Raw genomic sequence first — 70,218 nt, 5'->3', positions numbered from 1 at the left:
CCCTGCCCTGCCCCACCCTGCCCCACCCTGCCACAGCTCGACCCTATCATTGCCTGGGGGTCTTTGCACAAATCACCAACGGGATGGGACTGCTGGGGAACGCGTCTTGAGCTGTTCATTTTCCAGCATCAGTCTCATTACATGGTTATGACAATGGGTAAATGCCAGCAGCTCACATCTGTCGCAGACGTCTTTTGTGAAAAATCCTTTCTTAGGATTTTTCTCCTTTCTGAGAAGCTGCAGTTTCAGCAACAAGATGTAAACAATGATTATCTGCTGATGTAGAATGCAACAGGTCCACCTGTGATTAGCCCCTCTTACATGTTTATAATTAATGGCCAATCAAGATGGAGCTGTCTCGGACAGGGTCTGAGAGAGCTGCCTGTGTTATCATTCTTTTCTATTCTATTCTTAGCAGAGCTAGCTTCTGAGGAAACCTTTTCCTTTCTTTTCTTTTAGTATAGGTTTAATGTAAAATATATATATAAAATAAAATAATAAATCAAGCCTTCTGAACATGAAGTCAATATTCTCGTCTCTCCTTTCACCTGAAAACCCCTGTGACCACAGTCACACACATCCCCAGAAGAAAAGAACTTCATGTTAGAATTTACTTTAAAAGTTTTTGACTAATCACACAAAGCAGAAGCATATTGACAAGAGTTCTATCCAAGCACTGTAAGCACATGTACCTTCAGTCAAACAATGCTCGCTTATTTTGAATATAATACCTGCTTGTAAGCATTAACATACAATCCACAGGGCTCCATTATTAAGCTTAAAACTTCCTAATATCTTGGTAGATAAACTTTTCTCTAGCTTAGGGAGGTATTCTAGCCAAGCATTAATACTCAGACCATTGTCCTATTTGTCCGTAGTTTTCTACTTCTTATAAAAACTTTCTGCTGACAAATCTTATGGCTACTGCCTAACTCTAATCGCACTTCTGCTGTCTCTGAGGCCTGCCTTTTGTAGCATTCCTAAAACGCTCTGATTTTCAGGATTCCCACAGGCCCCAGCCCCGCCTGCTGTCCCCGAAGCGCCAGCCGGGCCCGGTGCCGTGGAGCCCCGCCTGGCCCGGGCATTGCTGCTGCCGCCCTCTGGCAGCCGTGCCCTGGGGCGGCAGCGTGCGGCAAGGGCCGGGCTGAGCCCTGCCGGGCCAGCAGCCCGTGTGGCCACAGCGCCGGCAGCGCCGCTGGCAGGGAGCTGTGCCGCTGGGGCCAAGATGAACTCTTTTTTCTCAGAGATGGCCGGGTTTCCCATGATGAATGAGCAGCAGGAAGAGTTCCAGGATCTCAGTCAGGGTGAGTGAGGGCAGCGGCCTGGCCAGGCGAGCTGCAAAGCCTGAGCAGGGAGCTTCAATCCCTGTCCCACGTGCAGTGGGAAAAACTCCACTGCAGAGGAGGATGTGTCAGGCCTGATTCCGGGCTGGAGGGATGAAAAGGACAAAATGCCCATCCTTTTAATGCACGGGATGCCCTGAATGTGGGAGGCCTGCCTGCCCTTCCCACTGGAGCACCATGCTGAGATACCCTGAGAGCAGCCCAGTGCTCCTCGCTCCTCTCTGCTGACCTGCGAGTGTTTCTCTGTTTTCAGGATGGCCCTGACTCTGTCAAGGCTGCTATGGATGGATAGCATAGACAGCCGGTCCTGTCTCGCTGGGTCCCAGCAGTTCCTTGCAGCGGCCCTGCACCCACGCCAGGATGCTGGCCAAGAGAGGCCCTGGAAGCTGAGGCAGCTGATTTGAAGCTTTTGCAGCTCCACACAGGGGATGGCCGCACACAGGGGATGGCCAACAGCTGTCCTGAGGGGTCTCCCTAATTCAAAGAAATCGGCAGACAAATGCATTGTCCGCCAAAAGCCCTTTTATTGAGCTGGCAGGAGGGCAGGGTCTGCACCCCACTAAAATGCTTCTCTGCCACATGTACATTTCAGTGGGATGATGTCAGAAATTGATCTCAAAATTACCACCCATCTTGACTCTGCTGAGGTGATTCGATAGGCAGGGCGTTAGAAATACATTCTGTCAGGTTCCTGTACTTGAAGCTGATGTCCAGGCGCTGGCCAGGAGCGGCCTCCATGCCCTAAAGCAGCACTTCTTCCTCATGGCTTCCCTGCACAGGGCTCATTTTACACTTGCCCTTAGTTCTTCTGGTGGAATGTGTCTAAAGCTTTTTGTCAAGTCCCTCTCCTGTCAAGTTAGGCCAGCCAGGTTTTTCTTATGCTAACTGGTGCTAAGTGCTTGTGTAGGTCTGTGCCAAGTACTTGTTTACTTATGTGAATTGCTTGTGCTTATGTCAAACAAAGGCCTTGTTTCATTCAGCTCTTCTCTTTATCCTGATGCAAATTCTTTTGCAAGATCCTCTGGACAGTTCACAGTACATATGCACTGTTCTGCCTCTGTTTTAATTTTCTACCAAATTCATAGATTTATGATGCTTCAGAGGAGGGTTAATTTTTTTAAAATTAGAACTGGTTTGCTGAGGAAGCTAAAAATCTGAGGAGCTGTTGGTGGTTCCAGATTTGTCCATATCACAAGACGACATCTGACTCATGATGTTCTCTTTCTTTCTCTCTTTTGGTGATGATTTCGATAACAACTTTGATACCGGATTTGAGTGTCATTCAGGCTCTGTGAGATGCATTTTTGACTTCTGCCACTAGCCATTCTATATTAGGCTGGTAGGGCATTTGCTTTAGAATGTGAGCGTCCCGTGCAGTTTGGAATTTGGGCACTTGGTGATACCCATCATGTGCATTCTGCAGAATCTCAAGAGAAGTTCTTGTGTGGTGCAGCTGAAGTCGCATCCACTTTTGGTTGTTGTGAAATTACAAATAGAGAAGTTAGTACCATTAGGAGTTTCCTTAAAAGACTCTATTGTAATAGTTGTGCAAGCAGATCTCACACAGGCACAGCCCCTTCCCACATAACACACCTGTGATTGTGCACGGGGAACTCGGCTCATTTCAAAAATACAACTGCTGCCCTCAGCATGCAGACACCGATCCTCTCTTTCAAGCACCGCATTTTTGCACACAAAATTCAGTGCGTCCCTTGGCACACATGCTTTGATACTAAGAGTTTGTCAGCTTCTAGTTTTCTTGTTGAAAATGGCCCAGACATTATGCTGAATGTGTCTGACAGTTATGTGAGTTCTTATAACTCCAAGGGCCAAAATTGGAATGACACGGTATTTTGTTGCATTCTTAATGGTTAATACAAAAGACTGCAGGGTTTTGTTCATTCTATGTGAAATGGACCAATTGCAACCAAGTGTGGAAGTCTTTTTCCAAATTGCTTTGTGGTTTCATTTTTAGCCATGATTTAGTTAATTCTTGTGGCAATTTCCCCAGCTCTCCTTTTTTGAAGTTTTCCTGAGATTACAGACCATAGCCACATACAGTTGAGCTTGTAAACATTGAAATGCTTAAGAAATGTTACTCTGTAGTTTTCCCATAAAGCCAACAACTGCTTGAAAATCCTGCAGTGTATTTTTGGCCAGGGTGCTTAATAGGTTAGCTGCCAGGCTTTGGGTATGGGCAAGAGACAGTAGGGTTGATCTGAGAGGAGTTTGTATCTGTCCAATATAAGAACTCACAGTGCTTACTTTCTTGAATAAGACTTCCTGATCAATAGAATTTAATACTCCCCGTTCAGACCCAAACCATCCCCTTAAGTCTTTCTTATACCTATGATTTGGTGTCTGGGAATGTATCCACAGCTCCCATTCTTTTAGGCTTGCTGTATGAGTGGGCAGAATTGCTGTTTAATTATGGAAATATTAGCTTGTACTCTTCACCTCCAGCTTTTTCAGAGAGTACTGTGGATTTAGAGGCAACAATTCCTCATTTGTTTGTCTTACCCCAGAGTGAAAGACTCTATTATTTCACATATGGGTCCCATTCTACGGAGTTGTTTCTGATGTAAAGTTGTTTGTTTTGGTTTTAATTTTAAATGTCTGTGATGTGACCCATTCCGTTTCGCTCCTTGTTGCGTACCCAAGGCATGGTAAGTGGTTTCTTCAGATACATTGCCTGCCTTTAGGGAGGCATTTCGGAAACCTCCAGAAACCTTACACTGGCCCCTGGTAGTATTACAAAGGATACTTTACCAAGTTCCCAGTGCAAATAGTTGAGTATCCTGAGTACCTCAGCCCATTAGAGGATGAAGTTGTGCTGTTGGATTCCATGCATATCTGGGTTGCAATCATGTGGCCATGAAATCGGACATGATATACCCTAATAGGCTGATTGTGCTCCTGCCTACCCCTCCAGCTGGATTGCTTACTATTTATGATGGCCTGGAATATCCCAAGAATGAAACTCAATTCTCAAAAGCAGATACTGTATGAGACCCGTTCCATGTACTAAGCGCACAAGCAGGAAAACCTTCTGCCCTTGCCCAGGTTCCTGCCAGCTTCACCAGGGAAAATGGCTGCTGGTGCCAGTCCATTCCCTTGCCCAGAAGGCACCCACTTGTGTTTGGACACCAGCTGCTGGCCACAGCCAGAAAGGCAGCGCCCGCAGCATTGGCCATCAGAGGCTAGGCTGATGATTTTATCCAGAGAGCAAAAAAAATAGCCAGAAGGCACCTTGACAGTATCTCTGTAAGAATGTCATTGTCCTGTGAAACTCAATAGTGGATGGTGGTTTTGTGCTGCAGATAATGACTTCCGAGCAAACATCATTCCAAGAAGGGACAGCTTCTGCCTTCTGACGGATACCCAGTGTGGCCACCAATTGCTCCAGGTGCTCCTGCCAACAGCCACCTGTTGGCAGGAAAGATTGCACAGACACCAAGGCACGTTGGCTTTGGCTGTCCTCTGGCAGAGATGTCCCCCGGGGCCACAGGCCTCTGTGGCAGGAAACAGGCACCAGCATTGGCAGGCCTTGGGGATGGCAAATCTCCTTTGGCAGGGACTCTTCCACAGCTGCTGCTGTAAGCGCTGCCCAGAGGACAGAGCAGCATTGGTGCTCTGGGCCACAGGTCCCGTGCCTGTGACACGCCCCTGCGAGTGTGCCGGCCACCCAGCACCGGGACTGGTCCCAAAGAGGCCGTGGCAGGGCCTGTGGAAGGCCCTGGTGCCCTTCCTGCTCTGCTGTGTGTGCAGCCGTGGGGGCTCATTCTGCTGCCTTGAGCAGGCAGAGCAGAGGAGCAGCTGCTTCTTGTTTGGGCCCTTGCTAAAGTTCATGCTGGGCTTCAACACTTGGGGCAAGGTCTTGCCTGCAAGCTGGTGCAGTTTGGGTGGGGTGGGGGTGTCCCCAGGGCACGTGGAGATGTGTCCTGGGGCTCTCTGTGACACAGTGCACCGTGGTCACTGTGGGATGGAAAGGGACAGAGTGTGCAAGGGTGAACCTTTGTGACACGCCGTGACATAGGTGCTGGCGGCGCCACGGCCACGCCACAGTGCTCGGTGCACGCGACAGGACAGGACGGGACAGAGCAGTGCTGTGAGGAGCCCCCCCCCAGCCAGCTTGTTCCTTGCTGACCCGGAGCTTTTCCCAGGCGTTCCCTGTGCAGGTGACCTCGAGGCCAGGCTGCAGGACTCGGTGACATGGAGCATTTCCTAAGCGTCTGCCATCCCTGCAGCCGGTGCCCTTGAGGACAGACTGCGGGACTTGCAGTCCTTTTTCCTTCTTGAAACTTCTCTGTTGCTGGTGCCTTTGAGGACGTACTGCAGGACTTCCTATCCTGTAGCCTTCCCGAGGCTCCTCTGTTGCAGGTGCCTTCAAGGCACAACTGCAGCATTTGCTCATCTTCAGCCCTTCCGAGGCCTCTCTGCTTCAGCAAGCGCTCCTAACTGCAAGGAGTGACATGGAGCAGAGAGCCCCCAGCGTGCCCAAGTTGGCCTGGCTGGAGGAGGAAGAGGCTGGAGCTACCTCAGCACAGCAGCCGGAAGAACTGGAGCAGTTCCAGCTGCTGCAGGAGCGTGAGTGTCTGAGATGGGCTGCAGGGCTGGTGCCTGTAGCCAGTTTGGCCCCATCCCATCCCATCCCATCCCATCCCATCCCATCCCATCCCATCCCATCCCATTCCATCCCTGCTGTGGACACATCCATGGATAGGACAGAAGCTGGGCTGGAGCACCTGGCAGCTGCACTCCATCCCCCGAGGCATCCTGAGGCTCTCCCTGCCTGGGCAGCGCAGGGCTGGGCTGTGTTCTCCGGCCTCGCCTGCAGCCCCTCAGCTCTGGCTGCGCTCGCTCTTTGCCAGATGCAGCCAAGGACCGGACAGAGGAAGAAGAGGCCGCCCTTGGCCGCTTTGGCAGAACGGCGCAGGTACCTACAGCCATCCCCACCTGGGCTGGGCCTGCGGGCACTGCTCAGCCAAGCACCAGGCTTGGAGCGCCCCATGGATTCTCCCTCCCTTGCTGCCCTTCTCCGGAACACCCTCTGTGAATTCATCACGTGTCTTTTGCAGGAAGTGACCGCCGGTGCCGGCACGGGCATCTTGGAGAACCTTCTGTTCCTCGATGCCGAGACCGGTGCTGCCATGCTGGATTTGCTTGTGGAGAAGGGTGTCTCCAATGCAACGCAAGTAAGCAGCCTGGGGCAAGGGCTCGATGGCCCCAGCAGTGGTGTGGCAACTCGAGCCGGCTCTGCCGGGCTCCCTCGGCCTTTGAGGCCCGACCCAATGCTGCGCTTGGAAGGGAAGCACTTCTCAGGGGAAGGTGCTGCTCTGGCAGCTCTGTGAGTCTGCCCGTGCCTTCTGCAGGTGCCCGCCATGGTGATGTACATCCACCAGCGGCTCACGGCCAATGAGTCTGCTGGGCACAGGCTGGACAAGGCCCTTCTGGAGCTGACCCAGGAATACCCCTGTGACGTGCTGATCACCCTCTTGCGCTGGGCCCCATCGTGTGACAGGTAGGGCAGCCCCACCTGCCTGGAGGGCTTGGAGTTCAGTGGCCCGGCACCCTGTAGAGCCTGTCCCTGCTGAGTGCCAGACAGGCAGGGAGTTCCAGGATCCTCTGGCTCCTCTGTTTTCCAGTGCTGCCATGTCAGCTCCAGAGCCTGGTGCCATGCTCCCTCCCTGCCCCTCGCGGCCCCTGTACCCACATGGGCTGGCTGGCTGCTGCCAGTGGGCAGGGGCAGGGCTGAGGGCCAGTGCGGGCCCCTGCAGCTGCCCAGGCCACGGCGCTGTGGCCGAGACAGCCCTGACACAGACCTCTGACCCCACAGAGCTGCCGCCACCATGTGGGCATCCATCATGTCCTCGAGCAGGACTGCGGAGCCTGCGCTGCAGCTGCTCCTCGATGTGCTGAGCGCCTGGCCAGTGCACAGCGTGTACACCTCCGATGGGGACGACGCAGGGGTCTTTGCCCTGGCTGTGAGTTTCTGGAGCTGGCCTTTGCCAGCCCCTAGGCTGCCTCTCCAGCAGCCAGCTCTCTGTGCTCCCCCCAGCCGCATCCTTCTGCCTCAGACACTGTGCTGAATCCCGCCTTAGGGGCAGGCTTCAGGGGACCAAGGCGAGCTGCTCCACCCGTGTCTCCCCCGGCCTCTCTCTCGCACGCTCGGGCCCTGCCACGTGCATGTCTTGGCCACTGAGCCTTGTCTCTGGCTGTTTTATTTCTTGCAGGCAATCGTGGTGCTGTGGAGAGTCTTCAATCTGGCCTGGCGCTCACGTGTCGTCCTGGAGTATTTCCCTAATCTCTTTCTGCGTCTGCTCTACCAAACTTACATCAGCATGCAGGAGATGCCAGAAGAGGTTGAGACCTTCTGGAAGGGATGCCAGGAGCAACACGGCCTCTCCACCAACCCCAACAGGTGCTCCATGCCAGTCCTCCCAGTCTCCCCATCCCTCCCATGCCCCCAGGGCAGGAGCCAGGGCTCCCAGCTTGACCTGGCCTTTGCTCTGCCCACAGCTTTGCGCTGCAGACCCTGAAGGCCCTGCTCTGCCAAATGCGCTATGAGCACGTGGTGCTGTCCATGGAACGCAAGCGTGCCTGGGACACGCTGCTCTGTGCCGACACCCACCACTGTGCCGTGGGTCTGCTGGCCAGGTGAGACCTCGTTCTCCCCACCGCCCCTCTCCTTCGTGCCCGCAATGCCCCACACAGTTCCTGTGGTCATGGGCAGCAGGGCCTTGTCACCAAGGGAGGGATGAGCAGACTGGAAAAGGCCGGCAGAGGAGGGTGCCTGGGAACAGCCGCCTCCCAAAGTGCCCCTGGGCTGCTCGGGAGCAGACCAGAGCTCTGCCAGTCAGCCCTGAGAGAGGTTTGCCTGCCCGGCCCAGGAGCAATGGTGCCTTTTCCTCCCTGCCAGGGAGATGCACCATGTCTCCATCGGCTGGTGTTGCGACATGGCATCCTGCCTCTTGGACCTGCTCAGCCAAGGCATTTCAGACTGGGAACTGCCCGCCCTGGCCTTCCTGGTGGAGGTGAGCCCCATGGCCAGCGCTGCCTGGCTGAGCTGCCTCCCAGCCCTCTGCCCTCTCGTAGCCGCAGCTGCCTGGGACGCTGCCTGTGCCCTGTGCTGCTGCCTTGGCTCGGCCCTGTGCACTTCTGAGCTCCTGCCAGCTGGGCACCTCTGTGCCTGCTGTGTGCCTTTTAGGTCCTGGATTGCCTGGACTTGAGCGAATGCGGTGAAAAAGTCCTGGAGATCTTGACGAGGCACCTGCAGAGCCAGTCCAGGCAGATGCGTTGCGTCGCGCTCCGAGGCCTCGTGGTGCTCACTTCCATGGTGAGAAGGAAGCAGCAGCTGAAGCTGTGCTGGCAGCGTGGGGCTGGGGCAAGCAGCCCCTTGGGCTTAGCTGGGCTTTGGCAGCTGTGGCAGCTGCTCCCAGCTCTCCAGGGTCACTCTTCAGCTGCCTGAGTGCTTCGGGACAGGCCTTTGGCCTCTGAGCCCTGCAGCAGCAGCAGCAGCAGTGTGGGGTTGCCCAGCCTTGTTTTGCATACAGAATCCAAGCATGTACAGCCTGACTGAAAGCCTTGGGAAGCTACTGTGGGATAGGGATGGAGACATCGTTGAGATGACCCTCGTTGTGCTACGCCTCCTGCTGCTGCAGAAAGACCTGGCAATAGCCAGCCCCATCGCCCTGCAGCTGACTGAGGCGCTCTGGCACCACTTTGACAATGTGAGGCTCTGTGCCCCCAGCCACGGGCACTTGGGTGGTGCCTTGGGCCTGGCCACAGGGGGGCCTGCAGCAGCTGATGTGGAGGCCTTTTGCTTCCTTTCCAACAGGACAACAGCCTTGTGCAGCTGCTCTCCATTCGCCTCTTCCAAGAGGTGATCACGCGGGTAGTGGCAAAGGGAGAAAAGGCCCTGAAGAAGCATGTGAGCCAGAGCCTGCTCCCACTCTTCTTCCACTGCCACCATGAGGACCGGCCTGTGGCACAGGTGAGGCCTCCTGGGCGTCCCCATGGCACGGGGCTCAGCTGTCTCCCCACGCCCTGGCACCTGACGGGCTCCAGCCTCCTCCTGGCCTGGGCACAGAGATGTGGCTCCTGTGCCCTGGGCTGCGCTGCCATCTCTGGCTCTCTGCTGTTCTGCAGGCCTCTCGGGAAACGCTGCTTTCTCCACTAAGGGTCCTGAAGAGGAAGGATCTCAAGTAGCTGCTGAAGACCGATCAGATGTGGAGATTTGCCGAGCGCTTGGTAAGGACAGGCTGTAATCCCCAACCCGATGCCTGCAGAAGCCGCCTGCCCACGGCGCCCAGTCTGTGGGGCTGGCGGCTGTGGCTCCTGCCCAGTGCCGCAGGCAGGGGCACCAGCCTGCGCCCCACACGCCGCTCCCTTCCCTGGGCCGTGCGGGCCCTTCTCCAGGCTCCTCCGGCCCCAAGCGCGGTGCCGACGGAGCCCCGAGCCAGCTGGGCTCTTCTGCGGGGCGGCACCGTGGCTCGGCGGGCCCTCCGCCCCGTCCCGAGCCCGGCGCCTTCGTCTACTGGTCGCGCCTCAGGGCTCTCTGGGCAGGGCCAGTGGCGCTGGCCCTAGAGAGCGCCCGGCCCAGGGGCAGGGCCCCCATCAACCCTTTCCCTCCGTGCCCTGCCGCTCTCTGCAGCTGGCAGAGGACAAGAGCCGAGCATCCGAGCACCTGCGCCTGGCCCTTCCGTACCTGCGGAGCGCACAGGAGCCCCTGCGAGAGGCGGCCGTCAGGTTCATGGGTGAGTCCCAAGCCTGGCTCCCTCCCCGGCCCGCCCCATTGCCGCAGCTGGGCCTCAGCCCCACCTGCTGTGCCGGCAGCAGGATCCGGGCGTGGGCATGGGCAGCCCCCGCTGGCCTGGGCATTGCTGCTGCCGCCCTCTGGCAGCCATGCCCTGGGGCACCAGCGTGCACCAGGGGCCTGGGCTGAGCCTTGCCGGGCCAACAGGGCATGTGGCCTCAGGGCTGGCAGCGGCCGTGTGCGGCAGCTGTGGCTCTGAAGGCAGGACACACTCTGTGTTCCCCAGGGATGGCCGGGCGCTACCTGACAGGGCAGCGGCCGGAGTTCCGCATCATCTGCAGCGGTGAGTGAGGCCCGTGGGCTCTCGGCGGGGTCTGCCACTTGCAGCTGCCCTCCCTGGCATGCCCGCTGATGGCTCCGCTCCCTGCGTGCCCCAAGGGCAGCGTGGCCACAGCACAGACACTTTGCAGGGGCCTGCGGCACATTCCTGGCCAGCAGCTGCCAGCTCATCCTTCTTGGCTCCTGCCTTCTCCAGGCTGTGCCAGGAGCTGCGTGCCATGGACGAGGCTGGAGGCTCTGCCCAGCTCCCCACAGATCCAGCCTTTGACTGTGCCTCTGTTTCTGTCTCTGCAGCCCTTCAGGTCATGACGGATTACAGCAGCCCTGCCATCTCATGCCTGGCGCTTCAAGCTCTGTACATCCTTTTAGCTGTACGGAGCGTTCCCTCCTCCTGAGTGCAGAGGATGCGAGACCAACTGCGCCGCCTCTGGAAGTCATGGCCTTTCCTGTGTGGCCGTGGCTGAGTGTCCTGCCGCGGCGCTGCGGAGAACGGATCCGGGAGGCTGCGTCTGCTGGGGCCACCTGAGCCTGCGGGGAACAGCTCTCCTCTGCCAGCACTTCCTTTCCCTTCACCCACTAGAGGAACATTAAATTGCTGTTGTTGCATAGTCGGGTGTCCAGGAGCTTTCTCTTGGTGCAGAGTGTCTTCAGGCCAATGGGGAAGAGGGGAAAAAGGCTGCTTGCTCTGAGCCAGTTGCTCAAGCGTGCGGTGTGGAAGGGAAAGTGGCCAAACAGCCCTTGGCCTTTGGTGTTAAGGCTGAATGACTTCAGGTCCTTTCAGGACAGGCACTCCAGCTCTAGCTCCTATTCCCCCAAGTGAGTTTCCAGGTGCAGGTTCAGATGTGCAGCCCCAGGCCCTCCACAAACACAAGCTGCCCACTGCCTCTTCACCTGCCTTAACTCCTGTCTGTGCTCACAGCACCAAAACCAGGCTGTTCCCAGTCAGGGACCAGAGCCCTGTTCCTGCAGGACGCTCTTGCCAGCACCTTCCAGGACTCTCTGCTGTGCACACAGCGCTTTTCATGCCTGCTCCCAACAGGCTTTGGAATGCAGAGCCCAACCTGGCTGGCTCTGCCACCAGCACAGCCCAAACACAGGCAGAGGAAGAAGCAGCAGGGGTTGTTTTGCGGCCATGCCCAAGAGAAACTGGAAGGGTGCCCTCCCTCTGGTCTCACTTGGCTTTCTGGCTGGGTCTGAGCCTGGGGCTGCCATTCCTCACTTGTGGGGACCAGAAGCACAGCCAGGATCCCGGCACTGCCTGACAGCACTCCGGGCACTGGCACGGTCACACATCCAAGTCTCGGGCACTGTGCTGCTGCTTCATTTGCCCCTAGGCACACCCAGAGCTCCCTGCTAAGCCTGGATGGTCTCTGGTTCTGCCCTCTTCCTCATCCTGTGCAGGGAAGGAGCACTGCTGTGCTTTCAGGAAGATATTCTTGAAAACTTCCAGCATTCCAAGCTCAGTGACCCTCCATAGATGCTTGCCATGGAATCCCTCACAGCTGGGTTCACAGCATATTCAGGTTGTCTCTTCCAAAATCCAGGAACTCTGAGGTGCTCAGCAAGATCTGGAACTGCACGGTGCTGTGCACCTTCAGCACAGGCACCTTTCCAGCCTGACCTGCCCTTGTTCCTCTGGGTCTGGGCACAAAACAGAGCCTGGAAGAGAACGGCAGCAGGGGTCTATGTGTCCCAGGGCCCCGGGTTTGCTTCAGCTCCACAGGGATGCAGGCAAAGTGAAGAAGCCAAACTGTTTATTAATGAAAGGCAAAGCAAAGGGATGAGCTGGAAGGGAAAAAAGGGGATGGGCAGTGTCTGAGGGCTGGAGGGAGGGAGCTGTCAACAGGGAGGGAGAGTGGAGGGAGAAAATGGTGATGGACAGGCTGAGGGCAGAGCTATCAAAAGGGAAGGAGAGTGGAGAGAAATAAAGGTGATGGGCAGTGTATGAGGGCTGGAGGGAGGGAGTTGTCTACAGGACAGGCAGGGAGAGGGCTGAAGCCACAAGAACTGTGCCCAGCATCAGCTGTGCCAGGACTTCCAGCAGCGCTGAGCAGCGATGTCATCTTTAGTGTCTCCATGTGCTGTTCTTGGGATACTGGTTCACTGGATCCAGAAGATGTCCCTAATTCTTGAGCTCTTTGGGGAAACTCGGCTTAATTTTCCAGGTCAGAGCAGGATGGGCTGGCACATTGCCTCCGGGCTTGAAGGACTGAAAGAGAGAAGAACCGAGCCATGGCAACAGCCCAGATCTGTGGGAATCCTACAAGACCTTCTGAACAGGGCCATCCAAGCCAGAAGCAAGTAGGAGACATTGGAATCAGCTGGGAGGTCTTGCTGAAATAAATGAAAAGGGCAGGAGATTTCTCTCCTTTTTAATGCCTTTATGAAGGTCAGCTTGGGTGGGGGCTCGACGGGTCGTGCGCACGCCACCGCCACTGCTGCCAGGAGTGGCAGGGAGGAGGAGGTGTGCAGCTCTGTCCGCTGGTGCGCAGGCAGAGCCGGAGCTTCCGTCCTCGCCAGAGCACCAGGAGATTCCCATTTTAGATTTAACATTTGAGGTCTACTTTCTAGCTGACATCTCCGGGTTAGGGTGAGAGGTTCAAAGGTCTTAGCAGACCCTGGATTCAGTTGCTTACCCTTAGACGTCACTTAGATTGTTTAATTCTGTGGTGGCTCGTTGTTTTAGGGGTTTTCTTTGCTGGACTTGGCCAAGTGTTTCTACATTCGCATCCAAGCTCTGACGTGACTCCCTCCTCACAGTCCCGGGTGCCATTTTCCAGGAAGCAGCAGGGGTGGTACCCGAGAGGGGTTTCTAACAATTAAACTATTAACAACAGGTAATTAAAGAATAAAACTATTAACAACAGGTAATTACAACATGAAACTATTAACAATAAGTAATTAAAGATCTAACTTAGTAGCAATTGGTTTAACTTGTTGACTCTCTAACTTTTAAAAATGGACGACTTTTTACTCCTTACACTCAGGACAAAGAAATGGCTGGGGTGGGCAGAAACCTATCCCTAAACTCTGGGCCACTCCATGTGCCTATTGTAAGAAAGAAAGGCATTGGAAGAGAGACTGCCTGCAACTCAAAGCCAAGGTGGTTGAAGAACTGAATCAATGCAAGGGTTGGCTGGAGGGCATCCCCCCAGAAAACACTCTGGTCCAAAGAGAACTGGGGGAAAAGATGAGGAAAATGAAATGTCTGGTGAATGCAGGTGCAACACATTCTGTGTTAGATATAAAATTGGAGGAAATTGATCCTGGTAAAGTTGTGAATGTTATTGGAACCACAAGTCAACAGCAGAAGGTATCTTTTTAAAACCACGATCTTATGAACTGGGAAACACAGTAGGAATACATCAGATCCTAGATATGCCTACGCCTCCCAAAACGCCTCATTGGAAGGATTTGTTGGAGACATGAGAATGTTGTAACATGTTCCAACAGGCTGAAATGTAGTTTACCCCTGGAGGAGTACAGATCAAAGTCAATGACAAACAAATATCATGTTCTAAGTCTAGCTCTCCTTACAGATTTTCCGAATCAGAAGAGACATAGAAGAAGTTCTTAGTCAGGTTTGTCTTAAAGTCTGGGTGGATGGGACCCCTGGTAAGGCCAAAGCAGCACAACCTGTAATCATTAAACTTAAACCTGGAACATGACCAATAAGAATTAAACAATATCCACTTAAGATGGAAAAAATAAAAAGTGTTAAGCCTATCATAGAAAATTTTCTAAAATTTGGGTTGTTACTGGAATGTGAATCTGAATAGAATACACCCATTTTACCCATACAAAAGCCTGATGGTTTGAACTACAGTCTGGTTCAATACCTACAGGCTATATTAACAAAATAGCTGGAGATCTCCACCCAGTGTTTGCAAATCCATATGCTTTGCTAATCAAACTAAAAGGTGAATATGGATGGTTTACCATTTCAGATCTCAAGGATGCTTTCTTCTGTATACCCTTGGACCCTGGCAGCCAAAACCACTTTGCCTTTGAATGGGGAAACGCAGAGACTGGAAGGACAAGTCAAATTACCTGGACTGGAGGACCACAAGGATTCAACAATAGTCCAACCACGTTTGGAAAACAGTTTGCTGAGGACCTTGAAAGTTGGGTAAGCCCGTCCACAAATGGAATTGTGTTATAATAGGTAGATGATCTACTTTTAGCCACTGAAACTTAAAAAGACTGGAATGGACAGTAAGCCTCTGAAATGACCTGGGATTAAGTGGATACAAGGTATCCAGAAATCAAGCTCAAATAATCAAACAGGAAGTCATTTACCAAGGATACAAAATATCCGAAGCGCAGCAGGGACTAAGACAGGATGGCAAAGGGACCATAACCGAACCCCACTCCCTACTAATGCCAAAGAACTGAGAACCTTTCTGGGAATGACTGGATGCTGTATTAACCATGGTAGTGACTTTGGGCTGCTGGTTAAGCCACTGTAGCAGCTGTTAGAAGACAATCCCAGAGACCTGAAATGGACACCCAAAAGTAAGAAAGCCTTCAAAAGCTAAAGGAGGACTTGAGAAGAGCACCTGCTCTGGGCTTGCCAGATGTCTTGGAACCCTTTCAGCTTTTCTCTTATGAGAGGCAAGGGATGGCATTAGGTGCACTAGCTCAAACAGCTGGACCATAGAAGAGAGCAATAGCATCATTTTCAAAACAACTGGATGAAGTAAGTAGGGGACAGCCTGACTGTAAGCAGTTGCTGCTCTTATTTCAGACATCCAAGGAGCCTGGAAATTCACTCTAGGTCAACAAATAATTGTGTTTATCTCACATCCAGTAGCAGCAATTCTTGACCAACAGGATGGGCATTGGCTTTCCCTCTCCAGATTCCTTAAATATCAGGCAATTTTGGTGGAACAATGCAGCGTTACAAAACAAATCTCTTCTCTAGTTAACCCAGCACCATTCCCAGCTACTCACTAGACAGACAAGGAGCCTTTGTAGCATGACTGGATCAAAACCATTCAGCCCACTTTATTCCAGCTGCCCAGATCTTAAAGAAACCCCAATTCCAAGAGCAGAATCTCAGTACACAGATGGGAGTGGCTTTGTAAGAGCAGATCAGTGAAAATCAGGATATACAATTAGCATGGAGCAATAGGGGATAGAAGCCCTACACAAGTCAGCTCAGAAGACAGAGATAATCACTTTAACCCGTACCCTCTGACCAGCCTGAGGAAAAAGGATTAATACATGAACAGATTCCAAGAATGCCTTCAGCGTAATAGATGCCCATGAAGCAGTTTAGAAAGGTAAAGGACTATTGGCAGCTCAAGGAAAGCAGTTGAAGCATTCAGAAGAAATCTTAAAATTGCTGCAGGCAGTACTACTACCTCAAGAGGTTGCAATTCTGCACTGAAAGGGACAACAGAAAGGAGAAACCGACCCCAAAAGAGGGAACAGGTTGCAAAAAGAGTAGCACAACAAAGCCATGCTGAGATTCAGGCACTAATTCCCAAAGGTAAGGAACAATATGACAATGATGTATGCTGTATAATCAGAAAGATCTAGAATTAACAAAGAATTTGCAAGCAGAATGAAAACACTGTGTTTTTTTCAACTCCTCAGGAAGGGAGAGTTATGCCAGAAAGAACATCATGAAAACTAATTAAAGATGAACATAATTGTATACACTAGGAAGGAGATGTCTTACATAATTATTGGATAAGGACAACAGTAAGATGCAACCCGTACTTTAGTGTAAAGCAGGTAACCCAAGGGTGTGAAATAACGTCTTAGAGCCAATCCACAAACCAGGACTAGACTTGAGCTTGGCCCAGTAGACAAGGGACCATATCCTGGACAGCACTGGCAAGCTGACTTTTCTGAATTGCCAAGAAAAGGGGGGTATAAATACCTTCTGCCTTTAACTGATACCTTCTCAGCATGACCTGAGGCATTCCCAACCCAAACAAAAAAAGCCAAAGTTTTCAACATTTTGTTAAACAATATCATGCCCTGGTTCAGAGTGCCTTTAGACATCTCCTCTGACTGAGGACCATGTTTCCTAGCAAATATTGCACAGCAACTTTGCAATAATCTCCAAATCAACTGGCACCTACGCACACTGTATTGGCCCCAGGCCAGTAGCCAGGTGGAAAAGATGAATTATCCAGTCAAACAACAGATAGTCAAAACTGTACCAGAGGCCAACATACCTTGGCCCCAGGCCCAGCCTTTGGCTTTATAATGGATTTGATAAGACCAAGAGCAAAAGAAAATCTGAATCCCTTTGAAATACTGTACAGAAGACCATGGAAGCAAAACTAGCAAGGGGAGGATACTGTACAAGGTGGAGAGGGGTATCTCCAGAACCATGTTGTCCAACTAACACTACAGCTGCAGAAAATAAACCAACACATTTTGAGCAAGAGGATGCTCCTCTCCACAATCCAGCCTGGGGACCAGGTAGACCAGGTAGAAAGCCTCTTATCCCAAAATGGAAAGGAGTCTATTTAGTACTTTTAATCACTTACACAGCCTTTAAAGCTTAAAGCATTAATCTCTTGGATACATTATTCCAGAAATAAAATACTTCTGCAAAAGGCAAGTGGAGTCCAAAAGTGGACCTCAGAAAGAACAGGAGAAACCAAGATACATTTCACATGATCATTGTCTTCCCGATACTTCTAATCAGAATCCAAGCCACAGCAGATGACTGTCACTACCATAATGATCTCCTTGGCCTGCAAGATCCTGGTAGATGGAACACTCAAAAATATTCAGGACCTAACTGGCTAAAAGGGATTAAAAAGGTAAAAATACTTTATGCCATTTTAAGGATTAATGACTGAGCAGTTAAAGATTGAGGAAACCCTGACTCCATGCTTGCCTTTCTTGTCCCACATGAAAGCAAGATCTCTATGGCTTGTAAATTGGAAACTGACAAACCTCTTTCAGAGAAGATTGCCCGAGTGATCATGCGCATCTGCGACCTTTCTAACAAGTAGTGTGTGGATTCATTTTCATGTGAATCCTATCAGGATTTTTGCCCTATGCAAATTAAAATGGGAGAGTATAACCTAGCCAAGATAGTTCCCTTCTTCTGTGGCGCACAGGTGGGGTGGGAGGACCATCATCACACAGAGATACAGGAATGGAGCCCGCCAGCAATCTGACCCAACAAATATTGTTTCCAACCGGCAGCTATTGTGGGACTAGAGTTATAAATTGTCCTGCTTGTACCCTTACTACATGGAACAGGTCTCATACAGGATCTGCTTTTGAGAATTGAATTTCATTCTTGGGATATTTCAGGCCATCAGAAGTAGTAAGCAATCCAGCTGGAGGGGTAGGCAGGAGCACAATCAGCCTGTTCGGGTATATCATGCCTAATTCCATGACCATGTGATGGCAACCCAAGTATGCATTGAATCCAATAGCTCAACTGCATCCTCTAATGGGCTGAGGTACTCAGGATACTCAACTATTTGCACTGGGAACTTGGTAAAGTATCCTTTGTAATACTACCAGGGGCCAGTGTAAGGTTTCTGGAGGTTTCCGAAATGCCTCCCTAAAGGCAGGCAATGTATCTGAAGAAACCACTTACCATGCCTTGGGTACGCAACAAGGAGCGAAACGGAATGGGTCACATCACAGACATTTAAAATTAAAACCAAAACAAACAACTTTACATCAGAAACAACTCCGTAGAATGGGACCCATATGTGAAATAATAGAGTCTTTCACTCTGGGGTAAGACAAACAAATGAGGAATTGTTGCCTCTAAATCCACAGTACTCTCTGAAAAAGCTGGAGGTGAAGAGTACAAGCTAATATTTCCATAATTAAACAGCAATTCTGCCCACTCATACAGCAAGCCTAAAAGAATGGGAGCTGTGGATACATTCCCAGACACCAAATCATAGGTATAAGAAAGTCTTAAGGGGATGGTTTGGGTCTGAACGGGGAGTATTAAATTCTATTGATCAGGAAGTCTTATTCAAGAAAGTAAGCACTGTGAGTTCTTATATTGGACAGATACAAACTCCTCTCAGATCAACCCTACTGTCTCTTGCCCATACCCAAAGCCTGGCAGCTAACCTATTAAGCACCCTGGCCAAAAATACACTGCAGGATTTTCAAGCAGTTGTTGGCTTTATGGGAAAACTACAGAGTAACATTTCTTAAGCATTTCAATGTTTACAAGCTCAACTGTATGTGGCTATGGTCTGTAATCTCAGGAAAACTTCAAAAAAGGAGAGCTGGGGAAATTGCCACAAGAATTAACTAAATCATGGCTAAAAATGAAACCACAAAGCAATTTGGAAAAAGACTTCCACACTTGGTTGCAATTGGTCCATTTCACATAGAATGAACAAAACCCTGCAGTCTTTTGTATTAACCATTAAGAATGCAACAAAATACCGTGTCATTCCAATTTTGGCCCTTGGAGTTATAAGAACTCACATAACTGTCAGACACATTCAGCATAATGTCTGGGCCATTTTCAACAAGAAAACTAGAAGCTGACAAACTCTTAGTATCAAAGCATGTGTGCCAAGGGACGCACTGAATTTTGTGTGCAAAAATGCGGTGCTTGAAAGAGAGGATCGGTGTCTGCATGCTGAGGGCAGCAGTTGTATTTTTGAAATGAGCCGAGTTCCCCGTGCACAATCACAGGTGTGTTATGTGGGAAGGGGCTGTGCCTGTGTGAGATCTGCTTGCACAACTATTACAATAGAGTCTTTTAAGGAAACTCCTAATGGTACTAACTTCTCTATTTGTAATTTCACAACAACCAAAAGTGGATGCGACTTCAGCTGCACCACACAAGAACTTCTCTTGAGATTCTGCAGAATGCACATGATGGGTATCACCAAGTGCCCAAATTCCAAACTGCACGGGACGCTCACATTCTAAAGCAAATGCCCTACCAGCCTAATATAGAATGGCTAGTGGCAGAAGTCAAAAATGCATCTCACAGAGCCTGAATGACACTCAAATCCGGTATCAAAGTTGTTATCGAAATCATCACCAAAAGAGAGAAAGAAAGAGAACATCATGAGTCAGATGTCGTCTTGTGATATGGACAAATCTGGAACCACCAACAGCTCCTCAGATTTTTAGCTTCCTCAGCAAACCAGTTCTAATTTTAAAAAAATTAACCCTCCTCTGAAGCATCATAAATCTATGAATTTGGTAGAAAATTAAAACAGAGGCAGAACAGTGCATATGTACTGTGAACTGTCCAGAGGATCTTGCAAAAGAATTTGCATCAGGATAAAGAGAAGAGCTGAATGAAACAAGGCCTTTGTTTGACATAAGCACAAGCAATTCACATAAGTAAACAAGTACTTGGCACAGACCTACACAAGCACTTAGCACCAGTTAGCATAAGAAAAACCTGGCTGGCCTAACTTGACAGGAGAGGGACTTGACAAAAAGCTTTAGACACATTCCACCAGAAGAACTAAGGGCAAGTGTAAAATGAGCCCTGTGCAGGGAAGCCATGAGGAAGAAGTGCTGCTTTAGGGCATGGAGGCCGCTCCTGGCCAGCGCCTGGACATCAGCTTCAAGTACAGGAACCTGACAGAATGTATTTCTAACGCCCTGCCTATCGAATCACCTCAGCAGAGTCAAGATGGGTGGTAATTTTGAGATCAATTTCTGACATCATCCCACTGAAATGTACATGTGGCAGAGAAGCATTTTAGTGGGGTGCAGACCCTGCCCTCCTGCCAGCTCAATAAAAGGGCTTTTGGCGGACAATGCATTTGTCTGCCGATTTCTTTGAATTAGGGAGACCCCTCAGGACAGCTGTTGGCCATCCCCTGTGTGCGGCCATCCCCTGTGTGGATCTGCAAAAGCTTCAAATCAGCTGCCTCAGCTTCCAGGGCCTCTCTTGGCCAGCATCCTGGCGTGGGTGCAGGGCCGCTGCAAGGAACTGCTGGGACCCAGCGAGACAGGACCGGCTGTCTATGCTATCCATCCATAGCAGCCTTGACAGAGTCAGGGCCATCCTGAAAGCAGAGAAACACTCGCAGGTCAGCAGAGAGGAGCGAGGAGCACTGGGCTGCTCTCAGGGTATCTCAGCATGGTGCTCCAGTGGGAAGGGCAGGCAGGCCTCCCACATTCAGGGCATCCCGTGCATTAAAAGGATGGGCATTTTGTCCTTTTCATCCCTCCAGCCCGGAATCAGGCCTGACACATCCTCCTCTGCAGTGGAGTTTTTCCCACTGCACGTGGGACAGGGATTGAAGCTCCCTGCTCAGGCTTTGCAGCTCGCCTGGCCAGGCCGCTGCCCTCACTCACCCTGACTGAGATCCTGGAACTCTTCCTGCTGCTCATTCATCATGGGAAACCCGGCCATCTCTGAGAAAAAAGAGTTCATCTTGGCCCCAGCGGCACAGCTCCCTGCCAGCGGCGCTGCCGGCGCTGTGGCCACACGGGCTGCTGGCCCGGCAGGGCTCAGCCCGGCCCTTGCCGCACGCTGCCGCCCCAGGGCACGGCTGCCAGAGGGCGGCAGCAGCAATGCCCGGGCCAGGCGGGGCTCCACGGCACCGGGCCCGGCTGGCGCTTCGGGGACAGCAGGCGGGGCTGGGGCCTGTGGGAATCCTGAAAATCAGAGCGTTTTAGGAATGCTACAAAAGGCAGGCCTCAGAGACAGCAGAAGTGCGATTAGAGTTAGGCAGTAGCCATAAGATTTGTCAGCAGAAAGTTTTTATAAGAAGTAGAAAACTACGGACAAATAGGACAATGGTCTGAGTATTAATGCTTGGCTAGAATACCTCCCTAAGCTAGAGAAAAGTTTATCTACCAAGATATTAGGAAGTTTTAAGCTTAATAATGGAGCCCTGTGGATTGTATGTTAATGCTTACAAGCAGGTATTATATTCAAAATAAGCGAGCATTGTTTGACTGAAGGTACATGTGCTTACAGTGCTTGGATAGAACTCTTGTCAATATGCTTCTGCTTTGTGTGATTAGTCAAAAACTTTTAAAGTAAATTCTAACATGAAGTTCTTTTCTTCTGGGGATGTGTGTGACTGTGGTCACAGGGGTTTTCAGGTGAAAGGAGAGACGAGAATATTGACTTCATGTTCAGAAGGCTTGATTTATTATTTTATTTTATATATATATTTTACATTAAACCTATACTAAAAGAAAAGAAAGGAAAAGGTTTCCTCAGAAGCTAGCTCTGCTAAGAATAGAATAGAAAAGAATGATAACACAGGCAGCTCTCTCAGACCCTGTCCGAGACAGCTCCATCTTGATTGGCCATTAATTATAAACATGTAAGAGGGGCTAATCACAGGTGGACCTGTTGCATTCTACATCAGCAGATAATCATTGTTTACATCTTGTTGCTGAAACTGCAGCTTCTCAGAAAGGAGAAAAATCCTAAGAAAGGATTTTTCACAAAAGACGTCTGCGACAGATGTGAGCTGCTGGCATTTACCCATTGTCATAACCATGTAATGAGACTGATGCTGGAAAATGAACAGCTCAAGACGCGTTCCCCAGCAGTCCCATCCCGTTGGTGATTTGTGCAAAGACCCCCAGGCAATGATAGGGTCGAGCTGTGGCAGGGTGGGGCAGGGTGGGGCAGGGCAGGGCCAGGTTGGATGGCGCAGTATAGGGTGGAGCATGGTGAGGTACGGCCGGGCTGCAGCAGGGTGGGGAGGGGAGGGGCACGGTGTGGCAGGCTGGTGCAAGGTGTGGTAGGGTGGGGCAGAGTAGGGTGGGGCAGGATGGCGCAGGGGTGAGCAGGGTGGGGTAGGGAGGGGCTGGATTGTGTGGAGCAGTGCGGGGCAGAGCACTGTGGGGTTGGGCAGGGCTGGGCAGACAGAGGTTGGGCAAGGTGGGGAAGGGTGGGGCTGGGTGGTGCTAAGGAGGGTGGGGCAGGCAGAGAGCCCGGGCTCGTGGCTCACCCATGAACCTGATGGCCGCCACTTGCAGGGCCTCCTGTGGGCTGTCCTAGCACTGCAGGGCCCGGCGCAGGTGCTCGACTGCTTTGCTCCTGTCCTCTGCCAGCTGGAGAGTGCCAGGAGGGTGCAGCTGGTGCAGACTCAGCCCCTTGACCGGGCTGTCCCTGTGGCCAGCACTGGCCTCCCCTGCCCACACAGCCATGTGAGGAAGCCAGCAGCCACTGGGGCCGGGGCTGGAGGGGGCAGAGGGGTGGGTGCTGCCCAAGAAAAATAAAGGAAAAATTCTGACCTCCAACACTAAAACAAATGGCCGTATTGGAGATAACGTTTTGCAGGGAATGGACAACACATTGAGCCTGACAAGGTCAGGTGCACAGTGCAAATGTGGTGGAGCCGTTCACAACAGGGGCCATCTGAATACTCCAGCTTCATGGGAACAAAGCATTTCGTGGATGACCAAGAGACAGTGAGTTCTGTAGCAAGCAAACTCAGGAATGATGAGACCATCGTCCATGGCCTGATGCACACTCATGTCTCTGCTGTGGTTGTCTCAAGGATGAACAGGAAAAATTCAGAGAAAAGATGAGGAAGGAGATGAGCAAGGACAGTTCCCATGTGGCACCAGTGCAAACCAGAGGCCCCAGTGTCAGAGCTCAACACCCCCCAGCTAGGGAGAGGGAGTACACCCCACGAGTGGACCTGTGGTTCTTCCTGTATGAACATGGGCAAGACATGAGAGGGTGGAATGGAAAACTCATCTCTGTCCTAACAGCATGGGTATGAGAGCTAAAAGAGGAACCTACTAGAAGAGAGATTTCCACCCAAATGAATGAAACCCCAGCTCCCTGTGACCGAGCTGCCAGGTATAGCAGAAGGGAGGATGATATGTCAGATCTCCTTGAAGGAACATCCAGAACATACACCCAGGGAGGGAACGGTAGCCAGGACTAGAGAGGCCCTGCCTCTAGACAGGTGGAGGCCAGGGAAAATTGTGTCTCTTGGGCTGTGTGGATCCCTGACACACCAGAGCCATAGATATACAAGGCTTTTGTCAACGCTGGTGCACAGTGTACTCTAATGCCATCAGGACGCTGAGGCAAAGCGAAAATTTTCCAGGACAGAAATCCATTTTAATTTAGGTGAAATGTACATTTTTGAGTTGAGTCTGTGGTTAGAAACCATAGTTATTCAGCCAGATTGCAAGGCCTAAGCTCAGTGAAGTTACTTCAGTGAAGGACAGAGATAAAGGGGGAAGCCTAGCAATTCAAACACTGTGCATCTTCAAGTCAGGAGAGCGGGCTGCCATCTCGAGGTTCCAGTAGCTCCGAAATCACCTGCGCAGGGCATGGAAGACAAGGACTCGTCTGTCATGGCTCAGCTGCCTGCCTGCCAGGCCGGAGCTCTGTGGAGAGCTGATCCCAGAAGCTCTATTTGTTTGGGCCTCCTGAGTCAGGAGGAATTTTCTTTTTCTTCAAGATTGCTCTTTTCATTTCTTTCTTTTCCTTTACAATGTAAATAGAAACTATGTTATAATACACAGACTGCAAGGATCTTTCTTTTGCTGCCCAGGGTCCGCAGGGCATAGGGGAGGAGAGGGAAAAGGATGATTGCGCTCAGCAAGCTGCCCAGGCGTGCAGTGTTGCAGGGAAAATGGCCAGAAGCCCCTTGGCCTTTGGTGGTTCTGCTGAAGCCTTTGTGCTGGTGACAGAGCGGGTGGGCAGGGGCCGGGGCTGCGGGGATCCCTGTGAGAGCAGTGCCTGGAGATGGCCACAAGCCCTGTGCCGGGCAGAAAGCGCATCCGTGTCCTCCTGCCCGTGTGCTGCTGGCTGCCTTGCTGAGGGCTCCCAGGAGCCTCTGGTAGGGGCTGCTCTGGAGCTGCCGTGGGGCTGCGGTGCTGCTGCCGGGCAGCTTGGCAGGGCTGGGGCGCTGGCAAGCCCTGAGCAATGGGCTGTCAGAGGCCACAAGCAGCCCCCCAGCAGCCGCCTTGATCCTTCCACAGTTGACTTGCAAGAGGGACCCTGGGCACTCTGGAACTAACAGCATCAGTGTTGCTGGAAATCCAAATGCAGGGAAATCTCAGACCTTTGGTCTTGTCAGCAAAGCTTTGAATTAAACACAGGATTTGAAGGGAGACCTTGGAAAGGGCTTCCAAAGCTAGGTGCTAGAAGCGAGAATGTGGATTTCTAGTTTATTATAGCAGAGACACGGGGAGGAAAGTTGAAGTGGAGGAAAGTTTAGAGTTTCAGAGTTCAAGATCTAGAAAAAATCAAAGTAGTAACAATGGTAAACAAGAAGTTTAGGATGCAGTGCTGTAGGTTTGTGTGTCATAGCATGATTGGCTAAGGAGGCTTACACTGTGGCAGGATGTGGGAACCCAGGAAATTCCTCTGGCTGCCCTGCAAGACTTGAGACCCTGTCAGAGGGCTCAGAGGCTTTGGCACAGAGCCCGAGACCACTGTGCCTTTGATTTAGCCCTTGGAAAAAACAATTACCAACCTTGTAGGAAGAATGACAAGCCACAAAGGTTTAAGCAGAATGACAGTGAATTTATCACCGAGTGGAAAAATAGATTTTGGGGCGTTTTAGAATGGGACTTCAGGGGGGAAGATGAGGAATCTGGGCATGTCCAGCCTTTCTCCTTCTTCTTCATGGCCACCATCTGCGGCTGTGATGTTGGCACTTTTAGGCTGGTTTAGAGTAGAAGCTCACTGTCTAATGTAGATGATATGTATGGGAAAGTAATGGCAAATATTGTACACATAGTTGTTTTTAGTATAAAAAGATAACACCGCCCCACGGGAGGCAGAGTGCCTTAGACTGTCTGGCTGTGCGGACCTCGAAAGACAGGAGAAAGAATTTTATAGATAAGATAAAATGAACAGCCTGGAGACCAAGAAATGAAGAGCTCTGACTCCTTCTTCAACCACCGGACTGGGAAAAGAGACTTTCTAACATATCTCGGGGTCACTCTGACCAGCTAGAGACCCCGAGAGCATGACTCCATAAGACGAGATATTAGAGATTGGGTCCAAAACACAAATATCCATGTTGGCCGTGTCTTCTTGGCCAAGAAATCCTTCAATGCTCTTGTAACTACAAGTCTTGCGGCCCTGTGAGCCATGCAGTGCAGATGTGAGCCAAACTCACCCTTCCTGTCTGTGGAGAAGTGAAGAAAAAGCAATGGCATCAAGAAAAAATATCGGAGGTCTGCTCTCTAGCTCGTTCCAAACTCCCTCAAATCCCCCAAAGTGGCATTTAGCTACAAAGAGATGACAAGGACCCTTAGTGCTGGCTCTTTGACTCCACAGCAGCTGCTTTAGAATCTTTCACTTAACCCTGTGTAGTCATGTGCCAGAAATGGATCATTTGAAGAAACTTTCCAAGTGACTTGCATGGAGGTTTGTTTGAAGGGTATTTGAGGAGAAAGGCTCCCAGCAGAGACCTGGGCTTTGGCCTAGCTGTGTCCCCTGCTGATTGTGAAGTGTGCCATCAGCTGCAGGGCTTTCTGGGCTAAAAATATCATCAAGTCACTTGGACTTGCTCTTTTAGGCCTCTAAGAGCTGGACCCAATTTCGGGCACATTTGGAGACCTCATCTGTGGGTGGATGGACCACCTAGGATTTTCCCAATTGCTGGGAATGGTTCTCCGGGTCCCTGGTGTAAAACGGGGCTCCCCAGCAACTGCGCATCTGCAAGATGATAAACAATTGTCTTGGTTTGAAGAGAGAGGTGCCTGCTAAGGAAGGCAGAAGCCTTCTCTGAAATGGAAAATGTAAATGTCCTCCCTTCAAATGATTCTCATTTAGTAATTGAAATTCTCTCAGGGAAAGATATGGGGATAGGACTGTGCCCGCAGAGCCGGGCAGCGTTTGCTGGTGGTCTGAGCCCTTCCTAAAGATCCTGTGCAGGCTGTCTTAGACACCTGGGGGGGCCAGGCATTCCTTCCAGCCTGGGCCACTTTGGCTGGGCTGGGGGCGGCCCCAGGGCAGAAGGCAGTGTGTGCAAGGGCCCTGGGTGGCACGCTGCAGCACGGTCTCGGTGCCATGGAACGGAACCCGGTGACCAAGGGCCCTTTGTGACACGTGGGAAATAGAAGCTTGCCCAGCTGCTGGGAACGCACAACAGGGCAGAACGGGACAGAGCGGTGCCGTGAGGAGCCCCCACACAGCACACTCGGTCCTGTCTGACCCGGAGCCTTTCCAAGGCGTTATTCCTGCAGCTGAGCTCGAGGCCAGACCACAGGACTTGGTGACCTGTGGCCTTCCCAAGGCTTCTCTTCTACAGGTGCCCTCACAAATCCAGTCATTTTCATGGAGCAGAGACCCCTGAAAGCGGCCAAGGTGGCCTGGGGGGAAGAGGAGGAAGAAAGCCCTGGAGCTGCCCGCGCACATGAAACCAAAGCGGTGGTGCCGTCTGAGCTGCCGCAGGAAGGTGAGTGGCAGAGCTGGGCCACAGGGTTGGTGCCTGCAGCCAACTTGGCACCATTCCATCTCATCCCATTTTATCCCATCCCATTTTCTCCCATCCCATACCCACGGACAGGACAGAAGAGGGGCCGGGCAGACACCCCGCAGGGGCCATGCTCCATCCCCTGGGGCGTCCCGGGGCTGTCCCTGCCTGGGGAGCGCAGGGCTGGGCCGTGTTCTCCGGCCTCTCCCGCAGCCCCTCAGCTCTGGCTGCGCTCGATCTTTTCCAGGTGCAGCCCTGCAGCGCACACAGGAGCAGGACCCCGCCCGTGGCCTCTTCCGCAGCACAGCCCAGGTACCTGCAGCCATCCCCACCTGGGCTGGGCCTGCTGGCACCGCGCTTGGAGCATTCCCTGCAACATCCCTGGCTTCTTGCCCTTCTCCTACAGCTGGTTTGCAAATTCATCAAGAAAATTCGGGCGGAAGAGACCAGCACCATGGGTCCTGGGCTCAGAGCATATTCGCACATCTTCAAAACCAAGACCAGTGCTGCCCTGCTGGATATGCTCGTAGAGGAGGGCTTCTCCAGTCCAAAGCAAGTAAGCAGCCTGTGGCAAGGGTTTCATGCTCCCAGGAAATTGCTTGGTCTCCCAAGCCACGCCTGCTGGTCACTGGAACTCTTTGAGGCCATGGCAGTGTGGTGGGAAGGGAGGCACTTCTGTGGGGAAGCTGGTGACATTGCTCCCTCTGGCAGCTTTCCAAGTCTTCCCGTGCCTTCTCCAGGTTCCTGCCCTGGTCAGGTACATCCACCAGTGGCTCCTGGCCAATCAGTTTGCTGAGCACAGGCTGAACAGGACCCTGCTGGATCTCACCGAAGCACAGCCTGCTGACGTAGTCATGACGCTCCTGCGTGTGGCCCCGTCCTGTGACAGGTATGGGGCCAAAATGCCCAGAGGGCTCAGGGCTCGCCAGCCCATCAGCCTGTACAGCCTGGCCCAGGTGTGTGACCAACAGAGAGTTCCAGGGCCTTCTGGCTGCTCCCTTGGCCAGCCCCGGCACGTCAGCCCCCGAGCCTGCTGCCGTGCTCCCTCGCTGCCCCTCAGGGGCCTGTCCCCAGTGGCCTGGGCTGCCTGGGTGCTGCTGGCGAGTGGCAATGGGCACAGGCAGAGCTGGCAGCCAGCTCAGGTCCCCACTGCTGCCCAGGCCACGGTGCTGTGTATGAGACAGAGCTCTAACCCCACAGAGCTGCTTTGACCATGTGGAAGAGCATCATGTGCTCGCCCAGGACTGCAGAGCCAGCGCTGCTGATACTCCTGGATGTGCTGGGCAGCTGGCCAGAGCACAGCATGTGCACCTCGGATGGGGACAAAACGGGTGTCTTTGTCCTGGCTGTGAGTTTCTGTAACTGGCCTTTGCTGGCCCCAAGGCTGCCTCTCCAGCAGCTCTCCGTCCTCCTTCCCCCACTGCATCTCCCTGCCTTAGGCACCGGGTGGAAACCCGGCCCAGGGGCAGCTTCAGGCCCACCAGGCCCCGTGCTCCCCCTGCGTCTGTCTGAGCCTCTCCCTGCCCTGCTCGGGCCCTGCCACACCGACACCTCGGCACTGAGCCCTGTCTCGGGGGGCTTTGTCTTTTGCAGGCAACTGTGGTTATGTGGAAGATCCTCCAGATGCCCTGCGTCCCACATATGGTGACGGTGTATTTGCCCCGCCTCTTTCTACATCTGCTCTCCCAAGTGTTTTCCAGCACTCTGGATACGCCAGAGGAGGTCGATGCATTCTGGAAGGGATGCCAGGAGGAATACGGCCTTGCCACCAGCCCCAACAGGTGCTCCATCCCAATCCTCCTTTCCGTGCTACGTCCCTGGGCAGGAGCCAGTGTTCCCAGCGTGACCTGGGCTTTGCTGTGCACGCAGGTTTGCAGTGCGCACCCTGAAGTCCCTGCTCTGCCGAATGCAGCACGAGGATGTGGTGGTGGCAATGGAACGCAATTGTGGCTGGGACACGCTGCTGTGCGCTGACACCCACCACTATGCCGTGGCTCTGCTGGCCAGGTGAGACCCCCTTCTCCCCACTGCTGCCTCTGACATTTGTGCTCTGTGTCCAGGGAGCTCCACACAGTCCCCGAGGTCGTGGCCCAGAAGGCCTTGTCACCGAGGGATGGCCAAGCAGACTGGGAAAGGCTGGGAGAGGAGGGCGCCCACCAGGAGCTGCCTCCCAAATAGCCCAGGGCCCCTTGCAGGATGCTGGGGAAAGACCAGACCTCTGTGTGTCAGTCCTGGCAAAGGTTTGTCCCCCTGGCCCACAGTCTTGGTTCATTTTCCTCCTGCCAGGGAAATGTGCTGTGTCTCCATCCCCTTGTGTTCCCGGATCGCTCGCTACCTGCTCCGGCTGCTCAGCACACAGGAGCCACGCTGGGAGCTGCCCGCCATGGCGTTCCTTGCAGAGGTGAGCCTGACGGCCAGCGCTGCCTGGCTGAGCTGCCTCCCAGCTCTCTGCCCTCTCAGAGCCGCAGCTGCCTGGCACGGGGCCCGCGCCCCGTGCTGCTGCCTGGGCCCGGCCCCGTGCGTCTCCGGGCTCCTGCCGGCCGGGTCCCTGTCACTGCCCTGTACCTTTCAGGTCCTCGAGTTCCTGGACTTGAGTGAACGTGGTGCTAACAGAGTCCTGCAAATTTTGTCAAGGCAGCTGCAGAGCGAGTGCAGGGAGAGGCGTCGCCTGGCGCTCAGGGCCCTTCTTGAGCTCATTGAGGAGCCCTCAATGGTGAGAAGGGGGCAGTGGCTGAGGCTGAGCTGGGGAATGTGGTCGCTTGGGCTTGGCTGGGCTTTGGGTGCTGGGGCAGCTGCTCCCACCCCTCCTGCCTCCCAGTTCAGCTGCCCCAGGGCTCCAGGACAGGCCTTTGGCCTCTGGGCCCTGCGGCAGCAGGATGGCGTTTCTCAAACTTGTGTTCCGCACAGACCAAAAAAATGTGGAGCCTGACTGAAAGTCTTGTGGACTTCCTGTGGGATGCAGATGGAGAGATAGTTTTCATGACAGTCATGCTACTCAGCTTTATCATCTTGGACAAAGACATGCTGATGCCCGGCCCCATCACACTGCAGCTGCTTGAGGCGCTCCTGCCACTCTTTGACCACGTAAGGCTCACTGCTCCCAGCCACGGCCACTGGGTGCCGCCCGGACACTTTGTGCCCTGTGGATTTGCAGGCCTGCGCCAAGCTGAGCCCCATGCAGCCGCAATGCTGAGGTCTTTGTTTCTTCCTTCCATACAGAACAATTGGCAGGTGCAGCTGCTCTCCATACTGCTCTTCCGAACACTGGTGACTCTTCCAGAAGGGGAAAAGGAAAAAAAGGCCCTGAAGACACCCCTGCACCAGAGGCTGCTGCCCCTCTTCTTTCACTGCCACAATGAGAAGCGGCTTGTGGCACAGGTGAGGGCTCGTGGGCTGCTGCTGTCCCCCTGGCAGGGGGCTCGTCTGCCTCCTGCCCTGGTACCTGCCGGGCTGCAGCCTCCTCCAGGCCTTGGCACAGGGGACGCGGGCCTTGCACCCTGGGCTGTGGGGCCATCTCTCCATCTCTGCGTTTCTGCTCTTCTCCAGGCTTCTCAGGAAACTCTGCTTTGTGTGGCCGAGTTCCTGAAGAGGAGGAATCTTGAGAGACTGGTGAAGAGGCAGAATCTGTGGAAGTTCAGCGAGTGCCTGGTAAGGAGGGCCTGCAAGCCCCAGCCTCAGCCCGGAGAAGCCCCCTGAGCGCGGTGCTCAGTGTATGGGGCTGGCAGCTGTGCCCCTGCCCGGTGCTGCACCCAGAAGCCGTGAAGGCTCTGCTCCAGGCTCCCTTGGGCCCGAACCGGGGGCCGATGGAGCCCCGGCCCGGCGGGGCTGCGGGGCTGCGGGCCGGCACCGCGGCTCCCCGGCAGCAGCCGGCCCTCTGCCTCTCCCCTCGGGAGCCCGGCGCCAGCGGCTGCTGGCCGCGCCTCAGGGCTCTGCGGGCAGGGGAGGCCAGGGCGGGGCGCAGGCAGCGCCTGGCCCAGGGGCTGAGCCCGCGCCAACCCTTCCCTCCTGCCGCTCTCTGCAGCTGGCAGAGGACAGGAGCCGAGCGGCCGAGCACCTGCGCCAGGTCCTGCCCTACCTGCAGAGCCCACAGGAGCCCCTGCGAGCGGCGGCCGTCAGGTTCGCGGGTGAGTCCCGAGCCCGGGCTCCCTCCCCGGCCCGGCCGGCGCAGCTCGGCCCCGGCCCCGCCTGCTGCCCCGGCAGTGCCAGCGGGGCCTGGCGCCGTGAAGCCCCGCCTGGCCCGGGCATTGCTGCTGCCGCCCTCTGGCAGCCGTGCCCTGGGGCGGCAGCGTGCGGCAAGGGCCCGGGCTGAGCCCTGCCAGGCCAGCAGCCCGTGTGGCCACAGTGCCGGCAGCGCCGCTGGCAGGGAGCAGTGCCGCTGGGGCCGTGACAGGCTCTGTGTTCACAGGCATGGCCGTGCGGCACCTGAGGGGGAAGAAGGAAGAGCTCTGGCTCATCTGCCACGGTGAGTGAGGGCAGCGGGCTGGCAGCGGGGGCTGCCGGGGGAGCTGCAAGCCCTGGCCCAGCTGCAGAGGGCTCTGCTCCCTGTGCGGATGAGGGGCGGCGTGGGGAGAGCACACAGAGATTTCAGGGCCACCTGGGCGATTCCTGGCCAGCAGCTTTGGGCTGGTCCCGTTGGTCCCTGCTCCCTCCTGGCCATGGCTAGAGCCGGCTGCGATGGCCCTGGCAGGGGGCTCTCCTCGGCTCCCCGCAGATCCGCGATCTGACCATGGCTCTGTTCCCTTCTCTTTCAGCCCTGGAACACCTGACAGAGGACATCAGCAGTGCCGTGTCAGATCTGGCACTTGAAACATTGTATGTCCTCCAGGCACTGCAGAGTGAGCGATATTCCGTCTTCCAGAGGCTGCAAGATCAGCTCCGCAGGGCATGGAGGACACGGCCTCGTCTGTCGGGGCTCGGCTGGCTGCGCTGCTGGAGCTCTGCAGAGAGCTGATCCCAGAGGCTCTGTCTGCTGAGGCCACCTGAGCCAGCGGGAATTTTCCATTTCTGAAAGATTGTTCTGTTTCTTTTCTTCTATTTGTTTTTTCTTTAGTGTATAAATATAGAGTATGTTATAATACACAGACTCCCAGGAGCTTTCTTTTGCTGCCCAGGGTCTGCAGGGCATTGGGGAAGAGGGGGAGAAGGGTGCCATGGCTCAGCAAGCTGCCCAGGCGTGCAGTGTTGCAGGGAAAATGGCCAGAAACCCCTTGGCCTGTGGTGGTTCTGCTGAAGCCTTTGTGCTGGTGACAGAGCGGGTGGGCAGGGGCCGGGGCTGCGGGGATCCCTGTGAGAGCAGTGCCTGGAGATGGCCTCAAGCCCTGTGCCGGGCAGAAAGCGCATCCGTGTCCTCCTGCCCGTGTGCTGCTGGCTGCCTTGCTGAGGGCTCCCAGGTGCCTCTGAATAGGGCTGCTCTGGAGCTGCTGTGGGGCTGCGGCGCTGCTGCCGGGCAGCTTGGCCGGGCTGGGGCAGCCCCTGAGGGGCTGGGGCGCTGGCAAGCCCTAAGCAATGGGCTGTCAGAGGCCACAAGCAGCCCCCTGCCAGCCGTCTTGTTCCTACCAGAGTTGACTTGCAAGAGGGATCCCGGGCACTCTGGAACTAACAGCATCAGTGTTGCTGGAAATCCAAATGCAGGGAAATCTCAGACCTTTGGTCTTGTCAGCAAAGCTTTGAATTAAACACAGGATTTGAAGGGAGACCTTGGAAAGGGCTCCCAAAGCTAGGTGCTAGAAGCGAGAATGTGGATTTCTAGTTTATTATAGCAGAGACACGGGGAGGAACGTTTAAGTGGAGGAAAGTTTAGAGTTTTAGAGTTCAAGATCTAGAAAAAATCAAATCAGTTACAGTGGTAAACAAGAAGTTTAGGATGCAGTGCTGTAAGTTTGTGTGTCATAGCATGACTGGCTAAGGAGGCTTACACTGTAGCAGGATGTGGGAACCCAGGAAATTCCTCTGGCTGCCCTGCAGGACTCGAGACCCTGTCAGAGGGCTCAGAGGCCTTGGCACAGAGCCCAAGACCCGTGTGCCTTTGATTTAGCCCTTGGAAAAAACAATTCCCAACCTTGTAGGAAGAATGACAAGCCACAAAGGTTTAAGCAGAATGACAGTGAATTTATCACCGAGTGGAAAAATAGATTTTGGGGCGTTTTAGAATGGGGCTTCAGGGGGGAAGATGAGGAATCTGGGCATGTCCAGCCTTTCTCCTTCTTCTTCTTGGCCTCCATCTGCGGCTGTGATGTTGGCACTTTTAGATTGGTTTAGAGAAGAAGCTCACTGTCTAACGTAGATGATATGTATGGGAAAGTAATGGCAAATATTGTACACATAGTTGTTTTTAGTATAAAAAGATAACACCGCCCCACGGGAGGCAGAGTGCCTTAGACTGTCTGGCTGTGCGGACCTCGAAAGACAGGAGAAAGAATTTTATAGATAAGATACAATAAACAACCTGGAGACCGAGAAATGAAGAGCTCTGACTCCTTCTTCAACCGCCGGGCTGGGAAAAGAGACTTTCTAACATATCTCGGGGTCACTCTGACCAGCTAGAGACCCCGAGAGCACGACTCCATAAGACGAGATATTGGAGACTGGGTCCAAAACATAAATATTATTTTTGGCAGTGTCTTCTTGGCCAAGAAATCCTTCAAAGCTCTTGTAACTACAAGTCTTGCGGGCCTTGTGAGCCATGCAGTGCAGATGTGAGCCAAACTCACCTTTCCTGTCTATGTAGAAGAGAAGAAAAAGCAATGGCATCATCTAAAAAACTCGGAGGTCTGCTCTCTAGCTCGTTCCAAACTCCCTCAAATCCCCCAAAGTGGCATTTAGCTACAAAGAGATGACAAGGACTCTTAGTGCTGGCTCTTTGACTCCACAGCAGCTGCTTTAGAATCTTTCACTTAACCCTGTGTAGTCATGTGCCAGAAATGGATCATTTGAAGAAACTTTCCCAACTGACTTGCATGGAGGTTTGTTTGAAGGGTATTTGAGGAGAAAGGCTCCCAGCAGAGGCCTGGGCTTTGGCCTAGCTGTGTCCCCTGCTGATTGTGAAGTGTGCCATCAGCTGCAGGGCTTTCTGGGCTAAAAATATCATCAAGTCACTTGGACTTGCTCTTTTAGGCCTCTAAGAGCTGGACCCAATTTCGGGCACATTTGGAGACCTCATCTGTGGGTGGATGGACCACCTAGGATTTTCCCAATTGCTGGGAATGGTTCTCCGGGTCCCTGGTGTAAAACGGGGCTCCCCAGCAACTGCGCATCTGCAAGATGATAAACAATTGTCTTGGTTTGAAGAGAGAGGTGCCTGCTAAGGAAGGCAGAAGCCTTCTCTGAAACGGAAAATGTAAATGTCCTCCCTTCAAATGATTCTCATTTAGTAATTGAAATTCTCTCAGGGAAAGATATGGGGATAGGACTGTGCCCGCAGAGCCGGGCAGCGTTTGCTGGTGGTCTGAGCCCTTCCTAAAGATCCTGTGCAGGCTGTCTTAGACACCTGGGGGGGCCAGGCATTCCTTCCAGCCTGGGCCACTTTGGCTGGGCTGGGGGCGGCCCCAGGGCAGAAGGCAGTGTGTGCAAGGGCCCTGGGTGGCACGCTGCAGCACGGTCTCGGTGCCATGGAACGGAACCCGGTGACCAAGGGCCCTTTGTGACACGTGGGAAATAGAAGCTTGCCCAGCTGCTGGGAACGCACAACAGGGCAGAACGGGACAGAGCGGTGCCGTGAGGAGCCTCCACACAGCACACTCGGTCCTGTCTGACCCGGAGCCTTTCCAAGGCGTTATTCCTGCAGCTGAGCTTGAGGCCAGACCACAGGACTTGGTGACCTGTGGCCTTCCCAAGGCTTCTCTTCTGCAGGTGCCCTCACAAATCCAGTCATTTTCATGGAGCAGAGACCCCTGAAAGCGGCCAAGGTGGCCTGGGGGGAAGAGGAGGAAGAAAGCCCTGGAGCTGCCCGCGCACATGAAACCAAAGCGGTGGTGCCGTCTGAGCTGCCGCAGGAAGGTGAGTGGCAGAGCTGGGCCACAGGGTTGGTGCCTGCAGCCAACTTGGCACCATTCCATCTCATCCCATTTTATCCCATCCCATTTTCTCCCATCCCATACCCACGGACAGGACAGAAGAGGGGCCGGGCAGACACCCCGCAGGGGCCATGCTCCATCCCCTGGGGCGTCCCGGGGCTGTCCCTGCCTGGGGAGCGCAGGGCTGGGCCGTGTTCTCCGGCCTCTCCCGCAGCCCCTCAGCTCTGGCTGCGCTCGCTCTTTTCCAGGTGCAGCCCTGCAGCGCACACAGGAGCAGGACCCCGCCCGTGGCCTCTTCCGCAGCACAGCCCAGGTACCTGCAGCCATCCCCACCTGGGCTGGGCCTGCTGGCACCGCGCTTGGAGCATTCCCTGCAACATCCCTGGCTTCTTGCCCTTCTCCTACAGCTGGTTTGCAAATTCATCAAGAAAATTCGGGCGGAAGAGACCAGCACCATGGGTCCTGGGCTCAGAGCATATTCGCACATCTTCAAAACCAAGACCAGTGCTGCCCTGCTGGATATGCTCGTAGAGGAGGGCTTCTCCAGTCCAAAGCAAGTAAGCAGCCTGTGGCAAGGGTTTCATGCTCCCAGGAAATTGCTTGGTCTCCCAAGCCACGCCTGCTGGTCACTGGAACTCTTTGAGGCCATGGCAGTGTGGTGGGAAGGGAGGCACTTCTGTGGGGAAGCTGGTGACATTGCTCCCTCTGGCAGCTTTCCAAGTCTTCCCGTGCCTTCTCCAGGTTCCTGCCCTGGTCAGGTACATCCACCAGTGGCTCCTGGCCAATCAGTTTGCTGAGCACAGGCTGAACAGGACCCTGCTGGATCTCACCGAAGCACAGCCTGCTGACGTAGTCATGACGCTCCTGCGTGTGGCCCCGTCCTGTGACAGGTATGGGGCCAAAATGCCCAGAGGGCTCAGGGCTCGCCAGCCCATCAGCCTGTACAGCCTGGCCCAGGTGTGTGACCAACAGAGAGTTCCAGGGCCTTCTGGCTGCTCCCTTGGCCAGCCCCGGCACGTCAGCCCCCGAGCCTGCTGCCGTGCTCCCTCGCTGCCCCTCAGGGGCCTGTCCCCAGTGGCCTGGGCTGCCTGGGTGCTGCTGGCGAGTGGCAATGGGCACAGGCAGAGCTGGCAGCCAGCTCAGGTCCCCACTGCTGCCCAGGCCACGGTGCTGTGTATGAGACAGAGCTCTAACCCCACAGAGCTGCTTTGACCATGTGGAAGAGCATCATGTGCTCGCCCAGGACTGCAGAGCCAGCGCTGCTGATACTCCTGGATGTGCTGGGCAGCTGGCCAGAGCACAGCATGTGCACCTCGGATGGGGACAAAACGGGTGTCTTTGTCCTGGCTGTGAGTTTCTGTAACTGGCCTTTGCTGGCCCCAAGGCTGCCTCTCCAGCAGCTCTCCGTCCTCCTTCCCCCACTGCATCTCCCTGCCTTAGGCACCGGGTGGAAACCCGGCCCAGGGGCAGCTTCAGGCCCACCAGGCCCCGTGCTCCCCCTGCGTCTGTCTGAGCCTCTCCCTGCCCTGCTCGGGCCCTGCCACACCGACACCTCGGCACTGAGCCCTGTCTCGGGGGGCTTTGTCTTTTGCAGGCAACTGTGGTTATGTGGAAGATCCTCCAGATGCCCTGCGTCCCACATATGGTGACGGTGTATTTGCCCCGCCTCTTTCTACATCTGCTCTCCCAAGTGTTTTCCAGCACTCTGGATACGCCAGAGGAGGTCGATGCATTCTGGAAGGGATGCCAGGAGGAATACGGCCTTGCCACCAGCCCCAACAGGTGCTCCATCCCAATCCTCCTTTCCGTGCTACGTCCCTGGGCAGGAGCCAGTGTTCCCAGCGTGACCTGGGCTTTGCTGTGCACGCAGGTTTGCAGTGCGCACCCTGAAGTCCCTGCTCTGCCGAATGCAGCACGAGGATGTGGTGGTGGCAATGGAACGCAATTGTGGCTGGGACACGCTGCTGTGCGCTGACACCCACCACTATGCCGTGGCTCTGCTGGCCAGGTGAGACCCCCTTCTCCCCACTGCTGCCTCTGACATTTGTGCTCTGTGTCCAGGGAGCTCCACACAGTCCCCGAGGTCGTGGCCCAGAAGGCCTTGTCACCGAGGGATGGCCAAGCAGACTGGGAAAGGCTGGGAGAGGAGGGCGCCCACCAGGAGCTGCCTCCCAAATAGCCCAGGGCCCCTTGCAGGATGCTGGGGAAAGACCAGACCTCTGTGTGTCAGTCCTGGCAAAGGTTTGTCCCCCTGGCCCACAGTCTTGGTTCATTTTCCTCCTGCCAGGGAAATGTGCTGTGTCTCCATCCCCTTGTGTTCCCGGATCGCTCGCTACCTGCTCCGGCTGCTCAGCACACAGGAGCCACGCTGGGAGCTGCCCGCCATGGCGTTCCTTGCAGAGGTGAGCCTGACGGCCAGCGCTGCCTGGCTGAGCTGCCTCCCAGCTCTCTGCCCTCTCAGAGCCGCAGCTGCCTGGCACGGGGCCCGCGCCCCGTGCTGCTGCCTGGGCCCGGCCCCGTGCGTCTCCGGGCTCCTGCCGGCCGGGTCCCTGTCACTGCCCTGTACCTTTCAGGTCCTCGAGTTCCTGGACTTGAGTGAACGTGGTGCTAACAGAGTCCTGCAAATTTTGTCAAGGCAGCTGCAGAGCGAGTGCAGGGAGAGGCGTCGCCTGGCGCTCAGGGCCCTTCTTGAGCTCATTGAGGAGCCCTCAATGGTGAGAAGGGGGCAGTGGCTGAGGCTGAGCTGGGGAATGTGGTCGCTTGGGCTTGGCTGGGCTTTGGGTGCTGGGGCAGCTGCTCCCACCCCTCCTGCCTCCCAGTTCAGCTGCCCCAGGGCTCCAGGACAGGCCTTTGGCCTCTGGGCCCTGCGGCAGCAGGATGGCGTTTCTCAAACTTGTGTTCCGCACAGACCAAAAAAATGTGGAGCCTGACTGAAAGTCTTGTGGACTTCCTGTGGGATGCAGATGGAGAGATAGTTTTCATGACAGTCATGCTACTCAGCTTTATCATCTTGGACAAAGACATGCTGATGCCCGGCCCCATCACACTGCAGCTGCTTGAGGCGCTCCTGCCACTCTTTGACCACGTAAGGCTCACTGCTCCCAGCCACGGCCACTGGGTGCCGCCCGGACACTTTGTGCCCTGTGGATTTGCAGGCCTGCGCCAAGCTGAGCCCCATGCAGCCGCAATGCTGAGGTCTTTGTTTCTTCCTTCCATACAGAACAATTGGCAGGTGCAGCTGCTCTCCATACTGCTCTTCCGAACACTGGTGACTCTTCCAGAAGGGGAAAAGGAAAAAAAGGCCCTGAAGACACCCTTGCACCAGAGCCTGCTGCCCCTCTTCTTTCACTGCCACAATGAGAAGCGGCTTGTGGCACAGGTGAGGGCTCGTGGGCTGCTGCTGTCCCCCTGGCAGGGGGCTCGTCTGCCTCCTGCCCTGGTACCTGCCGGGCTGCAGCCTCCTCCAGGCCTTGGCACAGGGGACGCGGGCCTTGCACCCTGGGCTGTGGGGCCATCTCTCCATCTCTGCGTTTCTGCTCTTCTCCAGGCTTCTCAGGAAACTCTGCTTTGTGTGGCCGAGTTCCTGAAGAGGAGGAATCTTGAGAGACTGGTGAAGAGGCAGAATCTGTGGAAGTTCAGCGAGTGCCTGGTAAGGAGGGCCTGCAAGCCCCAGCCTCAGCCCGGAGAAGCCCCCTGAGCGCGGTGCTCAGTGTATGGGGCTGGCAGCTGTGCCCCTGCCCGGTGCTGCACCCAGAAGCCGTGAAGGCTCTGCTCCAGGCTCCCTTGGGCCCGAACCGGGGGCCGATGGAGCCCCGGCCCGGCGGGGCTGCGGGGCTGCGGGCCGGCACCGCGGCTCCCCGGCAGCAGCCGGCCCTCTGCCTCTCCCCTCGGGAGCCCGGCGCCAGCGGCTGCTGGCCGCGCCTCAGGGCTCTGCGGGCAGGGGAGGCCAGGGCGGGGCGCAGGCAGCGCCTGGCCCAGGGGCTGAGCCCGCGCCAACCCTTCCCTCCTGCCGCTCTCTGCAGCTGGCAGAGGACAGGAGCCGAGCGGCCGAGCACCTGCGCCAGGTCCTGCCCTACCTGCAGAGCCCACAGGAGCCCCTGCGAGCGGCGGCCGTCAGGTTCGCGGGTGAGTCCCGAGCCCGGGCTCCCTCCCCGGCCCGGCCGGCGCAGCTCGGCCCCGGCCCCGCCTGCTGCCCCGGCAGTGCCAGCGGGGCCTGGCGCCGTGAAGCCCCGCCTGGCCCGGGCATTGCTGCTGCCGCCCTCTGGCAGCCGTGCCCTGGGGCGGCAGCGTGCGGCAAGGGCCCGGGCTGAGCCCTGCCAGGCCAGCAGCCCGTGTGGCCACAGTGCCGGCAGCGCCGCTGGCAGGGAGCAGTGCCGCTGGGGCCGTGACAGGCTCTGTGTTCACAGGCATGGCCGTGCGGCACCTGAGGGGGAAGAAGGAAGAGCTCTGGCTCATCTGCCACGGTGAGTGAGGGCAGCGGGCTGGCAGCGGGGGCTGCCGGGGGAGCTGCAAGCCCTGGCCCAGCTGCAGAGGGCTCTGCTCCCTGTGCGGACGAGGGGCGGCGTGGGGAGAGCACACAGAGATTTCAGGGCCACCTGGGCGATTCCTGGCCAGCAGCTTTGGGCTGGTCCCGTTGGTCCCTGCTCCCTCCTGGCCATGGCTAGAGCCGGCTGCGATGGCCCTGGCAGGGGGCTCTCCTCGGCTCCCCGCAGATCCGCCATCTGACCATGGCTCTGTTCCCTTCTCTTTCAGCCCTGGAACACCTGACAGAGGACATCAGCAGTGCCGTGTCAGATCTGGCACTTGAAACATTGTATGTCCTCCAGGCACTGCAGAGTGAGCGATATTCCGTCTTCCAGAGGCTGCAAGATCAGCTCCGCAGGGCATGGAGGACACGGCCTCGTCTGTCGGGGCTCGGCTGGCTGCGCTGCTGGAGCTCTGCAGAGAGCTGATCCCAGAGGCTCTGTCTGCTGAGGCCACCTGAGCCAGCGGGAATTTTCCATTTCTGAAAGATTGTTCTGTTTCTTTTCTTCTATTTGTTTTTTCTTTAGTGTATAAATATAGAGTATGTTATAATACACAGACTCCCAGGAGCTTTCTTTTGCTGCCCAGGGTCTGCAGGGCATTGGGGAAGAGGGGGAGAAGGGTGCCATGGCTCAGCAAGCTGCCCAGGCGTGCAGTGTTGCAGGGAAAATGGCCAGAAGCCCCTTGGCCTGTGGTGGTTCTGCTGAAGCCTTTGTGCTGGTGACAGAGCGGGTGGGCAGGGGCCGGGGCTGCGGGGATCCCTGTGAGAGCAGTGCCTGGAGATGGCCACAAGCCCTGTGCCGGGCAGAAAGCGCATCCGTGTCCTCCTGCCCGTGTGCTGCTGGCTGCATTGCTGAGGGCTCCCAGGTGCCTCTGAATAGGGCTGCTCTGGAGCTGCTGTGGGGCTGCGGCGCTGCTGCCGGGCAGCTTGGCCGGGCTGGGGCAGCCCCTGAGGGGCTGGGGCGCTGGCAAGCCCTAAGCAATGGGCTGTCAGAGGCCACAAGCAGCCCCCTGCCAGCCGTCTTGTTCCTACCAGAGTTGACTTGCAAGAGGGATCCCGGGCACTCTGGAACTAACAGCATCAGTGTTGTTGGAAATCCAAATGCAGGGAAATCTCAGACCTTTGGTCTTGTCAGCAAAGCTTTGAATTAAACACAGGATTTGAAGGGAGACCTTGGAAAGGGCTCCCAAAGCTAGGTGCTAGAAGCGAGAATGTGGATTTCTAGTTTATTATAGCAGAGACACGGGGAGGAAGGTTGAAGTGGAGGAAAGTTTAGAGTTTTAGAGTTCAAGATCTAGAAAAAATCAAATCAGTTACAGTGGTAAACAAGAAGTTTAGGATGCAGTGCTGTAAGTTTGTGTGTCATAGCATGACTGGCTAAGGAGGCTTACACTGTAGCAGGATGTGGGAACCCAGGAAATTCCTCTGGCTGCCCTGCAGGACTCGAGACCCTGTCAGAGGGCTCAGAGGCCTTGGCACAGAGCCCAAGACCCGTGTGCCTTTGATTTAGCCCTTGGAAAAAACAATTCCCAACCTTGTAGGAAGAATGACAAGCCACAAAGGTTTAAGCAGAATGACAGTGAATTTATCACCGAGTGGAAAAATAGATTTTGGGGCGTTTTAGAATGGGGCTTCAGGGGGGAAGATGAGGAATCTGGGCATGTCCAGCCTTTCTCCTTCTTCTTCTTGGCCTCCATCTGCGGCTGTGATGTTGGCACTTTTAGATTGGTTTAGAGAAGAAGCTCACTGTCTAACGTAGATGATATGTATGGGAAAGTAATGGCAAATATTGTACACATAGTTGTTTTTAGTATAAAAAGATAACACCGCCCCACGGGAGGCAGAGTGCCTTAGACTGTCTGGCTGTGCGGACCTCGAAAGACAGGAGAAAGAATTTTATAGATAAGATACAATAAACAACCTGGAGACCGAGAAATGAAGAGCTCTGACTCCTTCTTCAACCGCCGGGCTGGGAAAAGAGACTTTCTAACATATCTCGGGGTCACTCTGACCAGCTAGAGACCCCGAGAGCACGACTCCATAAGACGAGATATTGGAGACTGGGTCCAAAACATAAATATTATTTTTGGCAGTGTCTTCTTGGCCAAGAAATCCTTCAAAGCTCTTGTAACTACAAGTCTTGCGGGCCTTGTGAGCCATGCAGTGCAGATGTGAGCCAAACTCACCTTTCCTGTCTATGTAGAAGAGAAGAAAAAGCAATGGCATCATCTAAAAAACTCGGAGGTCTGCTCTCTAGCTCGTTCCAAACTCCCTCAAATCCCCCAAAGTGGCATTTAGCTACAAAGAGATGACAAGGACTCTTAGTGCTGGCTCTTTGACTCCACAGCAGCTGCTTTAGAATCTTTCCCTTAACCCTGTGTAGTCATGTGCCAGAAATGGATCATTTGAAGAAACTTTCCCAACTGACTTGCATGGAGGTTTGTTTGAAGGGTATTTGAGGAGAAAGGCTCCCAGCAGAGGCCTGGGCTTTGGCCTAGCTGTGTCCCCTGCTGATTGTGAAGTGTGCCATCAGCTGCAGGGCTTTCTGGGCTAAAAATATCATCAAGTCACTTGGACTTGCTCTTTTAGGCCTCTAAGAGCTGGACCCAATTTCGGGCACATTTGGAGACCTCATCTGTGGGTGGATGGACCACCTAGGATTTTCCCAATTGCTGGGAATGGTTCTCCGGGTCCCTGGTGTAAAACGGGGCTCCCCAGCAACTGCGCATCTGCAAGATGATAAACAATTGTCTTGGTTTGAAGAGAGAGGTGCCTGCTAAGGAAGGCAGAAGCCTTCTCTGAAACGGAAAATGTAAATGTCCTCCCTTCAAATGATTCTCATTTAGTAATTGAAATTCTCTCAGGGAAAGATATGGGGATAGGACTGTGCCCGCAGAGCCGGGCAGCGTTTGCTGGTGGTCTGAGCCCTTCCTAAAGATCCTGTGCAGGCTGTCTTAGACACCTGGGGGGGCCAGGCATTCCTTCCAGCCTGGGCCACTTTGGCTGGGCTGGGGGCGGCCCCAGGGCAGAAGGCAGTGTGTGCAAGGGCCCTGGGTGGCACGCTGCAGCACGGTCTCGGTGCCATGGAACGGAACCCGGTGACCAAGGGCCCTTTGTGACACGTGGGAAATAGAAGCTTGCCCAGCTGCTGGGAACGCACAACAGGGCAGAACGGGACAGAGCGGTGCCGTGAGGAGCCCCCACACAGCACACTCGGTCCTGTCTGACCCGGAGCCTTTCCAAGGCGTTATTCCTGCAGCTGAGCTTGAGGCCAGACCACAGGACTTGGTGACCTGTGGCCTTCCCAAGGCTTCTCTTCTGCAGGTGCCCTCACAAATCCAGTCATTTTCATGGAGCAGAGACCCCTGAAAGCGGCCAAGGTGGCCTGGGGGGAAGAGGAGGAAGAAAGCCCTGGAGCTGCCCGCGCACATGAAACCAAAGCGGTGGTGCCGTCTGAGCTGCCGCAGGAAGGTGAGTGGCAGAGCTGGGCCACAGGGTTGGTGCCTGCAGCCAACTTGGCACCATTCCATCTCATCCCATTTTATCCCATCCCATTTTCTCCCATCCCATACCCACGGACAGGACAGAAGAGGGGCCGGGCAGACACCCCGCAGGGGCCATGCTCCATCCCCTGGGGCGTCCCGGGGCTGTCCCTGCCTGGGGAGCGCAGGGCTGGGCCGTGTTCTCCGGCCTCTCCCGCAGCCCCTCAGCTCTGGCTGCGCTCGCTCTTTTCCAGGTGCAGCCCTGCAGCGCACACAGGAGCAGGACCCCGCCCGTGGCCTCTTCCGCAGCACAGCCCAGGTACCTGCAGCCATCCCCACCTGGGCTGGGCCTGCTGGCACCGCGCTTGGAGCATTCCCTGCAACATCCCTGGCTTCTTGCCCTTCTCCTACAGCTGGTTTGCAAATTCATCAAGAAAATTCGGGCGGAAGAGACCAGCACCATGGGTCCTGGGCTCAGAGCATATTCGCACATCTTCAAAACCAAGACCAGTGCTGCCCTGCTGGATATGCTCGTAGAGGAGGGCTTCTCCAGTCCAAAGCAAGTAAGCAGCCTGTGGCAAGGGTTTCATGCTCCCAGGAAATTGCTTGGTCTCCCAAGCCACGCCTGCTGGTCACTGGAACTCTTTGAGGCCATGGCAGTGTGGTGGGAAGGGAGGCACTTCTGTGGGGAAGCTGGTGACATTGCTCCCTCTGGCAGCTTTCCAAGTCTTCCCGTGCCTTCTCCAGGTTCCTGCCCTGGTCAGGTACATCCACCAGTGGCTCCTGGCCAATCAGTTTGCTGAGCACAGGCTGAACAGGACCCTGCTGGATCTCACCGAAGCACAGCCTGCTGACGTAGTCATGACGCTCCTGCGTGTGGCCCCGTCCTGTGACAGGTATGGGGCCAAAATGCCCAGAGGGCTCAGGGCTCGCCAGCCCATCAGCCTGTACAGCCTGGCCCAGGTGTGTGACCAACAGAGAGTTCCAGGGCCTTCTGGCTGCTCCTTTGGCCAGCCCCGGCACGTCAGCCCCCGAGCCTGCTGCCGTGCTCCCTCGCTGCCCCTCAGGGGCCTGTCCCCAGTGGCCTGGGCTGCCTGGGTGCTGCTGGCGAGTGGCAATGGGCACAGGCAGAGCTGGCAGCCAGCTCAGGTCCCCACTGCTGCCCAGGCCACGGTGCTGTGTATGAGACAGAGCTCTAACCCCACAGAGCTGCTTTGACCATGTGGAAGAGCATCATGTGCTCGCCCAGGACTGCAGAGCCAGCGCTGCTGATACTCCTGGATGTGCTGGGCAGCTGGCCAGAGCACAGCATGTGCACCTCGGATGGGGACAAAACGGGTGTCTTTGTCCTGGCTGTGAGTTTCTGTAACTGGCCTTTGCTGGCCCCAAGGCTGCCTCTCCAGCAGCTCTCCGTCCTCCTTCCCCCACTGCATCTCCCTGCCTTAGGCACCGGGTGGAAACCCGGCCCAGGGGCAGCTTCAGGCCCACCAGGCCCCGTGCTCCCCCTGCGTCTGTCTGAGCCTCTCCCTGCCCTGCTCGGGCCCTGCCACACCGACACCTCGGCACTGAGCCCTGTCTCGGGGGGCTTTGTCTTTTGCAGGCAACTGTGGTTATGTGGAAGATCCTCCAGATGCCCTGCGTCCCACATATGGTGACGGTGTATTTGCCCCGCCTCTTTCTACATCTGCTCTCCCAAGTGTTTTCCAGCACTCTGGATACGCCAGAGGAGGTCGATGCATTCTGGAAGGGATGCCAGGAGGAATACGGCCTTGCCACCAGCCCCAACAGGTGCTCCATCCCAATCCTCCTTTCCGTGCTACGTCCCTGGGCAGGAGCCAGTGTTCCCAGCGTGACCTGGGCTTTGCTGTGCACGCAGGTTTGCAGTGCGCACCCTGAAGTCCCTGCTCTGCCGAATGCAGCACGAGGATGTGGTGGTGGCAATGGAACGCAATTGTGGCTGGGACACGCTGCTGTGCGCTGACACCCACCACTATGCCGTGGCTCTGCTGGCCAGGTGAGACCCCCTTCTCCCCACTGCTGCCTCTGACATTTGTGCTCTGTGTCCAGGGAGCTCCACACAGTCCCCGAGGTCGTGGCCCAGAAGGCCTTGTCACCGAGGGATGGCCAAGCAGACTGGGAAAGGCTGGGAGAGGAGGGCGCCCACCAGGAGCTGCCTCCCAAATAGCCCAGGGCCCCTTGCAGGATGCTGGGGAAAGACCAGACCTCTGTGTGTCAGTCCTGGCAAAGGTTTGTCCCCCTGGCCCACAGTCTTGGTTCATTTTCCTCCTGCCAGGGAAATGTGCTGTGTCTCCATCCCCTTGTGTTCCCGGATCGCTCGCTACCTGCTCCGGCTGCTCAGCACACAGGAGCCACGCTGGGAGCTGCCCGCCATGGCGTTCCTTGCAGAGGTGAGCCTGACGGCCAGCGCTGCCTGGCTGAGCTGCCTCCCAGCTCTCTGCCCTCTCGGAGCCGCAGCTGCCTGGCACGGGGCCCGCGCCCCGTGCTGCTGCCTGGGCCCGGCCCCGTGCGTCTCCGGGCTCCTGCCGGCCGGGTCCCTGTCACTGCCCTGTACCTTTCAGGTCCTCGAGTTCCTGGACTTGAGTGAACGTGGTGCTAACAGAGTCCTGCAAATTTTGTCAAGGCAGCTGCAGAGCGAGTGCAGGGAGAGGCGTCGCCTGGCGCTCAGGGCCCTTCTTGAGCTCATTGAGGAGCCCTCAATGGTGAGAAGGGGGCAGTGGCTGAGGCTGAGCTGGGGAATGTGGTCGCTTGGGCTTGGCTGGGCTTTGGGTGCTGGGGCAGCTGCTCCCACCCCTCCTGCCTCCCAGTTCAGCTGCCCCAGGGCTCCAGGACAGGCCTTTGGCCTCTGGGCCCTGCGGCAGCAGGATGGCGTTTCTCAAACTTGTGTTCCGCACAGACCAAAAAAATGTGGAGCCTGACTGAAAGTCTTGTGGACTTCCTGTGGGATGCAGATGGAGAGATAGTTTTCATGACAGTCATGCTACTCAGCTTTATCATCTTGGACAAAGACATGCTGATGCCCGGCCCCATCACACTGCAGCTGCTTGAGGCGCTCCTGCCACTCTTTGACCACGTAAGGCTCACTGCTCCCAGCCACGGCCACTGGGTGCCGCCCGGACACTTTGTGCCCTGTGGATTTGCAGGCCTGCGCCAAGCTGAGCCCCATGCAGCCGCAATGCTGAGGTCTTTGTTTCTTCCTTCCATACAGAACAATTGGCAGGTGCAGCTGCTCTCCATACTGCTCTTCCGAACACTGGTGACTCTTCCAGAAGGGGAAAAGGAAAAAAAGGCCCTGAAGACACCCCTGCACCAGAGCCTGCTGCCCCTCTTCTTTCACTGCCACAATGAGAAGCGGCTTGTGGCACAGGTGAGGGCTCGTGGGCTGCTGCTGTCCCCCTGGCAGGGGGCTCGTCTGCCTCCTGCCCTGGTACCTGCCGGGCTGCAGCCTCCTCCAGGCCTTGGCACAGGGGACGCGGGCCTTGCACCCTGGGCTGTGGGGCCATCTCTCCATCTCTGCGTTTCTGCTCTTCTCCAGGCTTCTCAGGAAACTCTGCTTTGTGTGGCCGAGTTCCTGAAGAGGAGGAATCTTGAGAGACTGGTGAAGAGGCAGAATCTGTGGAAGTTCAGCGAGTGCCTGGTAAGGAGGGCCTGCAAGCCCCAGCCTCAGCCCGGAGAAGCCCCCTGAGCGCGGTGCTCAGTGTATGGGGCTGGCAGCTGTGCCCCTGCCCGGTGCTGCACCCAGAAGCCGTGAAGGCTCTGCTCCAGGCTCCCTTGGGCCCGAACCGGGGGCCGATGGAGCCCCGGCCCGGCGGGGCTGCGGGGCTGCGGGCCGGCACCGCGGCTCCCCGGCAGCAGGCGGCCCTCTGCCTCTCCCCTCGGGAGCCCGGCGCCAGCGGCTGCTGGCCGCGCCTCAGGGCTCTGCGGGCAGGGGAGGCCAGGGCGGGGCGCAGGCAGCGCCTGGCCCAGGGGCTGAGCCCGCGCCAACCCTTCCCTCCTGCCGCTCTCTGCAGCTGGCAGAGGACAGGAGCCGAGCGGCCGAGCACCTGCGCCAGGTCCTGCCCTACCTGCAGAGCCCACAGGAGCCCCTGCGAGCGGCGGCCGTCAGGTTCGCGGGTGAGTCCCGAGCCCGGGCTCCCTCCCCGGCCCGGCCGGCGCAGCTCGGCCCCGGCCCCGCCTGCTGCCCCGGCAGTGCCAGCGGGGCCTGGCGCCGTGAAGCCCCGCCTGGCCCGGGCATTGCTGCTGCCGCCCTCTGGCAGCCGTGCCCTGGGGCGGCAGCGTGCGGCAAGGGCCCGGGCTGAGCCCTGCCAGGCCAGCAGCCCGTGTGGCCACAGTGCCGGCAGCGCCGCTGGCAGGGAGCAGTGCCGCTGGGGCCGTGACAGGCTCTGTGTTCACAGGCATGGCCGTGCGGCACCTGAGGGGGAAGAAGGAAGAGCTCTGGCTCATCTGCCACGGTGAGTGAGGGCAGCGGGCTGGCAGCGGGGGCTGCCGGGGGAGCTGCAAGCCCTGGCCCAGCTGCAGAGGGCTCTGCTCCCTGTGCGGACGAGGGGCGGCGTGGGGAGAGCACACAGAGATTTCAGGGCCACCTGGGCGATTCCTGGCCAGCAGCTTTGGGCTGGTCCCGTTGGTCCCTGCTCCCTCCTGGCCATGGCTAGAGCCGGCTGCGATGGCCCTGGCAGGGGGCTCTCCTCGGCTCCCCGCAGATCCGCCATCTGACCATGGCTCTGTTCCCTTCTCTTTCAGCCCTGGAACACCTGACAGAGGACATCAGCAGTGCCGTGTCAGATCTGGCACTTGAAACATTGTATGTCCTCCAGGCACTGCAGAGTGAGCGATATTCCGTCTTCCAGAGGCTGCAAGATCAGCTCCGCAGGGCATGGAGGACATGGCCTCGTCTGTCGGGGCTCGGCTGGCTGCGCTGCTGGAGCTCTGCAGAGAGCTGATCCCAGAGGCTCTGTCTGCTGAGGCCACCTGAGCCAGCGGGAATTTTCCATTTCTGAAAGATTGTTCTGTTTCTTTTCTTCTATTTGTTTTTTCTTTAGTGTATAAATATAGAGTATGTTATAATACACAGACTCCCAGGAGCTTTCTTTTGCTGCCCAGGGTCTGCAGGGCATTGGGGAAGAGGGGGAGAAGGGTGCCATGGCTCAGCAAGCTGCCCAGGCGTGCAGTGTTGCAGGGAAAATGGCCAGAAGCCCCTTGGCCTGTGGTGGTTCTGCTGAAGCCTTTGTGCTGGTGACAGAGCGGGTGGGCAGGGGCCGGGGCTGCGGGGATCCCTGTGAGAGCAGTGCCTGGAGATGGCCACAAGCCCTGTGCCGGGCAGAAAGCGCATCCGTGTCCTCCTGCCCGTGTGCTGCTGGCTGCATTGCTGAGGGCTCCCAGGTGCCTCTGAATAGGGCTGCTCTGGAGCTGCTGTGGGGCTGCGGCGCTGCTGCCGGGCAGCTTGGCCGGGCTGGGGCAGCCCCTGAGGGGCTGGGGCGCTGGCAAGCCCTAAGCAATGGGCTGTCAGAGGCCACAAGCAGCCCCCTGCCAGCCGTCTTGTTCCTACCAGAGTTGACTTGCAAGAGGGATCCCGGGCACTCTGGAACTAACAGCATCAGTGTTGTTGGAAATCCAAATGCAGGGAAATCTCAGACCTTTGGTCTTGTCAGCAAAGCTTTGAATTAAACACAGGATTTGAAGGGAGACCTTGGAAAGTGCTTCCAAAGCTAGGTGCTAGAAGCGAGAATGTGGATTTCTAGTTTATTATAGCAGAGACACGGGGAGGAACGTTGAAGTGGAGGAAAGTTTAGAGTTTTAGAGTTCAAGATCTAGAAAAAATCAAATCAGTTACAGTGGTAAACAAGAAGTTTAGGATGCAGTGCTGTAAGTTTGTGTGTCATAGCATGACTGGCTAAGGAGGCTTACACTGTAGCAGGATGTGGGAACCCAGGAAATTCCTCTGGCTGCCCTGCAGGACTCGAGACCCTGTCAGAGGGCTCAGAGGCCTTGGCACAGAGCCCAAGACCCGTGTGCCTTTGATTTAGCCCTTGGAAAAAACAATTCCCAACCTTGTAGGAAGAATGACAAGCCACAAAGGTTTAAGCAGAATGACAGTGAATTTATCACCGAGTGGAAAAATAGATTTTGGGGCGTTTTAGAATGGGGCTTCAGGGGGGAAGATGAGGAATCTGGGCATGTCCAGCCTTTCTCCTTCTTCTTCTTGGCCTCCATCTGCGGCTGTGATGTTGGCACTTTTAGATTGGTTTAGAGAAGAAGCTCACTGTCTAACGTAGATGATATGTATGGGAAAGTAATGGCAAATATTGTACACATAGTTGTTTTTAGTATAAAAAGATAACACCGCCCCACGGGAGGCAGAGTGCCTTAGACTGTCTGGCTGTGCGGACCTCGAAAGACAGGAGAAAGAATTTTATAGATAAGATACAATAAACAACCTGGAGACCGAGAAATGAAGAGCTCTGACTCCTTCTTCAACCGCCGGGCTGGGAAAAGAGACTTTCTAACATATCTCGGGGTCACTCTGACCAGCTAGAGACCCCGAGAGCACGACTCCATAAGACGAGATATTGGAGACTGGGTCCAAAACATAAATATTATTTTTGGCAGTGTCTTCTTGGCCAAGAAATCCTTCAAAGCTCTTGTAACTACAAGTCTTGCGGGCCTTGTGAGCCATGCAGTGCAGATGTGAGCCAAACTCACCTTTCCTGTCTATGTAGAAGAGAAGAAAAAGCAATGGCATCATCTAAAAAACTCGGAGGTCTGCTCTCTAGCTCGTTCCAAACTCCCTCAAATCCCCCAAAGTGGCATTTAGCTACAAAGAGATGACAAGGACTCTTAGTGCTGGCTCTTTGACTCCACAGCAGCTGCTTTAGAATCTTTCACTTAACCCTGTGTAGTCATGTGCCAGAAATGGATCATTTGAAGAAACTTTCCCAACTGACTTGCATGGAGGTTTGTTTGAAGGGTATTTGAGGAGAAAGGCTCCCAGCAGAGGCCTGGGCTTTGGCCTAGCTGTGTCCCCTGCTGATTGTGAAGTGTGCCATCAGCTGCAGGGCTTTCTGGGCTAAAAATATCATCAAGTCACTTGGACTTGCTCTTTTAGGCCTCTAAGAGCTGGACCCAATTTCGGGCACATTTGGAGACCTCATCTGTGGGTGGATGGACCACCTAGGATTTTCCCAATTGCTGGGAATGGTTCTCCGGGTCCCTGGTGTAAAACGGGACTCCCCAGCAACTGCGCATCTGCAAGATGATAAACAATTGTCTTGGTTTGAAGAGAGAGGTGCCTGCTAAGGAAGGCAGAAGCCTTCTCTGAAATGGAAAATGTAAATGTCCTCCCTTCAAATGATTCTCATTTAGTAATTCAAATGCTCTCAGGGAAAGATATGGGGATAGGACTGTGCCCGCAGAGCCGGGCAGCGTTTGCTGGTGGTCTGAGCCCTTCCTAAAGATCCTGTGCGGGCTGTCTTAGACACCTGGGGGGGCCAGGCATTCCTTCCAGCCTGGGCCACTTTGGCTGGGCTGGGGGCGGCCCCAGGGCAGAAGGCAGTGTGTGCAAGGGCCCTGGGTGGCACGCTGCAGCACGGTCTCGGTGCCATGGAACGGAACCCGGTGACCAAGGGCCCTTTGTGACACGTGGGAAATAGAAGCTTGCCCAGCTGCTGGGAACGCACAACAGGGCAGAACGGGACAGAGCGGTGCCGTGAGGAGCCCCCACACAGCACACTCGGTCCTGTCTGACCCGGAGCCTTTCCAAGGCGTTATTCCTGCAGCTGAGCTCGAGGCCAGACCACAGGACTTGGTGACCTGTGGCCTTCCCAAGGCTTCTCTTCTGCAGGTGCCCTCACAAATCCAGTCATTTTCATGGAGCAGAGACCCCTGAAAGCGCCCAAGGTGGCCTGGGGGGAAGAGGAGGAAGAAAGCCCTGGAGCTGCCCGCGCACATGAAACCAAAGCGGTGGTGCCGTCTGAGCTGCCGCAGGAAGGTGAGTGGCAGAGCTGGGCCACAGGGTTGGTGCCTGCAGCCAACTTGGCACCATTCCATCTCATCCCATTTTATCCCATCCCATTTTCTCCCATCCCATACCCACGGACAGGACAGAAGAGGGGCCGGGCAGACACCCCGCAGGGGCCATGCTCCATCCCCTGGGGCGTCCCGGGGCTGTCCCTGCCTGGGGAGCGCAGGGCTGGGCCGTGTTCTCCGGCCTCTCCCGCAGCCCCTCAGCTCTGGCTGCGCTCGCTCTTTTCCAGGTGCAGCCCTGCAGCGCACACAGGAGCAGGACCCCACCCGTGGCCTCTTCCGCAGCACAGCCCAGGTACCTGCAGCCATCCCCACCTGGGCTGGGCCTGCTGGCACCGTGCTTGGAGCATTCCCTGCAACATCCCTGGCTTCTTGCCCTTCTCCTACAGCTGGTTTGCAAATTCATCAAGAAAATTCGGGCGGAAGAGACCAGCACCATGGGTCCTGGGCTCAGAGCATATTCGCACATCTTCAAAACCAAGACCAGTGCTGCCCTGCTGGATATGCTCGTAGAGGAGGGCTTCTCCAGTCCAAAGCAAGTAAGCAGCCTGTGGCAAGGGTTTCATGCTCCCAGGAAATTGCTTGGTCTCCCAAGCCACGCCTGCTGGTCACTGGAACTCTTTGAGGCCATGGCAGTGTGGTGGGAAGGGAGGCACTTCTGTGGGGAAGCTGGTGACATTGCTCCCTCTGGCAGCTTTCCAAGTCTTCCCGTGCCTTCTCCAGGTTCCTGCCCTGGTCAGGTACATCCACCAGTGGCTCCTGGCCAATCAGTTTGCTGAGCACAGGCTGAACAGGACCCTGCTGGATCTCACCGAAGCACAGCCTGCTGACGTAGTCATGACGCTCCTGCGTGTGGCCCCGTCCTGTGACAGGTATGAAGCCAAAATGCCCAGAGGGCTCAGGGCTCGCCAGCCCATCAGCCTGTACAGCCTGGCCCAGGTGTGTGACCAACAGAGAGTTCCAGGGCCTTCTGGCTGCTCCCTTGGCCAGCCCCGGCACGTCAGCCCCCGAGCCTGCTGCCGTGCTCCCTCGCTGCCCCTCAGGGGCCTGTCCCCAGTGGCCTGGGCTGCCTGGGTGCTGCTGGCGAGTGGCAATGGGCACAGGCAGAGCTGGCAGCCAGCTCAGGTCCCCACTGCTGCCCAGGCCACGGTGCTGTGTATGAGACAGAGCTCTAACCCCACAGAGCTGCTTTGACCATGTGGAAGAGCATCATGTGCTCGCCCAGGACTGCAGAGCCAGCGCTGCTGATACTCCTGGATGTGCTGGGCAGCTGGCCAGAGCACAGCATGTGCACCTTGGATGGGGACAAAACGGGTGTCTTTGTCCTGGCTGTGAGTTTCTGTAACTGGCCTTTGCTGGCCCCAAGGCTGCCTCTCCAGCAGCTCTCCGTCCTCCTTCCCCCACTGCATCTCCCTGCCTTAGGCACTGGGTGGAAACCCGGCCCAGGGGCAGCTTCAGGCCCACCAGGCCCCGTGCTCCCCCTGCGTCTGTCTGAGCCTCTCCCTGCCCTGCTCGGGCCCTGCCACACGGACACCTCGGCACTGAGCCCTGTCTCGGGGGGCTTTGTCTTTTGCAGGCAACCGTGGTTATGTGGAAGATCCTCCAGATGCCCTGCGTCCCACATATGGTGACGGTGTATTTGCCCCGCCTCTTTCTACATCTGCTCTCCCAAGTGTTTTCCAGCACTCTGGATACGCCAGAGGAGGTCGATGCATTCTGGAAGGGATGCCAGGAGGAATACGGCCTTGCCACCAGCCCCAACAGGTGCTCCATCCCAATCCTCCTTTCCGTGCTATGTCCCTGGGCAGGAGCCAGTGTTCCCAGCGTGACCTGGGCTTTGCTGTGCACGCAGGTTTGCAGTGCACACCCTGAAGTCCCTGCTCTGCCGAATGCAGCACGAGGATGTGGTGGTGGCAATGGAGCGCAGGTGTGCCTGGGACACGCTGCTGTGCGCTGACACCCACCACTATGCCGTGGCTCTGCTGGCCAGGTGAGACCCCCTTCTCCCCACTGCTGCCTCTGACATTTGTGCTCTGTGCCCAGGGAGCTCCACACAGTCCCCGAGGTCGTGGCCCAGAAGGCCTTGTCACCGAGGGATGGCCAAGCAGACTGGGAAAGGCTGGGAGAGGAGGGCGCCCACCAGGAGCTGCCTCCCAAATAGCCCAGGGCCCCTTGCAGGATGCTGGGGAAAGACCAGACCTCTGTGTGTCAGTCCTGGCAAAGGTTTGTCCCCCTGGCCCACAGTCTTGGTTCCTTTTCCTCCTGCCAGGGAGATGTGCTGTGTCTCCATCCCTTTGTGTTCCCGGATCGCTCGCTACCTGCTCCGGCTGCTCAGCACACAGGAGCCACGCTGGGAGCTGCCCGCCATGGCATTCCTTGCAGAGGTGAGCCTGACGGCCAGCGCTGCCTGGCTGAGCTGCCTCCCAGCTCTCTGCCCTCTCGGAGCCGCAGCTGCCTGGCACGGGGCCCGCGCCCTGTGCTGCTGCCTGGGCCCGGCCCCGTGCGTCTCCGGGCTCCTGCCGGCCGGGTCCCTGTCATTGCCCTGTACCTTTCAGGTCCTCGAGTTCCTGGACTTGAGTGAACGTGGTGCTAACAGAGTCCTGCAAATTTTGTCAAGGCAGCTGCAGAGCGAGTGCAGGGAGAGGCGTCGCCTGGCGCTCAGGGCCCTTCTTGAGCTCATTGAGGAGCCCTCAATGGTGAGAAGGGGGCAGTGGCTGAGGCTGAGCTGGGGAATGTGGTCGCTTGGGCTTGGCTGGGCTTTGGGTGCTGGGGCAGCTGCTCCCACCCCTCCTGCCTCCCAGTTCAGCTGCCCCAGGGCTCCAGGACAGGCCTTTGGCCTCTGGGCCCTGCGGCAGCAGGATGGCGTTTCTCAAACTTGTGTTCCGCACAGACCAAAAAAATGTGGAGCCTGACTGAAAGTCTTGTGGACTTCCTGTGGGATGCAGATGGAGAGATCGTTTTCATGACAGTCATGCTACTCAGCTTTATCATCTTGGACAAAGACATGCTGATGCCCGGCCCCATCACACTGCAGCTGCTTGAGGCGCTCCTGCCACTCTTTGACCACGTAAGGCTCACTGCTCCCAGCCACGGCCACTGGGTGCCGCCCGGACACTTTGTGCCCTGTGGATTTGCAGGCCTGCGCCAAGCTGAGCCCCATGCAGCCGCAATGCTGAGGTCTTTTTTTCTTCCTTCCATACAGAACAATTGGCAGGTGCAGCTGCTCTCCATACTGCTCTTCCGAACACTGGTGACTCTTTCAGAAGGGGAAAAGGAAAAAAAGGCCCTGAAGACACCCCTGCACCAGAGCCTGCTGCCCCTCTTCTTTCACTGCCACAATGAGAAGCGGCTTGTGGCACAGGTGAGGGCTCGTGGGTTGCTGCTGTCCCCCTGGCAGGGGGCTCGTCTGCCTCCTGCCCTGGTACCTGCCGGGCTGCAGCCTCCTCCAGGCCTTGGCACAGGGGACGCGGGCCTTGCACCCTGGGCTGTGGGGCCATCTCTCCATCTCTGCGTTTCTGCCCTTCTCCAGGCTTCTCAGGAAACTCTGCTTTGTGTGGCCGAGTTCCTGAAGAGGAGGAATCTTGAGAGACTGGTGAAGAGGCAGAATCTGTGGAAGTTCAGCGAGTGCCTGGTAAGGAGGGCCTGCAAGCCCCAGCCTCAGCCCGGAGAAGCCCCCTGAGCGCGGTGCTCAGTGTGTGGGGCTGGCAGCTGTGCCCCTGCCCGGTGCTGCACCCAGAAGCCGTGAAGGCTCTGCTCCAGGCTCCCTTGGGCCCGAACCGGGGCCGATGGAGCCCCGGCCCGGAGGGGCTGCGGGGCTGCGGGCCGGCACCGCGGCTCCCCGGCAGCAGCCGGCCCTCTGCCTCTCCCCTCGGGAGCCCGGCGCCAGCGGCTGCTGGCCGCGCCTCAGGGCTGTGCGGGCAGGGGAGGCCAGGGCGGGGCGCAGGCAGCGCCTGGCCCAGGGGCTGAGCCCGCGCCAACCCTTCCCTCCTGCCGCTCTCTGCAGCTGGCAGAGGACAGGAGCCGAGCGGCCGAGCACCTGCGCCGGGTCCTGCCCTACCTGCAGAGCCCACAGGAGCCCCTGCGAGCGGCGGCCGTCAGGTTCGCGGGTGAGTCCCGAGCCCGGGCTCCCTCCCCGGCCCGGCCGGCGCAGCTCGGCCCCGGCCCCGCCTGCTGCCCCAGCAGTGCCAGCGGGGCCCGGCGCCGTGGAGCCCCGCCTGGCCCGGGCATTGCTGCCGCCGCCCTCTGGCAGCCGTGCCCTCGGGCGGCAGCGTGCGGCAAGGGCCGGGCTGAGCCCTGCCGGGCCAGCAGCCCGTGTGGCCACAGCGCCGGCAGCGCCGCTGGCAGGGAGCAGTGCCGCTGGGGCCGTGACAGGCTCTGTGTTCACAGGCATGGCCATGCGGCACCTGAGGGGGAAGAAGGAAGAGCTCTGGCTCAACTGCCACGGTGACGGCAGCGGGCTGGCAGCGGGGGCTGCCGGGGGAGCTGCAAGCCCTGGCCCGGCTGCAGAGGGCTCTGCTCCCTGTGCGGACGAGGGGCGGCGTGGGGAGAGCACAGAGAGATTTCAGGGCCACCTGGGCGATTCCTGGCCAGCAGCTTTGGGCTGGTCCCGTTGGTCCCTGCTCCCTCCTGGCCATGGCTAGAGCCGGCTGCGATGGCCCTGGCAGGGGGCTCTCCTCGGCTCCCCGCAGATCCGCGATCTGACCATGGCTCTGTTCCCTTCTCTTTCAGCCCTGGAACACCTGACAGAGGACATCAGCAGTGCCGTGTCAGATCTGGCACTTGAAACATTGTATGTCCTCCAGGCACTGCAGAGTGAGCGATATTCCGTCTTCCAGAGGCTGCAAGATCAGCTCTGCAGGGCATGGAGGACACGGCCTCGTCTGTCGGGGCTCGGCTGGCTGCGCTGCTGGAGCTCTGCAGAGAGCTGATCCCAGAGGCTCTGTCTGCTGAGGCCACCTGAGCCAGCGGGAATTTTCCATTTCTGAAAGATTGTTCTGTTTCTTTTCTTCTATTTGTTTTTTCTTTAGTGTATAAATATAGAGTATGTTATAATACACAGACTCCCAGGAGCTTTCTTTTGCTGCCCAGGGTCTGCAGGGCATTGGGGAAGAGGGGGAGAAGGGTGCCATGGCTCAGCAAGCTGCCCAGGCGTGCAGTGTTGCAGGGAAAATGGCCAGAAGCCCCTTGGCCTGTGGTGGTTCTGCTGAAGCCTTTGTGCTGGTGACAGAGCGGGTGGGCAGGGGCCGGGGCTGCGGGGATCCCTGTGAGAGCAGTGCCTGGAGATGGCCTCAAGCCCTGTGCCGGGCAGAAAGCGCATCCGTGTCCTCCTGCCCGTGTGCTGCTGGCTGCCTTGCTGAGGGCTCCCAGGTGCCTCTGGATGGGGCTGCTCTGGAGCTGCTGTGGGGCTGCGGCGCTGCTGCCGGGCAGCTTGGCGGGGCTGGGGCAGCCCCTGAGGGGCTGGGGCGCTGGCAAGCCCTAAGCAATTGGCTGTCAGAGGCCACAAGCAGCCCCCTGCCAGCCGTCTTGTTCCTACCAGAGTTGACTTGCAAGAGGGATCCCGGGCACTCTGGAACTAACAGCATCAGTGTTGTTGGAAATCCAAATGCAGGGAAATCTCAGACCTTTGGTCTTGTCAGCAAAGCTTTGAATTAAACACAGGATTTGAAGGGAGACCTTGGAAAGGGCTTCCAAAGCTAGGTGCTAGAAGCGAGAATGTGGATTTCTAGTTTATTATAGCAGAGACATGGGGAGGAACGTTGAAGTGGAGGAAAGTTTAGAGTTTTAGTGCTGAAGATCTAGAAAAAATCAAAGTAGTAACAATGGTAAACAAGAAGCTTAGGATGCAGTGCTTTGAGTTTGTGTGTCATAATTGGCTAAGGAAGCTTACACTGTAGCATGAGTCCCTAAGAGGAAATATTGAAGGATTGGTGGCAAAACATAAAGATTATTGTTGGCAGTGTCTTCTTGGCCAAGAAATCCTTCAAAGCTCTTGTAACTACAAGTCTTGCGGGCCTTGTGAGCCATGCAGTGCAGATGTGAGCCAAACTCACCTTTCCTGTCTATGTAGAAGAGAAGAAAAAGCAATGGCATCATCTAAAAAACTCGGAGGTCTGCTCTCTAGCTCGTTCCAAACTCCCTCAAATCCCCCAAAGTGGCATTTAGCTACAAAGAGATGACAAAGACCCTTAGTGCTAGCTCTTTGACTCCACAGCAGCTGCTTTAGAATCTTTCACTTAACCCTGTGTAGTCATGTGCCAGAAATGGATCATTTGAAGAAACTTTCCAAGTGACTTGCATGGAGGTTTGTTTGAAGGGTATTTGAGGAGAAAGGCTCCCAGCAGAGGCCTGGACTTTGGCCTAGCTGTGTCCCCTGCTGATTGTGAAGTGTGCCATCAGCTGCAGGGCTTTCTGGGCTAAAAATATCATCAAGTCACTTGGACTTGCTCTTTTAGGCCTCTAAGAGCTGGACCCAATTTCGGGCACATTTGGAGACCTCATCTGTGGGTGGATGGACCACCTAGGATTTTCCCAATTGCTGGGAATGGTTCTCCGGGTCCCTGGTGTAAAACGGGGCTCCCCAGCAACTGCGCATCTGCAAGATGATAAACAATTGTCTTGGTTTGAAGAGAGAGGTGCCTGCTAAGGAAGGCAGAAGCCTTCTCTGAAATGGAAAATGTAAATGTCCTCCCTTCAAATGATTCTCATTTAGTAATTCAAATGCTCTCAGGGAAAGATATGGGGATAGGACTGTGCCCGCAGAGCCGGGCAGCGTTTGCTGGTGGTCTGAGCCCTTCCCAAAGATCCTGTGCGGGCTGTCTTAGACACCTGGGGCCAGGCATTCCTTCCAGCCTGGGCCACTTTGGCTGGGCTGGGGGCGGCCCCAGGGCAGAAGGCAGTGTGTGCAAGGGCCCTGGGTAGCACGCTGCAGCACGGTCAGGCACTGGGACGGGTTCCCCATTGATGTAGCACAGCGGAGCCCGGGCTGGCTCTTGGGAAAACTGCGGCGCTGCGCCAGGAGTGGGGAACGGCCAAGGCGTGTGTCCTGCCTGCGGCTGACCCTTCTGAGCCACTGCTCAGTGGTTCAGGATCTACTGACTTCAGCACGGAGCAGCCAAAAAGAAGGAGGAGGTTCCTCAATTGTGAGGTTCCACAGGCAAAGGTTTATCCCAAGGGAAGGATTCAGCAGCATAGAGCCACCAGCACTTCTGTGCATGAGATTTTATCGGGGTCCAACTCAGGGGGGCGGATACAATGGATTGAGCAAAAAGGAATCTGCAGGGGAGGAGCGAGGGGATTCCATCAGTTGCTTGGCACTAATTAGGACAGATGAGAGGAAAGGGTAGGTCACATGGGCCAGAGGGGCTTCCAGCAATAGGGAATTCCAAAGGGTTGTGGAGTCAGGGTTAGGTCCAAGGCAAAAGTGACAGGGAAGGTTCAGGAATAAAGAGCTGGATTATCTTGAGAGGCAGGGAAGGAGCTGGAACAAAGAGCGGGGAATGGCATGAGGGACAGCTTTGAGGGAGGGAAAAACCTAGGGGTAAACCAACTTGGGGAAAATACGGGGTACATGAAAAGAAACCATTCTACCATAACTGATAAATAAACACGAACCGGAACACCCCAGGGAAATGGGCACAGCATCAATCCCGTCTGAGTTTGAGAAGTGTTTGAACAACTTGGAGCAGTCACCCAAGCTTTTAGACACTACATCCAAGGTCAAGTGTTGTGACCTCTAGGTTTACATGATACTCCTGAGTATGACTTTAGGCAGTGTTTTAAGAAACTCGCTTTATGTCCGATCATGCCCCAATTCCTTGTAGATTGTGTGGAATGTGGAATCCTTTTGTTTTCACTGCTTGTTAGGACTATAAAAAATAATATTCGTGCTGGGTGAGTCAGAGACAGCCTGTGTATGTAAAGTGTAGTCTACAGGGGATAAAGAGAAGGAAACAAGAAGTACTAATACATCCAGCTAAGTTTGGAAATTTAGATAGCATGAAGAATGAATAACACAAGAAGTAAAGATGATATTAAAAAGAGTCCACTAGAATGTAATTTAGCAGATGAGAAAGATTTGGGAGGAGTCCCAGAGGGTAATTTTTCATGTAAGGTAATCTGATGAAATACTCTTACCCAATGGTAGGCTTAGTATCAATTAGAAAGTGGTGAAAAGTGACCCCCTAATGGAACATTATGATCCATTGTTACAGTTGATGTTATTTTTAAGACAAGGAGAAAAATGAGATCCAGTGATATATGCAGACGTGGTTTTTACCCTGAAGAATAAAGCCAAGTGTCAGAAAGAATGTGGCTTTGATTTGGCCCCATGGGACCTTTAGTCCTAACTTTGGAAAGAGATAAGAGGCAGAAAAGAAAGAGATGTCATTTAGCACTCAGCATAAGGCAGAGATGTTTGAAATTGGCTGAAATTCACCAGGAAGATTGTGTTCTAGGTGTCCAAGACTTAGAGCTGAGTTAGCCCAGGCCAGCACGGGTACACTCCACCTCAGGCAACCACTCCGGCCCCTGAATGAAAGCCAAATGGCCGTGAGGATGAGATGAATAATCCAGGTGAGGGGACAATTTCAGTGACCCCCAGTGACAACCAACCCAAGGAATAAAACCAAGAAACCTTGGCCTTTAGTCACCCCCTTAAGGCAAGTCTTGAGTCCCCCAGGAGAAGCCATGTGGGTGAACATCTGCTTTTCTACTAGTGACCTCAAGAGTTGGTGGCAAAAAGTTGAAATGGATAGAGAAAACACTAGCAAAGCAGCAAAAAGATTGGAGTTCATAGTCAAGAGTCAAGAGCCAGACTGAGGTGATAGTGATTTCATATTGACAGAGCTAACCAAACCAGCAAGAGAGTTGGTGATCAAGGTGGCCAGAGCACGTGTGCAGGGACAAATTGCTAGTGGAGCCTTGCAAGGTAGAATGGACCAGCTGCGTCCTACTGCAAGCCCTTTGTGGGACGTGAACAATGCAGGCAGCTGTGCAATGTTAACCAGATACCAGGACATAGTCACATTGGAATTAAAAAATGCCATTCCAAAACCAATAACTTGGTCAGTAAGAGATAACGTTACACAGGGACAGCACAAGTCACCCACTGACTTTGTGGACAGGCTCTGATCAGCTGCACGTAAAGGCACAGCCCTGCATCCCTGGTCGGATATGGGAAACAGCAGTGGGTTTCCCTGATGTCAGGGCAATCTAGCCCAGATGTCAGGCAGAAATTTCAGAAGCTGAAAGAGCCTGTCAAGAGAGACTTAAAGGCATGAATGAGAAAAGCATAGAAAGTGGATGATAATCAAGAGAGAGAAAATAAAAAAGAGCTCCCTGCAGCCATGGTGGCAGCTCTGGATCGGCACCAGGGAGAGGCCGGACGTGGGCGTGGATGAAGCAGAGGCAGGGACGAAAAGAGCAGAGGCAGAGGAGGTTCAAAGCTGCCACACAGCAAGCTGGGGCCAAATCAATGTGCATCTTGTAAGAAATCAGGACACTGGAAATAAGGCCAGTGCCCAGAGTTAGCAGACAAAGTACACTAAACTCTTGCAGCCACTCTAGATGATAAGAAATGACCGAGACTGGCAGTTCTTACCCTAGCAGGTTACCGGTTAAAATACAGCTAACGAATAATAAAGAAGTTGAATTTTTAACTAATTTTGGAGACACATTTTCACTCTTGAATCAAGCACTGCTACCCAAAAGTGAAAACTATCTTCAAGCAATAGGAGCAACTACAGGGCAGCCAGAAAATGCATTCTTCCTGAAACCACTTTGATGGAAAATCAAGAAGAAAATGGGAATACATCCGTTTCTCTGTTTCCCAAACTCACCCAAATCTGTCCTATGCAGGGATTTGCTTGAAAATTTAGAAGCAACAGTTCCGTTTAGAAAAAGAAAACTTCAGTGGAAGCTACCTGAAGACAAATGAGCGGTTTTAGCAGTAGGACTGACAATTGACACCAGACCAACCAACAAGAAGAGCTAGTTAGAGCAAGTATTGAATCAGGTGTACCCAAGAGTATGGGGTACTGATAGCCCAGGAAAATCAAAACCAGCAGACCCTATTGAAACTGAGCTACAGACAAGAGTTAGGGCAGTAGTCAGAAAGCAATACCCTTGAAGATTAGAAGCTAGGAAAGGAACAGAGCCAACAATCAATTAAATCCCTGACATCAGGACTATTGGAAGAATGGCAGTCAAAATTTAATACTGCTAGATCAGCAATAAAGAAACCTAATGGAACTCAGAGACTAGTGCCAGATTTCCAGGCAATTAATGGTTTATACCTTACTAGCTTACTAGCTAAACTTGGAGATGATTTTATTTGGTGCGGGGAATGTCCATGGGCAGGTGCTGTCGAGAGCCGTTCCCTCTTGGTCTGAGAGACCAGCTCCCCCAGCCCACCTTGCTCGCAGGCCCGGAGGTTGTAACGTGCGCTCGACCGGCAGCCGAAGAAGGGCTCTTGACACCGTGTCTGATGCAACAGGGTTTACTGAAGGTAGGTCAGAGGGTGCAGGGTTGGTGAGGGTGAGAAGAGGGACAGGAAGAGGCGGCAGCACAAGCACTGTAACATGACACATAAGGCACCTGCAAGCTGCTGGGGAAGCCTCAAGTCTGCTGAGTGAGCCATGTGTGCCCTCAGCATTGGGACAGCCACCTTTCCCTCAGTGAGCCTCACATCCCAGGGTCAGCAAATCAAGAGGCACCAGCCATGCTGTAGGTGACTCAGAGCAAGTGCAGTGGGTGATGGTGGCCAGGGGCCAGAAGCAGGCAGAAAGCCAACGGGGCTGGGGAAAAGGCTCTGCTCTGCTTACAGCGTGGGCTGAGGGCTAGGAGAGCTCCATTTCCCCCTGGAGATGTTGGAGACGGGGCCTTTCACCCTCCTGATAGGGCTGCCCCTGGCTGCAGGCAGCCAGAGGAGTACGACGACACAAGGCCGAGAGCAGCAAAGCAAAGAGCCAGCCATGCACAGCACAGGGAGGTGGCCCAGTGCAAAGCCAGCGTGGCACCCTGAAGGCGCCCGCTGCATTCTCATGTGTCCCTGGCCTGGGAAGGACAGGAATGTCTGTGGTCCAAGAGGGCCTTTCTGAGGCCCCTGTGGGCTCAAAGCTGCTGCTCTTCTGGCTCCATGGGGCCTAAAGCCACAGAGCTCGGCCTCCCCCACAGCAAGAGGAACAAGACTTGGATATTAGGCAGTGGAGCTGAATGCCTAAGGCTGAGGGGCGGGGGGCTCCAGTCTGGAGCACTGGGAGGGCACCCCCCCAGCCCCACAACAGCTGGCCTCACAGCCCTGAAAGGCCAGGGCCGGGGTTCCACGCCTGATTCCAGGGCGTCCCTCCAACCGGCCACCGACCTGGAAGCGCCAGAGCAGCCGGCTGTCGGGATCAAGGCGGCTGCCAGGGGGCTGCTTATTGCCTCTGCCAGCCAAGTGCCTCAGCCCCTCAGGGTCTCCCCCAGCCTGGCCAAGGGTGCCGGCAGCAGCGCGACAGCCCCAAAGCAGCTCCAGAGGAGCCTCATCCAGAGGCACCTGGGAGCCCTCAGCACTGCAGTCAGCAGCAGACGGGCAGGAGGATACGGATGGCCCTTCCTGTCCGGCACAGGGCTTGTGGCCATCTCCAGGCACCGCTCTGGCAGGGATCCCCGCAGCTCCGGCCCCTGCCCAGCCGCTCTGTGGGCAGCACAAAAGCTTCAGCAGAACCACCAAAGGCCAAAAGGCTTCTGGCCATTTTCCCTGTAACACTGCACTCCTGGGCAGCTAGCTGAGTACAAGCAACCTTTTCCCCCTCTTATGCCCTACAGACCTTGCGCAGGAAAAGAGAGATGCTGGGACTCTGTGTATTGTAAGATATTTTATATTTACATACTCAACAATGAAAATGCAAACACAAAAATCTTAAAGAAGAAAAAGAAAATTCCTGCTGGCTTAAATGGCCCCAGATCATCTCTCTGCCGAGCTGCAGCACAACAGTAAGGCAGTGCAGCAAAGACGAGGCCGTTTCCTCCATGCACTGCGGAATCGATCCCGCAGCTTCTGCCATGGGGAGTAGGGAGCTCTCTCAAGAGCCCGGAGAACTAAACAAAATTCTACTGCAGCATCTCTGATTGCAGGACTGCTGTCATATGCCATTTCTTCAAGGGCTGCAAGAGAGAGGAACAGAGGCAAGGTCAGATCGCGCATACGCAGGGAGCCAAGGAGAGCCCCATGCCAGGGCCATCCCGGTCGTCTCTTGCCATGGCCCGCAGGGAGCAGGGAGCAAGGGGATCAGCCCGAAGTTGCTGGCCACCAATGCCACACGTAGCCCTGATATCTCTGTGTGCTCTGCCCACGGGTGCAGATCCCTCTGCAGCCGGGGCAGGGCTTGCAGCTGCCCCCTCCAGCCCCCTGGAGCGGTCAGCCCGCTGCCCTCACTCACTCACCAGTGCAGATCAGCTGCAGCTCTTGCTGCTGCCCCCTCAGGTGCCGCCCGGCCATGCCTGTGAACACAGAGCCTGTCACGGCCCCAGCGGCACAGCTCCCTGCCAGCGGCGCTGCCGGCGCTGTGGCCACACGGGCTGCTGGCCAGACAGAGCTCAGCCCGGGCCCTTGCCGCACGCTGCCGCCCCAGGGCACGGCTGCCAGAGGGCGGCAGCAACGCCCAGGCCAGGCGGGGCTCCACGGTGCCGGGCCGGGCCGGCGCTGCCGGGGCAGCAGGCGGGGCCGGGGCCGAGCTGCGGCGGGCCGGGGAGGGAGCCCGGGCTCGGGACTCACCCATGAACCTGACGACCGCCTCTCGCAGGGACTCCTGTGGGCTCTGCAGGTAGTGCAGTGCCCTGCGCACGTGCTCGGCCGCTCGGCTCCTGTCCTCTGCCAGCTGCAGAGAGCGGCAGGAGGGAAGGGTTGCCGCCGGCCACGCCTGCCCGCCCAGCCCTGAGGCGCGGCCAGCAGCCGCTGGCCAAGGGCTCCCGAGGGGAGGGGCAGAGGGCCGGCTGCTGCCCGGGGAGCCGTGGTGCCGCCCCGCAGCCCCGCCGGGCCGGGGCTCCATGGGCACCCGACTCAGGCCCACGGGAGCCCGGAGAAGAGTCCGCGCGGCCTCTGGCTGCAGCAGCGGGCACAGCTGTTAGCCCTGCACACTGAGCACCGCCCTCAGGGACCTTGGCCATGCTGAGGCTGGGGGGTCTCTGCTGTTCTTACCAGGCACTCCCCAAGGCTCTGATCCACGTGTAGCATTTGTTCTATATCCCTCCTCTTCAGGAATCTGGCTGAGGAATGCAGCGTTTCCCGGGAGGCCTGGAGAGGGACAGAGATGCACAGATGGCCCTACAGTCCAGGGCACAGGAGCATCCCAGTGGCACAGGCTGGAGGAGGCTGCAGCCCACAAGGTGCCCGGGCAGGAGGCAGCCCAAGCCCCTGCAAGGGGGACAGCAGCTGTGCACAAGTGCTCACCTCAGCAACCATCTGATTCTCATCATGGCAGTGGAAGTAGAGAGGGAGCAGGCTCTGGCGCACGTGGGACTTGAGGGCCTTTCTTCTCTCTTCTGTTAATAAGTCCAGCATCTCTTGAAAGAGAGCCATGGAGCTCAGCTGCACCTGGATGTCATCCTGGATGAAAGGGCAAAAGACCTGAGCATCAGCTGCTTCAGGCCCCCCAGGGCACAGGCGTGCATCTGCACAGGGCAACAAGGGTCCGGGCAGCAGCCAGTGGCTGTGGCTGTGGGCACAGAGCCTTACGCTGTCAAAGAGTGGCAGGAGCGCCTCAGCCAGCTGCAGGGCGATGGGGGTGGCTATTGGAGCACCATTATCCAGGAGCAAATATCTGAGTAGAAGAATGCTCATCCTGATCATGTTGCTGTCATTTTCCTCCAGGAGCTCCACAAGACTTTCAGTCAGGCTCTGCATTTTTTCAGCCTGTGCGGAAGACGACTTTGTGAAAGGCCGCACTGCTGCCGTAGGGCCCAGAGGCCAAAGGCCTGTCCTGAAGCACTGGGGCAGGGAAGCTTAGGAGAGATGGGAAGAGCTGCCCCAGCGGCCGAAGCCCAGGCAAGGCCAAGCGACTGCGTTGCCCAGCCCCACGCTGCCTGCACGGCTTTGGCCACTGCCCTCTTCTCACCATCAAGGGATTCTTGCCCAGCACTACGAGGCCTTGGAGTGCCAAGTAACGCCTGGCCATGTGCTTGCTCTGCAGGTTCTGTGCCAGGATCTCCAGGACACTGTCACTGCATTCCCTCAAGTCCAGGCACTCGAGGACCTGAAAGGCACAGGGCAGTGACAGGGGAGCCGGCCAGCAGGAGCCCAGAAGCGCACAGGGCCGGGCCCAGGCAGCAGCACAGGGCACGGGCACTGTCCTGGCAGCTGTGGCTGCCAGGGGTTAGAGGGCTGGGAGGCCGCTCAGCCAGGCAGCGCTGGCCTTGAGGCTCACCTCCACAAGGAATGCCAGGGCAGGGAAATCCCAGTATGGCATCTCTTTGCCGAGCAGGGCGAGCAGGTAGAATGCCACCGCGGAACAAAAGTGGATGGCTAAGCGGCAAATTTCTCTGAAGAGGGGAAAAAGGAAACAAGAGCCTGATGCAGTGGGGCAAACGTCTCCCAGGCGTGACTCACCCAGTTCTCATCTTTCCCCAGCACCCTTCCAGCAAGGGGACGTGGGCCGTTTGGGAGTTGGTTGCTGATGGGCACCCTCCTCTGCCAGCCTTTTCCAGCCTGCTTGGCCGTCCCTCAGTGCCAAGGCCCTCTGACCCATGGCCACCACGGACACTTTATGGGGCACCTGGGCACAGGGCAGCAATGTCAGAGGCAGTGGGGAGAAGGGGGTCTCACCTGGCAAGCAGAGCCACGGCAAAGTGGTGAGTGTCAAGAGAGAGCAGCGTGTCCCAGGCACACCTGCGCTCCATTGCCACCACCACATCCTCGCAGCGGAGAAGGCAGAGCAGGGACTTCAGGGTGCGCACAGCAAACCTGTGTGCACAGCAAAGCCCAGGTCACACTGGCAGCACTGGCTCCTTGGCAGGCCATGTGGCAGGGACAGGAGAAGTGGCATGGAGCACCTGTTGGGGCTGGTGGCAAGGCCGTGCTCTTCCTGGCATCCCTTCCAGAAGGTGTCGACCTCCTCTGGCATATCCAGAGTGCTGAAGAACACTTGGAATAGCAGATGCACAAATAGGTGGGGGAAATACACCTTCAAGATCCGTGGGAGACAGGGCACCTGGAGGATCTTCCACGTCACCACAGTTGCCTGCAAAGGACAAAGCCCCCCGAGACAGCGCTCAGTGCTGAGGTGTGTGTGTGGCAGGGCCCGAGCGTGGCAGGGAGAGGCCAGGAGAGAGCATGGCAGGGGGAGCACGGGGCCTGGTGGGCCTGAAGCTGCCCCTGGGCCAGGTTTCAGGCCAGCGCCTGAGGCAGGGAGATGCAGTGGGGGAAGGAGGATGGAGAGCTGCTGGAGAGACAGCCTTGGGGCCTGCAAAGGCCAGTTGCAGAAACTCACAGCCAGGGCAAAGACAGCTGTTTCGTCCCCATTGGAGGTGCAGGTGCTGTACTCTGGCCAGCTGCCCAGCACATCCAGGAGGATCAGCTGCACCAGCTCCGCAGTCCTGGCTGAGCCCATGATGGTCTTCCACATGGCCATGGCAGCTCTGTGGGGTTAGAGCTGTGTCTCAGGAGGGTCTCAGAGGAAGCACCAGGGGCAGCTGAGCCGCTGCCATTTCTGCCTCTGCCCACTGCCCTCCTGCCAGCAGCAGCCAGACAGCCCAGCCCTGTGGGGACAGAGCCCTGAGAGGCGGCAAGGGAGCACGGCAGCAGGCTCAGGGGCTGGCCTGGCAGGGCTGGGAAAGGGAGCATCCAGAGGGCCCTGGAAGTCTCTGTTGCTCTGACACCTGGGGCAGGCTGTGCAGGGTGATGGGCTGGGGAGGCCTGAGCCCTGTGGGCAGGTGGGCCCCATACCTGTCACAGGACGGGGCCACACGCAGGAGTGTCACCACTGCGTCATTTGGCTGTGCTTGGGTGAGATGCAGCAGGGTCTTGTCCAGCCTGTGCTCAGCAGAATCATTGGCCATGAGCCACTAGTGGATGTAGCTGACCATGGCAGGCACCTGGAGAAGGCACGGGGAGACTTGGAAAGCTGCCAGAGGGAGCAATGTTCCCAGCTTCCCCAGAGGAGTGCTTCCCTTCCCACCCCACTGCCATGTGGCCTGAAAGGCTCACAGCAAGCAGCATGCGTGGATTGGGAGGACAAGCCATTGCTGTGAGATTCAAAGCCTGGCCACAAGCTGCTTACTTGCTTTGGAGTGTAAAAATCTTCCTCTACAAGCATATGCAGCAGGGCGGCACTCGTCTTGCTGAGGAAGATGGGCGAGTATGGTCTGAGGCCTACGCCCGTGGCGATGGTCTCTTCCTCTTTAATTCTCTTGAGGAAGTTGCAAACAAACTGTAGGAGAAGGGCAAGAAGCCGAGGATGTTGCATGGAGTGCTGCACACACGGTGCTGGGCTGAGCAGGGACAGCAGGCCCAGCCCAGGTGGGGGTGGCTGCAGGTACCTGCGCTGTTCTGCGGAAGCGGCCACGGCTGGACTCCTGCTCTTCTGTGCGCTCCGGGGCTGCATCTGGCAAAGAGCGAGCGCAGCCAGAGATGAGGGGCTGCGGGAGAGGCCGGACAACACAGCCCAGCCCTGCGATCCCCAGGCAGAGAGAGCCCCGGGATGCCCCAGGGGATGGAGCACGGCCACTGCGGGCTGTCTGCCCGGGCCCTCTTCCGTCCTGTCCGTGGGCATGTCCCCAGGGCATAGCATGGCACGGCACGGCACGGCGTGGGGTCCAAGCTGGCAGCAGGCACCAGTCCTGTGGCCCAGCTCTGCCACTCACCCTCCTGCGGTGGTTGGAATGGCACCACCTCTTCAGTCTGCTGTGCCGGGGCAGCTCCAGGGCCACCTTCCTCCTCCTCCACCCAGGCCAGCTCAGGCACTGCCGGGTTTCTCTGCTCCATGTCTCTGCCTGGATTTGTGGCTATTTGCAGGACAGTTGCCTTGGAAAAGCTCCAAGTCACCAAGTCCTGCAGTGGTGCCTGGAAGGCACCTTCAAGTAAGAAGCCTCAGGAAGGCTACAGGACAGCAAGTCCTGCACTCGGTCTCAAGGGCTCCTGCCCCGAGGACAGGGGACTCCTGACAAGGACTATGATATGGCCTCAAGGGCACCTGCAGACGAGAAGCCTCAGGGAGACCAAGGGTCAGCAAGTCCTGTGGTCTGGCCTCGAGCTCAGCTGCAGGAGCAAGGCTTCAGAAAAGCTCCGGGTGGGAAGCGAACGAGCGCGCTCTGCGGGGGCTCCTCACGGCACCGCTCTGTCCCGTCCTGTCCCGTTGCGTGCTCTGAGCACTGTGGCGTGCTCTTGTCACCTCCAGCTCCTATGTCACACCGTGTCACAAAGGGCCCTTGGACACTCGTTCCATGTGTCCTGGGGTGACGTTATGATGCTTGTATCCCCATTCATCTGTTCTGTGCCTTTGGGACCTGCTCTGAAGATTCGCAGTTTTGTTTTGGTTTCTTGTGTTAGATAGGGACAAGCGTTCGGAAAATCTCGCGATGTCACGGAAAGCGGCAGGATTCCTCTCCCCCTAACGCCTAGTGATAGGGGATCACCCAGGAATGTAGACCCCCCTAACACTAGTAACTTTCTACTCCTTATTAACCAATTACAGTAAGGTAAGACACCCTGACGTAGAGAAAAAACCTCCCCGAGTATAAAACCCGACGAGATGGGACAATAAAGGCCTTTGGACCGTCCACCACGTTAATGTCTGCGTGTGTTCTTGGCCCGAGCGACCCTGGAGAGTTTGGGTCGCCGTGCCGTTTCCTCAGAACCAGGTCGCCTTGCCTTGCATCAGAAGGCAACATTTCTCTTATCAGGGACATAGAGACGAGCAGTACATAGGGCTGTTTTTCACGTCTTGCTTTCAGCTTGCTGCTTTGCTTGCCCTTTTTTCTGCTCTTGCTTCTGCGCTGCTTTGGCCTCTGCTTATTAGCTAGTTCTAGCTAAACAGTCCACATTCCTTCCTGGACTGTTTCCCCTCTCCTGTTTCTGTGACCATCTCGAACCTGCTCCGAACTGGGACCTGGGAACACCGTTCGGCTGCAGCAGCTGCCCCAGCGCCGGAGGGACTGAGAACAGAGCAACCACCCCCAAAAGAGACTTTCTGATTTTGTCATCTTTCTCAGAGCGGTGTCATCGGGTATTGTTCATTTTTGTGCTGGGGGGTGCTGTGCCTGAAATAAACCGGTTTTTTCCACCTCTCTCCAAGGAATTTTTTCCCGAACCAGTTGGGGGGAGGGGCCGTGTGGGTTTTGCTTTCTGGAGGGGCCCTCCTTTGCAGATTCTTTAACAAATTTGCCCTAAATCAGTACAAAATATTGGCGCCCAAACGTGGGGCAAGAGAGAGAGTGGAAAAACCCTGTTTTGACTGCATTTATGTTGCTATTACTCTGCGTTCGTTTAAATCAGCTAATAGCCATGCTTTTTGAATTCATAATGTCTATTGGGGTGAAGGTTTGCATGCATTTCTGGTCCCTAGGGTTTTTTGAGGTTTTACTACCTCTCTGGTCCCTAGATTTATTTACTTATCCAGAAATAGCTTTAGTATTGCCCCTAATACGTAGTTTTTACATCAGAGGGGCAGTGACCAGAGTAGCTATCCTGCTGGGCTTGGTGGCAATAATGTGCAAGAAGTTTATAAACATGCTAGGGTCTGCTCCAGGTATGAATGGTTCATGGCTATGGTTATGCATCCAGTTTGTTGCAGGAGGAGCAGGAGGGAATGAGGTTTTTCAGCCTCTGCTTTCCTCCTTCTCCTATGAATCAGTTGCATCACTAGTGAAGGATGTTCAGTTTCCCCTCAATGTTAAAGAAACCATCTTCCTGGTATTCAATCTGGTAACCTTCCTCTATACAGCCTGCTGCTTCTCTAGAATGAGGGCTGAGATTTCTAGACGGGCTGATGAGACCCCTGACTCAGGAGTAGACCCCGGTGTGGAAAATCCTCAGTGGTGTGGGAAATGGGAGGATATGGGCCAAATCCTGAAGGAATTCTCTGATCCTATAGTCTGGGATTTTCCCCATGAACAAATTCAGAACCCAGATGAGGTGGGGAAATATCTGAAAGAGAAGTACCAGGATGAGCCTAAGGAGAGGAAGGTCATTGCAGTGAGCTGGGCCCTGGAGTATGCTTATCGCACGCTACTAGATACTGTCGGGCAGCAGACAGAGGCAGGGGGGCAGGGAGATCAATCAGCAACTGTCCCAGTGACTCAGGCTGCAGCTAACACTCCAGGCTCAAAGCCAGCATCTAAACCCATGGCTGTTGCTACCAGCACTAGAAGTGGGAAATGTACGGACAAGACCAATCAACCAG

This window comes from Melozone crissalis, unplaced genomic scaffold (assembly GCF_028551555.1).
Source record: "Melozone crissalis strain CALT ecotype California unplaced genomic scaffold, PUWL_Pcris_2 ptg000046l_1, whole genome shotgun sequence".
NCBI lineage: Eukaryota > Metazoa > Chordata > Aves > Passeriformes > Passerellidae > Melozone > Melozone crissalis.
Note: the sequence above shows the minus strand (reverse complement) of the source record.